At 45.7% G+C, this 51,709-nt stretch overlaps 2 protein-coding genes across 3 annotated transcripts in view; both read right to left on the reverse strand.

Annotated features, from left to right (window-relative positions):
• Positions 1-6,111, reverse strand: part of TBX10 (T-box transcription factor 10) — a 16,758-nt gene extending 10,647 nt beyond the window's left edge. The window contains exons 1-3 of the mRNA XM_029575619.1: positions 6,105-6,111; positions 4,840-5,167; positions 4,429-4,530 (exon numbers count right to left, since the gene is read on the reverse strand). Coding sequence (XP_029431479.1) covers positions 4,429-4,530; positions 4,840-5,167; positions 6,105-6,111 — 437 coding nt within the window. The remainder of the gene's footprint in view (positions 1-4,428; positions 4,531-4,839; positions 5,168-6,104) is intronic.
• Positions 6,112-16,175: 10,064 nt separating this feature from the next.
• On the reverse strand, positions 16,176-48,599 carry FTSJ3 (FtsJ RNA 2'-O-methyltransferase 3). 2 transcript variants are annotated; one of them, XM_029575204.1, is made up of 22 exons: positions 48,457-48,599; positions 45,985-46,120; positions 44,482-44,587; positions 40,011-40,057; positions 39,516-39,595; positions 39,254-39,353; positions 38,887-39,081; positions 36,246-36,361; positions 35,742-35,846; positions 33,015-33,115; positions 32,846-32,932; positions 31,949-32,107; positions 31,648-31,783; positions 31,323-31,534; positions 30,256-30,370; positions 30,077-30,170; positions 29,599-29,812; positions 20,344-20,441; positions 20,047-20,149; positions 18,774-18,957; positions 18,110-18,204; positions 16,176-16,637 (listed from the first exon to the last, which is right to left on the reverse strand). In XM_029575204.1, exons 2-22 carry the CDS (start codon positions 46,049-46,051, stop codon positions 16,439-16,441), a joined length of 2,613 nt encoding a protein of 870 aa, XP_029431064.1. In that variant the 5' UTR covers positions 46,052-46,120; positions 48,457-48,599; the 3' UTR covers positions 16,176-16,438. The 2 variants fall into 2 exon arrangements, with proteins under 2 accessions (XP_029431064.1, XP_029431065.1); XM_029575205.1 differs by having other exon boundaries at positions 48,461-48,566.
• Between the last annotated feature and the right edge of the window lie 3,110 nt (positions 48,600-51,709).

Genomic DNA, 51,709 nt, shown 5'->3' on the forward strand with positions numbered 1-51,709 from the left:
TTGAAAATTTCTAACGTATCTACTATTGGGATTTGGGGAAAAATGGATAGCTTTACAATTAAGTGAATATTTAGAGTACGATAAGGTTTTAGATATCAACTAGGATTTTGAAAAAATGGTGTCAGTACTTGATTTGTTTGTATGGAGAAATGGATAAGAAAAACAGTGCTACTGGTACAGCTGGATATACCAACAGCAAATGATTCTGTGAATCATGAACTACTATTAGAACAATTGCAGGGGATAAGGATCTCTGCTGCGGTATTGAGATGGTTTACATCCTTCTTGACTAACAGAACTCAAAGACTGGAGATATGGTTTTCCCTCCAGGAGTGCCACAAGGGTTATCCCTGCCCTCATTTCTCTTCAACATTTACCCGAGCACGACTGGAAAGCTTTTTCAGAATCTAGGTGTTTGGTATTTCATATGCATTTTGTTTATCATATGGTTGAGATGAAGTATTCCCTGAGAAGAAATTTAAAGAAGGTTTGGAAGAGATACGAATGCGGTTATATAATCGGAGGTTAGCACTGAATGTTAAACAACTTTGGTTTTTAAAGTAAGTAGAAATGGTAGTGAGGATGCATGATAAACACTGTACTGGGGGAGTAACTATTCCAATTGTGGAAGAGGCTTGTAACTTAGGAGTGGTTTTAGATTCAAGATTAATGATGAAGTCTCAAATACGGAAGGTAGCTAAAGCAGTATTTTCTAGGCTAACTTTTATTGGACAGTTGAAGCCTCCATTACCTACACCAGATTTTAGGACAGTGATCCAGTCTTTAGTAATTAGTAAAACTGACTATTACAATGTTATGTGGGGTTACTACAGAAACCAATAAGGGTTCTGCAATTAGTTAAGAATGGGGCAGCAAGAGGGATAATGGGACCCCAGTCCCATGACCATATAACCCCAGTCTTGGTTGTCGGTGAATGATAGAATACATTTTAAAATGTTGACATTGTTAAAGCACTGCAGGTTGAAGACTATTCATTATCAAAGTAAATTCAACTTTATAATAATGTCTGCATTTTACGCTTGATGGAGCAAAATTTCTTAAGGGAACCAAATTTTAAGGATTACAATTATTAGGAAACGCAAAATAGAGCTTTTTCTACAAGAGGACCACAGAAGTGGAATAGAATTAAAAATGATTTCAGAAAACTGGAAGATTTTAAATTTTTTAGGAAACCTTTAAAAACTTGTATTTTTAAACAAGTGCACTTTGTATAATTTTTATGGCTGGTCATCTTTTAAAATTTGTTTTTATATGTGGAAGATTATGAATGTTTAATTCTGTAAGCCTCACAGATCGCCAAGTTTGGATGTTGTGGATTATAAGTGTAACAAATCAATCAATCAATCAATAGATCACAGTGACCCAGGGGGCACATGGCACACACCCCAGAATTCTGAAACAGCTAAAACTGAAATTGTAGCCTTATTACTAGTAATCTGTATGTAACGTCTCATTCAATTCAGCTCTGGTGTCTGAGGCCTCCAGGGGCGATCCAGAAAACTACAGACCAGCGAGGGAAATTACTGATCATCTGGACAGACTCAGAATACTGGAGCAGAGCCAATATGGATTTAGCAAAGGGAAGTCTTGCCCGTTAGATTTTTTTTTTAAGGGGTTCTACATGAAGATAAGGATGGGTCGGTTGACATAAGAGTATCTGGATTTTCAGAAGGCACTTGACAGTCTTATCAGGAAATGAAAAGTCATGGGGTAGGAGACAATGTCCTATTGTGGATTGGCTAAAGGTCTGAATGGTGCTTTCTCTTCATGGAAGAAGGTAAATAGTGGAGTTCCCCAGGGATCTATACTAGGGCGGTGACCCCCCCCAATTCTGCCCCTTACTAGTCAAGTCGCCCTTAACTAAAATGGCCACAGCGGTCTCCCACAGAGCTGGTGTGCCAGTGAGTTAGTTTGTGAGGCTAATGTGAGTAAGATGTGCCACTCCCCAGTGGGAAGGCTTTGAACAGAAGCCCTGTGCCCATGTGATGCAGGGGAGTCTCAGCCTCAGCCACCCAAGGGCTAGGAGGAGTCGGGAGAGTAAGGGTCCAGCAGTTGGAGGCAGGATATCTCCACCTCCTCAGAGTGGTGCCAGTGGGTCTCACCCCCTTCACAGGAAAGGTTCCAAGGCTGAGGAGAAACAGAAATATTTTCTTCCAGGGGAAAGAGATGTGTGAAGATCAGTAGAGATCTTGGGAGGAGAGGTGGAGGAGGATACTTCATCCATGCCCTGAGAAGATTTTTGGTGAAGTGTGACCCTAGAAGGATTTTGTCTTGTAGGAAGGAGAGAGATCCTGTGGAGCTTCTGTCTGACAGGGATTCAGGAAGAGGCCCAACAAAGTGCCAGAGGTTGGTGAGAGAATGAGAGGAGCACTACCTTTCTGACCTGCTACCGGAGACTTGGAGGAGGAAAGGTCCCTTCCCCAGGGAGCAGACCTGCCTGAGAGAAAGGCTTGATACTGTGAAAGGCGCCGAGTATTTCTGTACCTTTTGCGGATCTGTTTGTATTGTGGAGCATTGTTCACTAGTGTACCCGCATTTTTGGACTTTGTGTTTTCCAGCTTCAGTACCAGTAAAAGTACTTTTATTTTTTGAAAACAGTCTTGGAGTCTGAGTGGTGTTTTTGATGTTGACCGGACTGATGAGTGGAGTTGCCTCTGTAAGAGGAAACCCTAAGGACCTTGAAAAAGAGACTCTATTCCCGGTTTGTGGTCATGGGGCCTGCTCTGGGCTGTGAGCCTCCCAGTGAATCCCTGTGCCCAAGAGCTAGTCAGGATGGGGGCTTCAAAATATTTAGAAATGATCTGTAATAGGGAGTGAGGTGACCAAATTTGCAGAGGATTCAAAATTAATCAAAGTTGTGAGTTCACGAGCCAATTGCAAGATTAGGGGCTTGGACATCTAAATGGTAGGTGAAATTTAATGCATAGTGATGCATATAGGGAAGGATAATCCAAACTGTAAGTGCACGACGCTGGTGCCTTATTAGGCATCACCACCCAGGAAAAGGATCTTGGAATCAATGTGAACAATACTTTGAAATCCTTGGCCCAGTGTGTGGAAAATATGTTTCATTTTCAGTTCCTTTTCTAATAATACCTGCAGGATATCATAATGCCTCTTTATTGACCCATGGTACAACCATACTTTGAGCACTGTATACAGTTCTGGTCAACCCCCTCCCAAAAAAAAATATAGTAGAAGTAGAAAAGGTTCAGAGAAGGGCGACCATAATGATAAAGGGGATGGAACAGCTTCCTTATGTCTAAGGGCTTTTCATCCTGGAGGAGAGATGATAGAGGTCTATAAAATGTTGAGTGGAATGGAATGGGTAAATGGGGAATGGTTATTCACCCTTTCAGTTAGTACTACCGAAGGAACTATGGGACACTCCATGAAGTTAATATGTACCACATTTAAAATAAATCAGAGAAAGTGTTTTTTTTCACTCAGGAAATACTTAAACTGTGGAATTTTTTGCCAGAGGATGTGGTGAAGGCAGTTAACATAGCTGGGTTTAAAAAAAAGGTTTGGATAAGTTCCTGGAGGAAGTGTCACTAAATCACTAATAGCTATGTAGACTTGATGAAGTTACTACTTATCCCAGTTATGAGCAAGGAGGATCTTTATCTGTTCCTTGTGATCCTGCCAGGTACTTGTGACCTGGATTGGCTGCTGTCAGAGACAGGACGCTGGGCTTGTTGGATCTCTGCTCTGACCCAGTATGGTATTTCTTACATTATTATTTCCCCTCTCCTAAAGGTATAACCTCACCGGTCGAGTTTTCAGGATATCCGTAATGAATATGCATGAGAGAGATTTGCATACTCTGGGTCTCCATTGCATACAAACCTCTCACGTGCATATTCATTGTGGTAATCCTGAAAACCCAACTGGATAGATGTACCTCCAGGAACAGGTTGTGCACCTCCAAAAAGTTATTTTGGCCCTTGGAAAGTAGTTGGCGTACCTAGATCTACCCACTCTGGCACGTCTACTCTGTTGCACCAAATTTTCCTATCTGCCGGCAGGCACACTTTCCCTTCTAACCCTTCCCCAATGACGAGGTCAGGGCCCAGCTCCGATAACTGTGCCACCTGCTGCTCACTTTTCCTTTCATCAGAGTGCACCCGACTGATGACCACTCGCCGTGTCCTGTTACTTCCCCAACTTCCACTTCCAGACTAGCGATAGCTTACTCACCAGTCTTCTGTGTGGGACCTTATCAAAAGCTTGACCAAAATCCAGACAGGTCACGTCTACAGTACTCACCACCCTGCTCCCCCATTCCTCCCAATCTATTACTCTGACCACATCACCAAAAAAATGAAACATATCAAGACTGAACCCAGGCCCCCGGTGACTGCTTTCAAGCTTTACCAGACTTAAGCAAGACTCCTGCCCCATTACCTGTATCTCTTGTCATCCAGAGGCACAAAGTCCATCAGCAGAGCGTAATCCGCCATGGGGTCCATGCCAAAAATCTTCACCTGGAATGTGGGAAACATCCTCCTGTACAGACAGAATCCATGGGGTCATTAGCGGGAGGCGTCAATCGATCTGTGTGGATTTAGAGCGCAGTTTCCAAATCTGACCGCCGAGGCCTCTGAACAGGCCTCGTTTCCGCAGAGCCCCACTGAATATTCATGACATTTTTACACGTATTCAGTTTGCACATTTTGGTTACCCTGAAATCGAGACCTTACGAATCAAACTTGAGAACCACCAGCTTAGAGTAAGAGGGATAGAGAGAGGAGAGGGTGGAATACAGATGGGAGACAGGGATGTTACTGATCAGGGGTGCAGAAGGGCTCTCGTTACCTTCCTGCTTTTGTGACAATCATTTCTGTCCCCAGGTGATTAAACTCCTCCCAGAGGGTCTTCATCTCGAGCTGCACACCGACACCAGACACCCGCACGTTCTTCTGCACGTCCCGTGGTGCGCAGGGTCCCCCACCGCCTCCTCTGGAGCACGGCAATCCTCCCTCCTCACCGTCTGACATGAGGACGGGGGCCCCGTACTGTCCACAGCCCTGAGGCTGCACGAGGGCGCAGGGGGCGTCCACACTGCTCCCCCAGTCAGGGCTGGAGGTTATCGGGTAGCCCTCTGCAGACGAAGTCAGGATGCTCAAACTGGTCGCTGTGAACACTGAGAGAGAAGACCATCTTAAGTTACAGGGAGAAACAACAAAAAAAATCGCACCTAATTCTCCGAGACCCTCCCTGTTGCAGGAGCACAACCTAGATCTGCATCACAGTACCCCAGACACCGATCCACATCACTCTTAACCCTACCCTGCAGTTTTTCCAGGTTCTGACAAGGTCTCCATAACATAACACAGGTCTTTATAATGATATAATGGCAGAAAGCTAGAATGATGTAGCGACTTTCTTATAGCGCTATAAAGGCAGATTGCTATGCATCACTGCTCCTTTCACACAGACATTAGTTATAACAATAATTCCTGGTCACATTAAATTGTAACAGATCTGCTCTATCGCATAGTCCTAGGTTCCCTGTCTATCTGCCACCGATGAGGCTCTCTTTACCGTTCCTCAGAAAAATCTCTCTTTAAAAATTGCGAAGCCAACCCAGAGGCTGTGGGGCAGTCCAGTCCAGTCCTCTTCATTCTAACTTCTGACGGGGCAAAGGTTTATGAGCTGTGTGCGCAGGTGCCCCCTTACCACCACCAAATTTTCAGGGGGTCCCAAAGGGATCCTGACAGCAGCACTTTAATTCAGAATAAAATGGGTGAATATTGACTTGATAATTTAAAAACAAATAGAAATAACAAGATGTATTATTAATTTAATGCTGACCCAAGCTAGAGGACTGTTAAAGAAATCTTGGATTATTATAACAAAATAAACTGGATTTCCGGTTAAAAGAAAAAAAAAAAAGCTCTTAAGCCGATGAGGTAAATAAGGAATGGAAAGACATAACAATAGTTATAACGATAATTAAATAATAACATGGATTATTTTAGATTCTTTGGGCTATGAAAAGGTAAACCAAGCACCAAAATTATACGCTGATAGGATAATCTTTATCTATTCATTTAAGAGAAAGGTAAGATGTGGGTTACCTGACATAGCGCTCTGGGGCTCCTTAAGACGGCGCAATTCTCTCTCAGACGGTCCCCGTGTCTGTCCTTAGTGCTTGTACTGTCCCCAGTCCAGCAGGAGTAACTCAGAACTTGGCTTCATCCCTCCAGATCAGTGGCAGAGTGGTTTCCCCTGGAGGGAAGGGGAAAGGAGGGGGGAGGAGGGCAGGTGAAAGAGAGCGATGGAGACAAACATACATGTAAATGAGAAAGAAATATTAAAACACCATCAAGGTACTGCGTGCATGGCAGGCGAAGCCACACTGGTCCCAGAGAGAACGGGACGCGACAGGCAGTGATGGCTTTCATTGAAATGACGCGAGACGTTCCCAGAGACGAGGGACGCAAAACAAAGTTTCTTCATCCTGGGTTCTTGCATTGGACCAGTAAAAGGTACCTCGGCTTGCGAGAATCGAACGCTATTAATAACACTGAAATAGTAGAGTTAATGCCAAAGACTACAAAAACAACAGGGCAACAAAGCAGAGACAGACTATCAGCTGCCATCACAGTTTGCTCTCTTACTAATAAATTACACAGTGCAACGAAGTGAAAAAGGGAATGGGGTGACGGAGGATAGCGATGTCCAAGAAAGAACTGCCCGCTACCTCTACTCCAGTTTCCAACAGAAAACCAAATGTCTTAGTTTTGATTTGCTAACTCGGAGGATAATTTGGACTTAACACAAAATGTTTTAAATGTAACACCATTTCGGTGAGCTTTAAAAGTAGACATAGACACAGCAGGCACATGGGACCCTCCCTCCCACCAGCAGAAAAGGGGGTAAAGGCACTGCAGACGCTGCACCCAGTGGCACATGAGATGTGAATCCAGCACTGCACACAGCCACCTCTGGGGTGCACGACAGTGCACGCTGACTTGCCACTGTACGGAAGGAGAAATGTTTGGCAAACCGAAGCAAGGGAATTAAAACAAAGGTGCCCGAGGTTCAGCAGAGATTAGAACCCGGGTGTCTCGACTCCCAGCCCCGTGCCGTGATTCCTGCAGTGCACCTGATAGGGTCAAGGCAGGATCCCACGTCCGCCCGAGGATGAGGGAGACTGGAAGGAGGACCTTGGCTGTAAGCACTTCATGTGCTTTCTCTTCCATGTCCTGAGGGTGAAATTGATTAAACAAAATTAAGCCGTCATCACTGTCCCGGGGGGAGAAAACCTGCCTGCAGCGGGAAACGCTCCTCAGGAACAGCTTCTCTCGGTAGCAAGTAAAGATCACTGCCTCTCGTAAGCACGTCCCCAATATCCTCACCCCCCCAAAACTTTTAACGCACATTTAAAAAAAACAAACTGCTATCTTCCAAGCATAAACAAACAGAGAAAAATCATTTCCATGCCCCCCCGGAGGACAGAAAGTGGTTTAGTGTAACCCTCTCATCTTTGGAAGGAGCAGGACTTCTCCCCGGAACTGGACACACTCTGTCCCTTCCTTAAGCATCTTTAAAGGAGACTCGTAACCTACGGCACAGTTTCTGACAGTCTTGTAGTTGACTGGGATGCATATATCTCAGACAGGACAATCAGTGTAAAGTTTCACGTTCTGATTTTATTACATTTTATGAAAAAGCGTGGATGTTTCTAATTTGCCCATCTACAACACCGACATCACTGATGGGGGAACTAATGGTGCAGACACACAAGCCAAAAAAGCATGAGTGATGGGAGCCAGAGCGGCCCACGGAGCCTTTCCCAGTGGGCTCCAGAAGAGTGGGCCTGGAATGGTCCCGGTGGAGCTCATCCTGTCAGCCACCAAAGACCACCCCCGGAGCAGCCCGAAGGACCTTATCCTGGCAGGGCTCCTGCAGCAAAAGCTGAGGAGAGAAGCTACAGAGTGAGGAGGAGGAGGAGAGAAAAAGGAAGAGACGGTGGAAGAGGATATTTATCTACTTTTGTTAAATATCTATATTGTCTCCCCCCACCCCATCCAAACACCCACAGCGGTGTAGAGCAATAATACAATTGGATCAATCAATGAAACAGTCTAGTCATTCATAAACAGAAACATGACAACACAAATAGCAAAGCTTCCGAGACACAAAACCAAGCTGCATGCCCTAGAAGATGAAACGCCATAAACAGCCAATGAGCCACAGACTTAACTGCCCTCATATGCATCAAGTTGGGAAAAGAAACGTCTTAGCCCTTTCACAAAACCCAAGAAAATTCAGCTCCTGCCAAACCGCCCTAGGCAGAGACTGTTCTAAGGATCGGAGTGCGCCTTCGCTCTGTAATGAGACAGTCTCATGTATTTCAGCTAGGGTATTCTCAGTAATCAGCCCTGAGAGGAATGGAGCTAGAAGAGAGTGTTTTATGAGTCCATGGGATGGCTGGGAAGTGTGGGGTCCTCGCGCCTCTTCCCGTCCTAAGTTACCAGGTAAGTTTCTACACTTGCTTTTTGTACTGTTGACCACAGGTGGGTTTGTGATCAGAGCAGGCACTTCACTTGACACCTAAAAGGAATCTTTTCAGGGGTCAAAGACATCCTACTGCTCTCACAAGATTCATCAGTTAGAAATCACACACACAAAACCCACCATGAAAATCTGAAACCAAAGTTGTACCTGAGATCAACTTTCATGAGTAGCCACAAAAGAGAAAAAAAAAATCAATCTTTTCTATCATTGGTGAACAGTGGGGAGCACTGGATCGGCATTCAGGTCACGCTCCCTACGAGTACCGCACCAAGCAGGGTTAGGCCTGGCTAGTACGTGGTCAGGAGATCTCTAGGGAATACCAGGCAACCAGTCAGGGAAACAAATGATCCAAGGTAAATCCCAGTCACTCAGCCAAGCATCTAAGAAAGAACAATGTGTTAAGGAAAAAAATAAAAACAAAACAAGTTCTTTTCAAGCGCATCTTAAATCTGTAAGTCTGATTTTTTTTTTTTGCATTATTTTAATTCTTGTGCAGAGTTCTGAGAGCCATTACTTGGTCTTTCTGGGCTGTGATATCTTTTATAGGCAACAATAAAAGAGAGTTATCAAAAGTTGAGGATGCGTGTGAATCTTCAAGGTCAACTGGATCCATTCTCCAGATATCTGAAGACACCACCATGCAGGCCACAGCATAAGAACATGCCATACTGGGTCAGACCAAGGGTCCATCAAGCCCAGCATCCTGTTTCCAACAGAGGCCAATCCAGGCCATAAGAACCTGGCAAGTACCCAAAAACTAAGTCTATTCCATGTAACCATTGCTAATGGCAGTGGCTATTCTCTAAGTGAACTTAATAGCAGGTAATAGACTTCTCCTCCAAGAACTTATCCAATCCTTTTTTAAACACAGCTGCACTAACCACATTCTCTGGCAACAAATTCCAGAGTTTAATTGTGCGTTGAGTAAAAAAGAACTTTCTCCGATTAGTTTTAAATGTGCCACATGCTAACTTCATGGAGTGCCCCCTAGTCTTTCTATTATCCGAAAGACTAAATAACCTATTCACATCTACCCGTTCTAGACCTCTCATGATTTAAACATCTCTATCATATCCCCCCTCAGCCGTCTCTTCTCCAAGCTGAAAAGTCCTAACCTCTTTAGTCTTTCCTCATAGGGGAGCTGTTCCATTCCCCTTATCATTTTGGTCGCCCTTCTCTGTACCTTCTCCATCGCAATTATATCTTTTTTGAGATGCGGCGACCAGAATTGTACACAGTATTCAAGGTGCGGTCTCACCATGGAGCGATACAGAGGCATTATGACATTTTCCATTTTATTCACCATTCCCTTTCTAATAATTCCCAACATTGTTTGCTTTTTTGACTGCTGCAGCACACTGAGCCGACGATTTCAATGTGTTATCCACTATGACGCCTAGATCTCTTTCTTGGGTTGTAGCACCCAATATGGAACCCAACATTGTGTAATTATAGCATGGGTTATTTTCCCCTATATGCATCACCTTGCACTTATCCACATTAAATTTCATCTGCCATTTGGATGCCCAATTTTCCAGTCTCACAAGGTCTTCCTGCAATTTATCACAATCTGCTTGTGATTTAACTACTCTGAACAATTTTGTATCATCTGCAAATTTGATTACCTCACTAGTCATATTTCTTTCCAGATCATTTCTAAATATATTGAAAAGTAAGGGTCCCAAAACAGATCCCTGAGGCACTCCACTGCCCACTCCCTTCCACTGAGAAAAGGACATGGCTCATATGTATCAGTATCGTTTTGGTAACTCTTGTTGGTCCAATAAAAGATATCACAACTTACCGGTACAAAGAATGCAATCTTATTCTAAGTTTTCCTTTTTTTTTCCCTAATATAAATTTTATAGATTTATTTCCTATGGCTATACCTTTTTTTTTTTTTTAACATTTCTTTATTAAGTTTTTTATAGTTTCTGTAACAGCAACAACAACATGCCATACTTCTAACAATCACAAGAAAAAGCATAGAACTCCCCCACCCTGATCCCTTACCCCCCTCCCGCATCCATCAGAGTCCATCTTTCTATACCTTTTTAAAAACTTCCTTCTGCATCTGCTCTTCATCCTTTACATGTACCAGTGCGACAAATATATAAAGCCCTGATGAGTTGTCCATGCTGTATTCATGCTTTACAGATATCAATGTGACATTTGCTGGAGGCTCTGATGAAGATCTGCTCTTCAGTTGTCCGTGCTGTATTCATGCTTTACAGATATCAATGTGACATTTGCAGGAGGCTCTGATGAAGAGCTGCTCTTCAGTTGTCCATGCTGTATTCATGCTTTACAGGTTTCATAATGACGGGTGCAGCTAAGCAAGAGAATTCTAAACTTCAAAACATTAATATCACTTGAGGAAAGTCAAAGAAACAATCTGAGTAAAACCCCTTACTGATTTTAACTGTCAACCAAATTATCTAAAGAAAAAAAATGGAAAATAAATTCTTAGTATTAATGTTTTAGAAGGGAATGACAGATAAAAGGAAACTGAAGACAGGAGATACAAGGAGAGAGGCAAAAAAGTTCCAGGGTTAAAGAGCGAAGGAAAAGAAAGTGTGAAAGCAGAGAAGAAACTTTGCTGACAGAATGGGATAATTTGAGGCTGTAAACACTTTCATCCTTGTTGATATTCAGCCCTCAGGCCCTGTGACCTCCTGCTAACTTGTTCTGTCTGTACCTTGCCTGCCTGCCTCATCCATCTTCCCGGCTGCCAGCAGGCAGGACCCTCCAAGCTGCTCTCATCTCACACCTCCTCATATCGCACACTCAATAGCCGAGGCAGAGTTTATTAAACCCGATGACAGAGGGAGATTAATCCTCATGCACAGGTGAGATGCTCAGCATCGCTCAGGCCGTGGGGGTGTTTATTAATAAGAGTCCACCTCCTTTGTATCTGTGCAGGAAAAGACCAATGAGTTATCATTCATCATCCATCTATCGGGCCTGTCCATCCGGCTAATCTAATAACCTACATCTCCTATAGCCATTCACTTCTGCATTATCTACCCAAAATAGAATCTGTCCATCTGTGGATCGTGCCACCAGTCTAGGCCAGCATCAGCCAACTCAACACACCTCATGTGCTCTTTGACCAACTCCCTCACGATTTGTGATACAGAGAAAGAAAGAATGTGACACAGAAAAAGTGCAAGGCCCATCCCGTCTGCCCCGTTTCATTCCTGCGGATTCCAGCTCTTCTCTGGCTTTTCCTTTATGCCTTCAATTAAGAATCCTCTGCACTTCACCCAGGCTCTCTTGAATTCCATTACTGGTTTTGTTTCCATCGTCTGCAGCGGGAGGCCATTCCAGGCAACCTCCATCCTACCCATCAAGAAATATTCTGCTGTGGCTCCTGAATCTGCCCCCTTGTAGCAGCCTCATGACCTTTTGCACTCATTCCTATAGAAAAGGCTGGCTTCTTGTGCATGGTTTACATCTTTGAGCTATTTACATGTTTCTCCCAAATCCTGTGACTCTCCTCTCACATATACATATTTAGGTCCTTAAATCTCAACGGTTTGGGCTTTTGGTGCAAACCCCACACCGTTTGGTAGCCATTCTTTGGAATATCTATAACTTTCCTAAATCCTTCTTCTGGAACTGGACAATACTCCAAACAAGGTCTCAGCAACGATCTCTACCAAGGCCTCATCGCCTTTCCCTATGCACACCAGCATCCCTCTGCTTCTGGCCACCACCTTAGCAACTGGGAATCTACACAAAGGATCCTTATGTGTGGAGATGTGAATGTAAAATGCCAGAGAGCACTTAAAGTTTAACACAATGTAAAAACACTGAGCCTCATATTCTAAGTTCTCCCAACCAGCCCGTTCTTTATGCTCTTCACAGTGTGGCCTTCTTGAAGTTCCCTCACCGAAATCTGCACGTCTTCACATCACATGCGACTGTTCATTTTCCGTGGCAGGCCCAAAGTTTTGGAGCTCACTTTCCCTTGAAATGCGACAGCGCCATTCTTTCAAAACCTTTAGAACTCTCCTTAAAACCTTTTTGTTCAGACTTGGTTATTTTTAATTTTTAATTTCATTTTATCTTGTCAATATTGTTTTATGATTTTATACTTTTAGTTTTATTGATTTTATGTTTGTTTTATTTATGCATGTATCTTTTCTAAATCGCCCAGATCTTCACTGCATTAGGGGATTCATAAATTTAATAAAACAGAAAGGTAAATGTATATGCTGGTTTCCATTACAAGTTACAAGACATTAATGGCAAGATTACAAAAATGCAAGTATGGAATTGTGAAATTAATTGATTGAATAAATCTGCTTCAGTGCTGCTGCTCAAATCGCATTAGCATCAATCCTGAAAAATGTGGTTCTGGTTGAGCCTCCTGACTTTACCGTGAGGCACAGACACCTCCTTTCTACGTGAAAAAAAGGTAGCATAGGTGCAGGAAACACCCAGAAGTAGAACTGAAAACCAAGTCTGGACTCAGCCTACCCACCAAATTGTTTGTTCACAAACCATCAGTTGGTGAGTAGAGCCTGCTTTCAGTGGTTTGTGAAACTAGCAAAATAGGCAGGGCCAATAAGTTATTACACTGCTCTGCTCAGGTATGTCCTACGCCTGCAGGAGAAGTCCATAAACTGTTATTAATCAATAGGGAATAGCCACTGCTTGTTGCAGGCATTAATAAGCTTGGGATCTATTTAATGTTTGGGTACTTGCCAAGTACTTGTGACTTGGATTGGCCACTGTTGGAGATGGGATACTGGGCTTGATGGACCCTTGGTCTGACCCAGTATGGAAAAGCTATATTCTTATGATGGCTCCCTTCAACTCAGCTATACACCCAAGGGTGAGGATGCTGTAGGCTTGATGGCATCCATGCAAGTACCTATGGCCCACACTAGCCTTGACAGAAACTCTGGCGCTCGGCAGTACAGATGGTGCTCGAAACCTTACAAGGCCTCTGATGCCCCTACAAGTCCATGCCTTTGGTGCTGTATGGCAGCTCAGGGCACCCGAGAATATCAGCGCCCTCAGCACCCGATGGCCTTACACTGAAGGCACACCTCAATGCCCCCCCTGTGTCCCTACCAGACATCACAAAGGGGAATGTCCGTGCCTCCAATGCTAGACAGTCTAGAGGGCACTGGACCATAGCACACTAAGGATGCCTCGGTGGTCAATGGTACTGCAGCCATCCCAGGCCGTCTCTTCTCCAAGCTGAAACATCTTAACCTCTTCAGCCTTTCCTCATAGAGGAGCTGTTCCAGCCCCTTTATCATTTTGGTTGCCCTTCTCTGTACTTTCTCCATCGCAATTATATCTTTTTTGAGATGCAGCGACCAGAATTGTACACAGTATTCAAGGTGCGGTCTCACCATGGAGCGATACAGAGGCATTATGACATTTTCTGTTTTATTCACCATTCCCTTTCTAGTAATTCCTAACATTCTGTTTGTTTTTTTGACTGCCGCAGCACACTGAGCCGACGATTTCAATGTGTTATCCACTATGACGCCTAGATCTCTTTCTTGGGTTGTAGCACCTAATATGGAACCCAGCATTGTGTAATTATAGCATGGGTTATTTTTTCCCTATATGCATCACCTTGCACTTATCCACATTAAATTTCATCTGCCATTTAGATGCCCAATTTTCCAGTCTCACAAGGTCTTCCTGCAATTTATCACAATCTGCTTGTGATTTAACTGCTCTGAATAATTTTGTATCATCTGCAAATTTGATTAGCTCACTCGTCGTATTTCTTTCCAGATCATTTATAAATATATTGAAAAGTAAGCGTCCCAATACAGATCCCTGAGGCACTCCACTGCCCACTCCTTCCACTGAGAAAATTGTCCATTTAATCCTACTCTCTGTTTCCTGTCTTTTAGCCAGTTTGCTATCCAGTTTGTTCCAGCCCCTCTGTCATTGTGATATAATTTGTACCGCGGAATAGCACTGTCCCATTGGTTATCCTCCTTCCACCATGTCTCTGAGATGCCAATTAAGTCTATGTCATCATTCACTGCTATACATTCTAATTCTCCCATCTTACTTCTTAGACTTCTGGCATTAGCATACAAACATTTCAAAGTGTGTTTTTTGTTTGTATTTTCATTCGGCTTTTTAATTGATAGGGATAAGTTAGAATTTTTTTTAGCTCAGGTGAGTTTTTAGTTACAGGCACTTGGACTACTTTTCTTATTATTGGAACCTCACTGTCGTGATGCCCTAATTCTAATGCATCATTAGTATCCTTTGAAGATATCTCCCCCCAAACCAAGCGCTGCTGAGCGACTGTTGGCTTTCTCTCCTTTGTTCTAGTTTAAAAGCTGCGCTATCTCCTTTTTAAAGGTTAGCGCCAGCAGTCCTGGTTCCACCCTGGTTATGATGGAGCCCATCCCTTTGGAAGAGACTCCCCCTTCCCCAAAAGGTTCCCCAGTTCCTTACAAAACTGAATCCCTCTTCCTCGCAACATCGTCTCATCCACGCATTGAGACTCGAGCTCTGCCTGCCTCTGGGGACCTGCACGTGGGAACAGGGAGCATTTCAGAGAATGCTACCCTGGAGGTTCTGGATTTCAGCTTTCCTACCTAAGAGCCTAGATTTGGCTTCTAGAACCTCTCTCCCACATTTTTCCTATGTCGTTGGTGCCCACATGTACCACGACAACCAGCTCCTCCCCAGCACTGTCTATAATCCTATCTAGGTGACGCGTGAGGTCCGCCACCTTTGCACCAGGTAGGCATGTTACCAGGCGATCCTCACACCAGCCACCCAGCTGTCTACATTCCTAATAATCGAATCACCAACTATGACGGCCGACCTAACCCTTCCCTCCAGGGCAGTAGCCCTTGTAGACAAACATTCTAGCTTCTGTTTATTAGCTGCCTTACTGACTATTAAAAGCACAAACACACTAAATAATATACCCCCAATAGTAATTCCCAAGCAAAACTTACTGATTCCTTTCAGCCACCAGCAAGGTGATCCTGTCCTCTCAGTGCTCCCATTGGAGGAAATGGAACAAAGAGCACCAGAATGTTTAAACATTCACAAAATCCCTTTTTGTGTGTCCTGGCACTGATAATACCCTCCCTGCTGTGTACTGCAAGTCAGTCCTCCCCCTCACCCATGAACCGCAACCCTGCCAATGCCAGAAATGCAACCTCATCTGTGCCAGACAGCAGTGCCGGGCCCTCCCCCTTTCAGAGGGTAGTGCTAGTGTTTTCTCCCTCATCCCCCAGCAGTGTCACAGTGTACTGCCAGCACCCACCTTTTGGGTTTGGGATGGTTACCACACAACCCATGTGACCTGAAAATATATTTAACGCATGCTAAAGAGAATCATAAAGTTTCCTTTTCAAAAATCTATTCTAACCGCCACAAATTTGGGTTGTGATTGGTGGCATTTGATGTATTGTGGAATTGTATTAATACTTTCTACCACTGGGATTTCATGTAAAATTGTAATTTATAAGTTTGTTTTTGTAAACCACTTTGATTTACTTGTGAAAGTCGCTCTAACAAGGAAATAAACTAACCTAACCATGACCAATCATAAATGTGAAATGGGTCAAATCACCATATGGAAACGGTAAAGTACCACAGGGAAGGGAGGCTGAAAGTTTCACACTTTAGAATTTCTTAATAAAATCTCTACTCCAAAGATCATTAGAAAAGAAATACAGGATATGGTTTCCCTGACCAACAGGAAGTGACCTCCCATGAAACAGGAAGTGATGCTTAAGATGGAGCAGGGGACGTTTCCTTAGCTCATTCTTATTATACATAAATATATTTTCCCTTTGAGTAAAAAGGAAAGATGTTTAAAATGACATTCCAGTCTCTTTTGGTTTCTGACTAAGCAGAAACAAGCGTCAGGGTGTTCTCATTTTCTCTTGCGCACGTGTTTTTTGCTTTGGTTCTTCCGCTTCTGGGCCCGCATGTCTTTCTTCATGCGACCGTCCACTACCTTAAAGTGACCCTTGACCCCAGCGGGTCGGCGTACTTTGCGTCCCACTCCCTTTTTTGCCACAAGATAGGTAACCTCTCTCTTCTCTTTTCTGAGTCCTGCCTTCTTATAGATGCTGAAAATAGAAAAGAAATGGATAAAATTAAAAAGAAACGGATAACTTAAAAAAAGTTACTCATGCTGCACTTCTCCCCTCAAAGGAGACAGATGGTATCCTGCAGAGGGATGCGGATAACAAACTCCCCCAACTCTTGAAGCATGAGGGGAATTCAGTCTGCAGGAAATCCAGTTTCCTCCCACACACACACACCATCCAGCTCCTCCACAGTAATTAACGCTCCTGTTTTATATACATTTTGCTCTGTGTCATGGGGCCATTCCATCAGTCATTATTTTGCCACAAATTTATTATGTATTTGCATGACTGATGAGAGAGGTGATCTGTCCCTGTAAGAGGGAGCGGTTAACAGGAGGCACAAGAGAGAAGGCAGCACGAAGGAGGTGGGTACAAAGAGGTAGGCAGGAGGACAGGGTGAGAAATATGGGCAGAGAGACAGCAGAAGGTATGGGGAGAGACGGCGGGAAGGTGTGAGAAGACAAGATGGAGAAGTGGTGTTAGCATAAAGGTTTTTAGACCAACTGTAGTTTTATTGTTTTTAATACAGCCTCTTATCCAAACACATAAGAACATAAGAAATTGCCATGCTGGGTCAGACCAAGGGTCCATCAAGCCCAGCATCCTGTTTCCAACCGAGGCCAAACCAGGCCACAAGAACCTGGCAATTACCCAAACACTAAGAAGATCCCATGCTACTGATGCAATTAATAGCAGTGGCTATTCCCTAAGTAAACTTGATTAATAGCCATTAATGGACTTCTCCTCCAAGAACTTATCCAAACCTTTTTTGAACCCAGCTACACTAACTGCACCAACCACATCCTCTGGCAACAAATTCCAGAGCTTTATTGTGCATCGAGTGAAAAAGAATTTTCTCCAATTAGTTTTAAATGTGCCCCATGCTAACTTCTGGAATGCCCCCTAGTCCTTCTATTATTTGAAAGTATAAATAACCGATTCACATCTACCCATTCTAGACCTCTCATGATTTTAAACACCTCTATCATATCCCCCCTCAGTCGTCTCTTCTCCAAGCTGAACAGCCCTAACCTCTTCAGCCTTTCCTCATAGGGGAGTTGTTCCATTCCCCTTATCATTTTGGTCGCCCTTCTCTGTACCTTCTCCATCGCAATTATATCTTTTTTGAGATGCGGTGACCAGAATTGTACACAGTATTCAAGGTGCGGTCTCACCATGGAGCGATACAGAGGCATTATGACATTTTCCGTTTTATTAACCATTCCCTTCCTAATAATTCCCAACATTCTGTTTGCTTTTTTGACTGCTGCAGACACTGAGCCGACGATTTCAATGTGTTATCCACTATGACACCTAGATCTCTTTCCTGGGTGGTAGCTCCTAATATGGAACCCAACATTTTATTTACAATAGAAATTCAAGAAGTGCTATTAGCAACCATCAGAAAATCATCAATACACCAGAAAGTAAATCGGTAGCGCAGATCTCACCTGCGTAGCTGAGCTGCCTTCTCACGCTCCGAGATATCCACAGTGTTCACCACAGCCTCAGCCTTCTTCTTTGCCTGCTCCTGTTTCTTTAGCATCTGTGAGAAATGGATGGGAGGGGGGGGGTCAGACACCTTGCCTCCTCTCAGCCTATGCAGCAAATCACGTGCAGCCACTGTCATTACTTCAGTTTTCAGGGCAGCAAGGCCCCGCTCTACTGATGTCAGGAAAGTGGGGGCGATGTTTGCAGGTGGAGGGAGGAGAATCACATAAGGTACTAAAGGCCCCCAAAACACGCAGGGTTTCCCACCTTCACGTCCACCTCTATCATCTCTGCCACACGGGCAGGGCTATGGAAGTTATGGTTTTCCCAATGTAACACTAAGCCAATTTCCCTGGCCCAAGCAGTAGAACACGGTGTTGGGAACGCCTTGTGGGAAATCCTGGTTCAGTACATTGGGTTTCCAACGTGAGGCCTTTGGAGCTCTTGCTAGCTGCTGGACACCATTTTCTATAATCTTGGCAGGCCAATTAGACTGCAGGGTGAGGATCACGTGACAGATCTAAATCCACCTTTCCCCTATGAGATTATTGCCAATTTCAATAAAGTGAGGCATCAGCACAAGCCGGTCGCTAGCAATGAAGATGGAACCGGGACTTTCCTCACCCGCCTCTTCTTTCTGGCCTTGGCTTCCGCCACCTTCTTGATGGGCCGGGCATTAAGCTCCCGCCAGCGCTGCCGGTACTCCTCCACCATCTGGCGGTCCACTGGAAGCTGTTTCACTTTGTGCTTCTTCTCCTCTTCCAGGAACCATTCGGGCAGCTCGTCCTCCTCCTCGTTGAAGGTGTACCTTGCAGGGAAAGACAAGGTAACGACAAACAGCAGTCGTTAACGGACAGGAAGGGACATCAGTGTGAGCCCAAATGCTGTGATAAAGTGATTAGGTGTTTGCAGAGGGAAAACCCTCACTTTCTCCTTAGGATTAAGCAGTTAAAGAAACCTGAACCCAGAAGCAGTGCAGAGAGTTCTAATGGTTTTTTTTTAATATTTTTAGTCTTGTCCCTTTTTCATGTTGGGGGCTTAAATTTGAATGGAGGGGGATCTGATGCGATACCTTTTATCTACTTGTTTGTGTTACTTACATTATTCCAAGAATATCCGGTCCATATTCAGCTAAGAAAGTTAGCTAGATAAACAAATACGGCTAATTTAGCAGTGCAGCCCGCATAAATCTGAGTTAACCAGATAAGTTTATCTCGCTAACTTTACACCTGCTCAATAGCAGGTCTCACTTATCCGAGTAAGTATGAACGTTAGCACTTATGCAGCTAAGAGCCGGATAAGCAGCCCCGCTCCGAAATGCTCCCATCCTGCCCACCACAGACGGATAACTATTCAGCTGGATAAATAGTTATCTGGCTAAGTGATAGCTGCTGAACACGGATGAATATTCAAATACTGCCACTTAGCCATGTAAGTCCGAACTTATTCAGTATCACTTAGCCAGATATCAACCTCTCTATATATTGCAAAATGCATTTAAAAAAAATAAATAAATACAAGCTTGTTGCACTCTTGACAGCTATGAGGAAGTGATATCAACTGCAGCTGTGACTACACATCTCAGAGAGGAAGTGATATCGAAACTACTTGCTTTCACTGGGGGAAGTATGCTTTCTATTCCTAGGCTTATTGAATAACTCCATTTATCTTAGATAGGCTAAGCCAGTCCTGATAATTTCAATTCCCTGCATGCTTGAAGATAGAGACCTGTTTTTCTCTGGGAAGCAGGGAACCAGATTTCTATGCATGCAATGGGAGTAAAACCAGGACTGGCTCAGTCTATCCTAGGTGACCTGGTGTCACATCTGGTAACCCTATCCACTCCCAAGAAAGGAGGTGACACACGTGATCCAAGAGTCGGAGGCTCACCAAGTACCTGCTAAAGGATCCATCAATCAGATCTCTTGTCGCCTTCTTTGAGGTAGCAATCACAGTCCCCAGAGCCAGTCCTTCAGGGTCCAGGATCCGGGCCTTTTTAACTACAGAAAGCAAAAGCAACTGAAGCGGTAGAATATGCACAAAAAATCAACACCCCAAGGGTCTCTGCCCACAAGTCAAAAATATTAGCAATAAAAAGTGTGCAAGAGACAGGACGATGGGACACCAACAGAAAGGGATGATTATCAATGAGAATGGAGGCCACGGTGAGGACACTGGGACTCCTCCTGCTAACCTGTGCGCTCAATAGGAACCACCTCAAAGCCCTCGCTCTCTTCTTCCTCCTCCTCCTCCTGTGGACGCTTCTTCCCCTTCTTCATTGCTTGGATCTCTCTGAGGACAAAAGAAGAAATCAGAGTGGGGACATCAATGTTCCAGCAGACAAACAACTGGCTAACACCTGGCCCTGCTCTCCCTCATTCACAGTCATAGGAGGAGGGTACCAGCTGGGCACAGCAATATGCCAAGGAGTGAAAGTGAGGCGGCGAAGCGTAAAGCCTCTGAAAGGTCCAACAAATCTGCAAAAGCAGCAGCAAAACTCACTTCTTCATTATATCAAAGATTTATTGTAAACCAAGCTCCGGTTACAACGTAAACAGCAGCTCGGTCCCCCGACACAGGCTGCATTGGAAGGGACAGAATACTGCACATGTCAGCAAAGAAACACGCTGCCAAGGTCTCCCTCAACCGTAAGATTTATTGCTTCTCAAAAACGATATTGCTCTTAGCTTCTCTTTGGTCAACATTCAGCTCGTGACCTAATACATCAGGTTGTTCAAATTACTGTCAACATTAGATCTGAACATCCTGTTACTAACCACTTAGACTTAAGAACTAGCCACTACTTATTACTATGCAATAGCAGCATGGGATCTATTTACCATTTGGGATCTTGGCAGGTACTCGCGACCTTGATTGGCCACTGCTGGAAACGGGATTCTTAGTTTAATGACCCTCGGTCTAATCCAGTATGGCAAATTCTTATGTTCTTATGCTTATTCTGGGCTCCAAGGGATAACTACAGAGTATTGTTGCCCTCTAGCATCTCAAGAAAATCACAATTTGTCTCATGCAGGACAGGATCCAACTGGTTTAAGCTATAGATGATACGATTTAATGACATCATAATCAACATGGAACCAATCAGATTCAGTATTGTGAGGTAATTCAGGACAAGTTCCTAAGCAGCAGCAGAATACCAAGGCAGAGGGACATGCAGGAGAGAGTATACTGTTACTGTTAGAGGAATTTTTCTGTATGATCACACTTTGTTTACATGTTCTGCTGCCATCTGCTGGAAAACTGCATCAACCTCTCTCCATCTACAAGCAGGCATGATTTAGCCAGAACACATGGGTGACATCATATGACGACGCTGACATGGACCCAGCTCTCAAAGCTCAATAAAGACTTTACTGAGCACGTACGGGAGTTCCCATATGCGCACATTGCCTCGTCAGTTTTTCGTTCTCCGAGCTACTGCATGGGTATGTCCCTGTCTTCTCAAATTGTTTGATTTCTAGCCTCATTGGAAAGTCTCATCTGCCTTGTTGCATATTTGATTTTTTTTCTGCTGACTTAGCAGCCGAACAGAGCTTGCTAGTTCTATAAAAAGGAGAGAGAAATGAGTTTGGAAATTTCCAAGGCCAAGACTACTGCTTACATTTGTGGGCTCCAGATGTCCATCACAGATATGCATTCTAGCTGTGATCACTGCCTGGGCTGACCATGACTCCTCTAACTACTACAGACGTGGTTGGATACCTTTGAGGGTGCAGGATCCTGAGCACCAGTAGAGGTGCAAAGAGCACTTAAACAACACAAGGAATCCCCTTCTGGGGCCATCTCCCTTAGTGCTGAAGAAAAGGTCAGTGCCACTGGCGCAAGGCTCCACCGGAGCGGACCCTCCATCAATGTCGAGATAGCCTCATTGGCATAAGTGCCATCATCCATGTTGCGGAAGACCCCCCCCCCCAAGATGCTGAGCCACCTGTTTTACCCAGATCCTGCGCAGACCAGGATGTTTTTTCATCAGCATGGAATGCACATTCTGAGGCAAGCCAAGGTGCTTTCAATTCCATTGGAGCGAATGCTTTGGCATGTAAGCCCCACAGTCCCATTGCTGAGGCAATGGCACAGAAGGAGATCCTACTGATGCCATCTACGAAGCATTTTCAACATGGAGTGCCTCGGAACCAGCCACTTCTCCAGCAGATATAGTTGCCAAGATCCTCTCTGGCTCTACCAACAGCTCCTAGTGAGGATGAGCTGATCTGGGTTTCTGAAAAGAATGTCTCTGCTTCCAACTACAGTGCAGATGGCTCCTCAGCCAGTGGGAGCTCAGTCAGACTGGTGAAGAATTTCTTTGCCTTTAAGTCCTGAAGACTGGAGAGGGAGGTTGGAGCCTTTCCTGTCGAAGTTGGAGGAATTTATCACCACATAATGGGGCTGCCATAGAGTTTCATGTGCTTCCCCTCAGGGACTTCCTGAGGAGATGGATTCTCCTCCTTCAGGGGAGTCCCTCAGAAGAGAAAGAAATAAGATCTGTTCATTCTGAGTTCCTGCCAGACATTAGGGGAATGGGGCAGGGACCCTTGAACCCAATCCTGAATGGTACGCAATATACAGGCCATATTATGACGACGGAAGTCTGGGCAATTAAGGCTTCCCTTTGTAGATGTTACCATGTTATTTTCATTGTTACTGTTACTCTTAGTTCCTCTCTCCATTTTCTCATCTAGTTCCAACCTCATTGGTTTTCTGTATATCTCTATCCCTTTCCTTTTTTTCCCAATCCCCTCTTCCTGTTCTATGTAATTCCTACCTTTTCCTACCTTTTCAGTTTAATGTCGGTATAAAAAAAGTTAATAAATAAATAATAAATACAGGCTGTTGCAAGATACACAAGGGGAGTCTAGCACTTTCCCCTCTCCAAATGAAACGTGTGAATTCTCTCTCAATTTTTTTGAATATCTTTGTGAAGGAGCCATAGGGGGGCCACATGTAAAATATACAATCATTTAGGTAACTCAATCATCTTTAAGAAGATGGATTTGGCCAGTTATTGAGAAAGGCAGATTCATCCATTTCTGGATATTATTATGTCTGAGATCTGAGGAGAGGCTGAATGTTAGCTGAGATATATTAGTTGGAATACGGATACCTAGATACTTCATATCTTTATGTACCCATCTCAAATGATCCCTCCCAGGTTCGTTGAACGTTACCCATCACATCTAAAACTTCTGATTTGTCTTGGTTTATCTTCAAACCAGCAAATTTACCAAATTGAATTTGATGTGTAAGAACTCGAGGTAGTGAGTTCTGGGGAGACGTTAGGAAAATGAGATCATCATCAGCGAAAGCCACAATTTTAAATGAGGTCTTATCAATTTCGAGACCTGGAATTTGAGGGTCCTCTGCAATGATACTTAGAGGGGGGGGGGGGGGGGGGTCGATAGAAAGCAAATAAAGCAAAGCTGAAAGGGGGCACCCTTGTCAGACTCCGTGCCCTATTTGAAAGGGATTAGATCTGCCCCCATTTGCTAATATGTAGGAGGTGGGATTTTTATAAAGAAGAGAGATGTTAGCCATAAAGGGCCCGGCAAGACCAAATCTCTCTAGAACAGAGAATAAATATGGCCAGGACACTATCAAAGGCTTTTTCTGAGTCAAAACTGACTGCTATAGCTGGTAGCCCTTTTTTGTACAGAAATGCATTACCAATATGAGTTTGGTGATATAGGAACTTGCAGTTCTACCTTTGACAAACCCTACTTGGTGAGAGGAGATAATAGAAGGAAGAATGGCACTTAATCTATCGGCCATTATTTTGGCATAAAACTTCAGGTCACAATTAAGCAGTGAAATTGGCCTATAGGATGCTGGAGATGTGGGATCTTTGCCTGGTTTAGGGAGAACCATAATGGGTGCTGCATTGAAGCCTTGTGAAAAGGCGCCAATGTGAGAGGCAGCAGCATGGTAGAAGTCTTGTAGTGTTTGTGTGACTTGGTTCTTTCAGTATTTTGTAGAACTCATAAGAGAACCCGCTGGGTCCTGGTGCTTTACCAATTTTGCTGGTAGATATAACATTCAGGATTTCTTGAGTCTGTATAGGATGGTTCAAGAATTCTAATTGGGCTTCTGAGACACGGGGTAGTGAAGTTATGGGAAAAAAAAAGCATTTTCTTCAAATGTGCTCCCTGTCCTATATTCGGTGTATAGTTAATATAGAAGTCTCGGAGTGTATTACAAATTTCAGGATGGGTTACGGCTCAAGTGCTTCGTGACGTTTTCAACCTTTCAATAAAGGTGTTCCCCCTAGCCATTCGAACCGCGTCTGCAAGTAATTTGCCAGCTTTGTTACCAAAGCAGAACAGTTTAAAGGTTGGAGCGTTGTAATGTGAATTGCGCTCTTAGATGGAGATATGAATTCAAACAGGTGAGGGTAGCTAAATAGGTTGACCGAGTCCGTTAACGCGTCTATCATTTGGTCCTTGGCTTCTTTTAGATTCAAGGTCTAAGATGGTTTTATTCAATTTAGCATTTCTGGGTTTCAAATAAGCTATAATTTCCCCCCGCATGACTGCTTTGCTAATCTGTCAAAGGAACAATGGATTGTCTGTGTGAGCGCTGCTGTGGGTGAAGAAATCTTCCCATTTAGTTTTCAAAAATTTCTGGAAGTCTTTATTATCTCGAATAAATGTGGGGAAAAACCATAGAAGGACTGTGTCTCCTAATTCCGTGAGATGGAAGTCTACCCAACTAGGGGTATGGTCTGAGACTGCCATAGGACTAATATCGGCATGTGTGACATGGTGACAGAATTTCTGAGAACCTAAGATGTAATCGATCCTGGATAAAAATGGTGAACTCATGAGGTATGGGTGAAGTCTTTTGATGTTGGATTAAGGGTCCTCCAATAATCAAGGACTTGGAGTTGATTACAAAGGTACTGAATGCCCTTCCGGTGGGGGATGATATAGTCCGAGATTGTTGCAGAGGGAGTTTGTCTATTTAACTGTGTCTCCGACCCCCGCCCTAAAGTCTCCAGTTAAGAGCCAGCCTTTCTGGTGTAATAGGAGAGTATGGTTTAATTGTTCAAAAAAGCTGTGGGAATAATCATTGGGTCCGCAATGATTACAGATAGTTAGATCTCGACCCCTAACAGAGCCTACCAAAATAATGTAACACCCTTCTGAGTCTTTATTTCTTGAGATAATTGAAACTGAATAGACTTATGAAAGAGAATAGCTACCCCCACTTTTTTTACCTAAAGCCTTAGAATAGAAACAAGAACCCACCCAATCTCTTTGAGGTTTTTTTATGCTCAGAATCTGATAAGCAGGTTTCTTGCAAACAGGCGATCTTTGCTTTATGCCTAAGAAGCTGTAATATTTTAGTTCTCTTGATGGGCGAACCTAGTCCACTGACATTAAAGGAGACGATACGTATTTGATCACTCATAAAACCTGTGAGATGTGTTTGACAGGCAGAGACAGGCGATGTAGTAGTGGAGTTCCTGAGCCCCCCTAACCTAGGCTCAGGATGAGATCAATGTAATAACTTGATATACATAGTCTCCGACACCCTTGGAAGCATACGTATAGCAATAACTGCAATTCACGTCTGCACCCTGGTAAAATCTTAAAGAAATTAAAAAAAACCCCTCACCTTCCCTTCCCCCACCCCCAAAAACAATATCCCGCATATTGTCGCCGAAATACACGGCGAATGGAGCCACGTTTGTAGGATGTGCGGGCACCATCCCAGTGTAAAGAGAAATATTTAAGCCTATGGAAAGGGTTTTTCCCCCCCTCCCCTTAGAGGGTTATGAGACCCTTCCACTAAGGAAATGCTTACTTAACTAGCACTACACCTTGAAAGAGATGAACCCCAGTGTAAAGAAAGAAAAAGGAAGAGAGAAACAAAAACCAAATATATCTTAATTTGGAAGCCAAAAGGTACAAGGATGGCTTTGCAACTTTTGGATGAAAGGTGGATGGTGCACAGATCTCAGGGAAACGCGTCTGCCCTAGCTCATCACATCACGTGACCCCCCCCATGGCCCAGTCTTAACGGGCCATCCACTGCTAGATTGAACAAATTTGCAAACCAAGGTCTCAGTAGCTACTCCGGAGCCACGAGAATCACCTTTCCTGGATGGATCTCTATTCTTCTCACAACTTTGTCCACCAGAGGCCATGGCGGAAACACGTAGACCAAAATGTCTTGTGGCCAAGGAAGAACCAGGGCATCGACCCCTTCGGCTCCACCCTCTCTTCTGTAACTGAAGAAACAGGATGCCTTGGCATTTTGCTGAGTTACCATCAAATCCATATGAGGAATGCCCCATCTGCAAGTAATATGGGGCATTGCTTCCTCCTATAGCTCCCATTCTCTGGGATCCAATTTTTGTTGGCTGAGAAAATCTGCTTGCACACTGTTGGACCCTGCTATGTGAGAAGCTGCTATCAAGGCCAGATGCTGCTCCGGCCTAGCACATAAGCATCCCCGCTTCCTGAGCAACCGCTCGGCATTGTCTGACAGGATTCTGATCGGATGTTGAACAAGAGGTAGGAACTCCTGCAGAGCCTACCACTCTGCTCTCGTCTCTAAGTGACTGATGGCCCAGGAAGCTTCCTTCGCTGACCACTGGCCTTGTACTGACTGGGACTGAAACACGGCTCCCCAACCGGAGAGACTGGTGTCTGTAGTCACTCCCCATCCACTGTGGCACCTCCAGATCCATGCCATGGCACAAATGGTCCCGACCAAGCCACCATGAAAGATTGGACCTGGCTGACTCTGTAAGCAGTAGTGGAAGATGAAACTGGCCAGTGATCCATGCTTAGTGCTCGGTTCATGGCAGATCCGCTTTATGTGGCGCAGTGTTTGCACTAACGTGTGTAAAGCTGAAACCTCTGATGGAATCAGCAGACCCAGGACAAGCAGACTTTTGTTGGGCAGTGGAAGACATGGAAGAATGTATGAAGCATCTGATCCGCTTAATGTATGAAGGTTTTGACCCCCCACGGCCAGCTCTCTGGCTGCTTTCATAGAAGCTAGAAGACTCGCATGCCTGCAAACGAGTGGTCTTCAGGAAGATGTGCACAATTGTTTGGCAGATGTATCCTGTATAAGGGACAGCTTGGTCGGCAACAATGTGCAGGAGATGGTGCTTCTGATTAAGGATCATCTATTCACTCTACAGTCATTAACAGCAGCAGTGGGGGACTCCAGCTCGATGCCAATTCTTTCCTTACAAGTATCCATTCTTCAAAAGATACCCCTTTCCACTCCTCAACATCAAGCAACTCCCACTCCGCAGCAGCAGCAGCTGACTACTAGGGAAGAGTTTCCCAACCAGTGTGCCTTCTGACCTGATCAGAGATGCCCATGGAAAAAAGTCACCACTGACTGATGCTCAGATACAGACCAGCACCTGGGCTCTCCTCTCAGCACTTCACAGCATGAAGAATCTTCAATGGTGACTCAACATTGCAGGAGCTCCTTTCTGGGAACATGTATAATCATGCATGCCTCTTCTTCCTAACAGTATGTACTCCAGAGTGTGATAATTAACGGGCAGCTCGCAGGCCATAGATAGCTCAATTCTCATAGAACCTCCCTTTAAGGCTCTCAAGTTGGTGGACTTGAAAGTCTTCACCTGGAAGATATTTCTTATGGTCGTCACTTCAGCACAAAGAGTAAGTGAACGACAGGCTCTGCTTTCATATTCTCCCTACCTGCAGTTTTTCACAATATAGAGTTGTTCTGTGGATTCACCCCAAGTTCCTTCTGAAAGTGGTATGAGTGTTCCATATAAATCAAGCTATTGTGCTGACAACATTCCTTCCAAGACTGTACGCACACAAAGGAGAACAGGCTCTTTGCTCAATGGACTGTAGGACAGTCCTTGTGTCTTATCTAAAGAGCACTCAAGCGTTCCCAACTGTTCACTTCCTTTGATCCCAATAGATTGAGAGGGCAGCTGCCAACTTAACTCTGTGAAATTGGTTAGCGGACTGTACAGGGCGCTGCTATGCTTTGGTTGGCTTACAGACTCATCAAGTGAGAGCCATGGTGACCTCAGTGGTTAATCTTAGGATCACTTCCATTGAAGATATTTGCAAAGCTCCTACTAGGTCTGTTCACATCCCACTACTGTCTGGACAGCATATCCTGCAGAGACAGTAACTTCTGTGCAGCCTATCCACGCAGTGGTCCACTCGCCACGGAGAAGCTGGGTCATCTCTTCAGTAGTTGCTCCACAAGGCAACCCACAGCCTGGCACTCCCAACATGTTATGGCTAACTCATGCCTGCTTGTTGCTTACCTTATATAAACAGGGTTTTCAGAGATGGCAGGATGAATTAGGCATGCTTAATAGCTGCCTGCTTCCCTGCAGAGTTGGCTATCTTGCTAAAGCTTTAAGCTCTGGAAGAAACTTGGTGCTCACGAGCCAGCGTGCGCATGGGAACTCCTGTGCATGCTCAGCATCTCTAGTGCACACTCAGCTGTCGGATGACATCACCCACACATTATAGCTAAGTCATGCTGCCGTCTATGAAGAGTAAACTTGTTTCACTGTGCTATTCCCAACAAAGAAATGTGCAACCTGAAGCTCTGACTGGGCAAGCTGCAGTCTGTTCTGAAGATTTGCTTGTGTGAGCGAGGACTCCCCCTTTTCTGTAAGCAGCTCTCAGAAAAGCCCATAGCCCCAGTCTCTCCAGACCCAGCAGCACACATTGCCTTCTACCTACTACTTCGGAAGAAATATTCTGAGGAGGACTTAGTACAGCTGTAACAGTTCTTCTTACTTCCATTTCCTCTGACAGGTAAGTCCTATGCTTTTAACACATATTTTAGGATGTTAAAGAAGTGAGCCTGGCTTCATATATCAAGCTGAATTGGGCTTTAGCTATCTGAGTAGCTGAACAGTGCCACATGCAGTAAAGACAATAGAGAGAGCCAAAGCATATCAAGAACAATTTAAGTCCAGGGTGGTTAGCTCTACTTATGTGTCCTTGCAAAATATTTTGAAAGTACAGAAAGCATCACATTGCATTTTTAAGTATCTAAGCAGATGCATGGGAACACACAAGCTCATGTACGTGCGTTCAGACATCTGTAAGCAGGCGCATACTGACCTGCATGCATCCTCTCGTGCACTGCTTCACAGAGATTCCCATACACACCCACACGCAATGCCCATGTACGTGCGTTCAGACATCTGTAAGCAGGCGCATTCTGACCTGCATGCATCCTCTCGTGCACTGCTTCATAGAGATTCCCATACACACCCACACGCAATGCCCGTGTACGTGCGTTCAGACATCTGTGAGCACACTGATACAGGCACATACTGACCTGCATGCATCCTCTCGTGCACCTGCGCACTGCTTCATAGAGATTCCCATACACACCCACACGCGATGCCCGTGTGCCAGCACAATCGCTCCAGCCAGGGGAGAACTGAATTGCTCACCTCTCATCCTCACTGCTTTCACCTTCCGAGCTGGAGACAGGCTCTGGGGCCAAGATCCCATCACTTCCCACCACTGCTTGGTGAACTTTAACCACATGCACCGCTGTGTTCTCCTCATCCAACTTCTCTGCCACATGGTGCGTCTTGTGTTTCCTTCCCTTCTTTTCAAAAGGGGTCAATTTTTCTTCTCCTTTATGGCCTCTTCCTTCATCCTCTGAGAAATGAAAAAATGTATATCAGGGAATCATCATCATCATCATCTTCCAACAAACCCATCCCCCCCTCCCCCTCCCCTCTTCACCTCGTGTCCTCTATGTACAATGCGCCCCTGCCACTCACTCCCCCCTTGCATTTCCTGTGCTTTCTCCATCTCCCTCCTTGCATGCTCTGCCTCTCTCTCTCTCTCCCAGAGCCCTTCCCCTCTCCGTCTCTCTCAGTCTCACGTCCCGAGTGGGAGGGCAGGCAATCGCCGCGTTACCTGATACAGCCCCTCCTTTCTTGTTCTGCAGTGTCTTGGACTGCTTAATCTCGAGTTTCTCATCAGCATCTTCCCCTATGCCAGCAAAAATATCCTGAAAACGTACGAGGGCAGTGTGTCATCAGCTCATCTGTGCAAGGGCCAGAGCTCTCAAGAACGGGAGAGATTGTAATCCTCACCTTCCCAAACCACAGGCTGGTCTCCCGTTCCTGCCTGGTTAACTTTTCCTCCAAGGGTACAAGCAGGGGATTTTCCTCCTCGTCACTGGGTGCAGCATCCGTAGAGAAAGTCACTCTGTCAAACAGAATCCAGAGAGACGGGATCAGGATGCAAAGCAAGGGGCAACTGCAGTGCCTGATTCACTGGCCACTGGCCAGCGGAGCTCTGAACTGTTGAAAGGCTACCAAAGGGTTGAGAAGTAACGTCTGAAGAAGCAGTCGGTTTCATCCGTAAGGCAGAAACTGTCACAACACTTCCAGTAAACCAACTAAACACTGCAGTTTGAGAACGACACCCATCAAGCACATGGTCAAATCTCAGAAAGCGCCAGAACGGATGCTTCACAGCCTGCACAGGAAAAAAAATGTGCTAAACACAGAGAAATGCGGATTCTAGAAACAGCTGCAGATCTCGTTGCTGGGAACCTGCACAACAACATTAGTGCCTGCATGCAGCGACACGGCTCATCCACTAGAAACCGTGCAAACACGATAAGATCCCCGTGGCAGAAAAGCACTGGAAACACGAGCCTGAGAGAATGAAGTTGTGACCACCTCGGACACTCCTAGTCCAGCAGATAAAAAGCTTGAGGCAAGAAAACTGGACCTTGCGGTAAAGGAAAAAAATGCTAGAATAGTGATGCTCACAGAAGCGATTACTCAATATAACATACGGAGAGAGAGAAGATTTCAACGTATCAAGAAATGCACTCAGAGATCAAGAAAATACTGCAGAAATGGAAATAATCCCAGTTGTAGCGGGTGCCACTGGCCTGATTAAAAAGCACTTGAGCTGTTCATATTACATCCAGCGAACTCCACAAGGAAGCTGTTTTTGGCATAATGCAAGTATTAAAAAAAGCACTAGCAGTACATTTGAGAGCTGGAGATCATGCCCAGTGTATCCTGGCTTACAAGAGAGGCTCATTCCCGTCAGAACAAACATCCCTTGTGAGACGTCATAGGGACAACAGCACCACTCCCCTCACCCCCCAATCACAGCACTGCCCCCCTCCTTAATCTCTCACTTTTTTGAGGAAAGCGTCTTCTTTCCCTTCTCCAGCTTCTCCTCGTGCCCTCGAATCTCCTCCAGATCTTCTTCGTCCAGGTCGCTGGCAAGAGAGACCTCATCCTCGCCAGCATCCTCGTCGGAAAGGTACATGTCCCCGCCGCCCTGCGCTTGCTCTTCTAAGGCAGCATCCGCGGAGCTCATGTCACCCCTTACTATCTCGTTCAGGAGCTAAGGGCAAAAAAACACCGTTACACCCCCCCCCCGTTACTCCAGCACTGAGACCCTCATACAGCCCTGCCGGTGCACCTCATGGAGGTCACTGGGAAACCAAAACCACTAACCTTGGTTTTGCCGATGGTCTTTAACGAGAACATGCCTGTCTCGCCCTCGTCTGCGATGGACACACCCGGGAGGTCCATCTTCAGCTCAATGCGTTCACGCTGCCGCCTGTTCTCCTTCAGGATCTTTTTCTTCTTCCTGGTGAAAAACGGAGACCACAAAACAGTGAAACCGCAGCCCAGGGGAGCCCCTCCTGAGCAGCAGCAACTCAGACCGAGCGCTGCGCTCAGCTGGCGGTTTAGAAACTTGTGTATTCCTCAAATACAAAAAAAAACCCCCACGGAACGTTTTACAAAATGTCACCTTTTCAGCTCTGCCACCTCCTCGGCCTTCAGCTCCGTCAGTTTCCGCTCCAGTTCCGCCTCCTCCTCCTCCTCCTCTGCCTGGGGCTGTGAGCCAGCCTTCAGCGACTCCTCCTGCTGCTGCTCCTCCGCATCCTCCTCCTCCTCACCAGAGCTCAAACTGTAAGAAACGACAGAAAGGAATATACCCACCAGCCACATTTTCCGCATCTTTACTGCATATTAAATAATAAAATTTTTCTTTTTTTACAAAATAAAAATAGTTTCCCACTCTCGCTTGTGTACCTTATAATTTCTTTTTCTTTTACGTAAGGAAAGGGATCTCAGCTATTGGCGCAGGAGGTAGAAGGGTGGAGGAAGAGGAAGGCTCAGGGACAGAAAAGGGCAGAGAGTTTCTCTCTCTCTCATCCCGGCACCTCCTCGCTTCTTCCCAGCAGATCCCCCCAAGCCCCTCTCCTCTCTCTCTCCGCTACTAACAGCTTCCCCCACACTGATCCGGGCCGGCAGAAGGCAGAGGAGAGCAGCAGAGCCTTCAGCCGCTTCCGCCTCCTCCTCCCCTGCAGCCTGGGATGCGACTTTGTGCTTTCACCCGCATGGGTCACCGGACTGCTACCACGGTTCAGAGCGTGAACTGGGCCCCAGCGGCAGAGCGAAAGGGCATGGCCCATGGCCCTCCATTTCCCTCCGCCTGGGAAAGGTGCTGTGTGTGCCCGGCCTGATCTGACTTCCGCTCCTGCGAATCCACGGGGACCCTGCAATTCGATAGCAAAGGTACAGCTTGGAAAACGGAGGCCCGGGGAGATAAAAGGACTTACCCGGGGGTCTCACACACACAATCAGTGGCAGCCGTGGACTCATAACTCACCCCTCCCCCGCAAGTCTCAGAGCGCCCGCTAACCTGATGTCCGCATCCAGTTCCTGTGCCTGGTCTTTCAATTTCCTCGCCAGATACCGGCGCAGCTTCGACCTCCAGCTCAGGAGTGATCTAAAACAGGAAAAGCAGTGAAATGGGCGATGTCCTGCAGTGCCCTGACCCGCAAGCACCGTATCAGCTGCTTCTCCCGCACCTCAGTTCCTTGCGTCCGAGCACTTTGATGTCCTTGCAGCACTCCCGAATGTCATCTGTTGTTGCCGAGTGTCGCTCCAGCTCTGGATTGTCCATCGTGATCTGGCAAAAAAAAAAAAAAAAGGAGACCTCAGCTCCCATTATAAAAACGTCAAAAGCACAGACAGTAATTAAAAGGAAACAGCAGGGATAAAAACCGACAATCTGCAGTCATTGCTCCAAGTTCCACACGCTCAGGAGAGCAGGTCGATGGGTGGGAGGTCCCAGCGGCGCACAAGTCATGAGGGACCGCCCTCTCAGTTTCTGCTCTGACTCCATCTGCTGCAAGGGGGACATAACCCACGGTCTGGACTGATCCGGGTACTTACAGGGAACTATTATGAGTTGATAAGCTTTGGCTAACAACCCCCGCTCAGGTGGTGGTACGGGACTCCCTCCTAAGGCTGTAACGATTGGAAGCCATCATCCTGGTGCCACAGGAAGAACAGGATCGAGGAAGGTATTCTGTGTACTTTGTGGTCCTCAAGGAGGAAGGCTTCTTTTGACCCATTCTAGATCTGCAAATAGGTCAATGTGGCCTTGTGGGTGCCACATTTTCGGATGGAGACGCTGCGGACAGTGATTGTGCAGTACACAAAGGGGAGTTTCTTGCCTCCTTGGATCTAACAGAGGCATATCTTCTACATTCCCATCCAAGCATTTTCAATTTCGAGCTCTTCCCTTCAGGCTGGTTACCGCGCCAAGAACAGTCACAAAGGTGATGATGGTGGTAGTAGCGGCCCTCAGATGGGAAGGGATACTAGTACATCCGTACCTGGACAATTGGCTATTCCGGCAAGGTCGGAGGTGGAGTGCCACCGTTCCACTCGGCTAGTGATAGAGTAAGGTCCCTGGCTGGGTGATAAACCTAGCGAAGAGCCATCCAGTCGCTGGATTATCTAGGAGGGTGGTTCGACACCAGTTAGACAGGGATTTTCTTACCCCAAAGAGGGTGGTAAGTTGCAGTCGCAAGTGGTTCGCCTGCAGGATCTCCTAAGCTGAAAGGAGCTGTCCAGCACAAATCAGCTTTCTGAACAAGGAGGGAATCCCCTGAAAAGAAAAAGGAGGAATGGCTGTAAGCCGCACAGCCGGCCTCATGAGGGGAGGGATCTGGACCACCAGATGTACACCCCACAGTACCAAATTGGACCTTAACTGGTCCACCTCAACCGAAGAAGAAAAGGTTCCACCAGGAACCCGTTTCCCTGGGAGGAAGGCTCCCTCAATAACAGAAAAAAAATCAAAAAGCAAGGGTAAAGAAAAAAGCCTGCAGGTATATGCACCCACCATCTGCTGGAGACAGAGAAACACTGAGCTACTGCAGGTGGCACCAGGGCTTTTCAAGCAGTGTCAGCAAAGCGTTTCTCTGGCTCCATCTGCTGGCAGGGATGAATAAACCCAGGAGTCTGGACTGATCCGGGTACGTACAGCGAACACATGATCTCCCTCAAAATGGTGTTCCTGATGGTGATTTGTTCGGCGATACGAATTTCGGAGCTTCAAGCTTTGTCATGCAGAGATTCTTTTTTGCGGCTTTCCAATGATGGAGTTTCATTGCGGGCTGTGCCTTCCTTGTTGCCCAAAGTCTTGTCGGCATTTCATCTTAGCCAGATGGTGGAATTGCTGGGCTTTCCGCGCCTGACTTCCGATTCTCCCCTTGCAAGGGAGCCTCTCCTTTTGGACATGCGTTGGGTTCTACTCTGGTATCTCAAGGTGACAAATGACATTCGGAGGTTGGACCATCTCTTTGATTTATTCAGTGGACTGAAGAAGGGTTGGAAAGCGGCTAAGAGCACGATCGCAAGGTGGCTGAAGGATGCAATTGTTTCGGCCTGTATTTGTAATGGGCAGTCGATCCCCGAGGGATTGCGGGCGCATTCTACTAGGGTGCAGGCAGCCTCCAGCGTGGAGTGTCAATTGGTTTCTACGCAGGAGATTTGTCGCACAGCGATTTGGTCCTCTTTGCACAATTTCACTAAACATAACCGTTTGGACGTCAGGGACCCAGAGGAGGCCTCATTTGCTGAAGGGGTACTGTGTGCGGGTCTTTCGGGTTCCCACCCAGTGTAGAGGGGCTTGGGTACATCCCCCACTTGTCTGGACTGATCTGGGTTATGAACAGGAAAATCAGTTCTTACCTGCGAATTTTCATTCCTGGAATACCCCAGATGAATCCAGACTCCCGTCCCCTTATTATAAGGAAAGATTTTCCTGCTTCTGGATGGTGCCAGTGATGCAGAATTTGAGTAAGATTGTGCAGAGTTTAAACAAACTGGAGACTCGAAGTTTTTTCATTAATCTAAGTTGAGGGATTCCAACTTATTCTTCAGCTCGCTCTAGAGAGAAATCCCTGGAGTTTGGGAAGTAGGCATTGTGGCTTGGGTACAGGTCAGTACTGAGGGACTGCAGGCGGCACTCTCGGTTAGGAGGCAGTGCCTCAAAGTTTTTATTCTCTGCCTCCATCTGCTGGTAGGGATGCATAACCCTCTTGTCTGGACTGACCTGGGGTATGAACAGGAATGAAAATTAGCTGGTAAGAACCAATTTTCCTTTCTTATGTTGTGTTTTAGCAGCATGCCAGGTAAAGTCACCTGACTGGGACCTCCTCCATCTCCCGCACTCCATTCGTGGCTCTTGGGGTTGTGCTCCCTCTCTTACGCCGTCCATGAGTCTTAGCACTGTGACTCACCTCATTCGCCTTGGACAGGAAATCGACAGGGTTCTGGGCCTTCAGGAACTCCATGAGTGTAAACCGATGGTACAGGGTCAGGTCTCCCTCTGTGTATCCTTCCGCCTGAGGTAGGGAATGAGAGACAAATTGGAAAAAGTGAAGTCACCATTAAATGCTTTGAAAAGCTGCAACTATCCAGAGAGATGAAGGAAACCAAGGAAATAATTGAATTATCTTATATCAAATCAATTCCTGGTTTAGGATTTTCTGGAGATCCATGAAGACACATCTTCATGGATCTCCAGAAACATGGACGCAGATCCCCAGACACGCTCCCAACTAATACCCAGACACACAGGATCCACATCCTCACACACACACCCCCCACCCCAACACTGATCCCAAAACACATGCAACCGAGTCCCTGAACATATAAATACACAGATTTCCATTAAAACCCCTGCAAACACACACCCAACCCACCCCTGGCTGGGGGGATCCCAAACCCCCCCACTCATTCACCTTTGGCTTTTTGCTGGTCACCAGGTCCTTTACAGTCTTGGCCTGAACTTCCACTTCCTTAAATGCAAATTTAGGGTCAAAAAATTTGCTGTCAAATTTGTCAGGTGCCAGGTATCCTAGAGAGAAGAGAATAGTTTTGTGTTTACGCTGTCCAAGACCTACCCATCACTCAAGGAAAATCATGGGACCCAGGGCAAGAGACTCACTCTTTTTTTTTGCCTCCTCACCACCTCTGCCAGCCCTCGGTCTCTGCACCCATGGGAGCAGGGTCAGAGGTTACCTCCCATACACTAGATGCGATTGGTTCATGACATTTTACATGACCCCATTCCAAGTGATGTAACTTAGGACACTGTTCTGAACATGGGTGGTCCTAGGCAGCTGCCAAAACAACTTAATTACAGCACAAAATTCAAATCTGCTACTGATTCAGGGTAAGCGCATTGCAGAAATTACTTTCCTGATAACTTAGTTTTCCTTACTGTAGACAGATGGACTCAGGACCAGTGGGTTACGTGCTCTTCTGCTAGCAGATTTCAAAGCTGACGTCACCCTAGATATACCCCTGCAGTGACCTCAGCATCCTCCTCAAAAAGCCATTGTGGATATAAATCTTGCATAAACAACTTGATTAAAACTGATTAAACTTGATTAAACTGATTTCAAAAACTGGAGCCCACCAGTGCACTCAACCAAGTTAACGCCGACACCAGACTAACTGCGGGTGTCCTGAACTGGGGGGTAGGCAACAGCTTACCCGTATTTATTTAATCTCGAGTTTCGCTTTCCAAGGTCCCCTTTCTCTGGGGGCAGCCGTGGGCGGGATGCCGAGTCCATATGTCTACACTAAGGAAAACGAAATTATCAGGTAAGTAATTTCTCCATTTCCTAGCCTGTAGCCAGATGGACTCAGGACCAGTAGGATATAGAAAAGCTACTCCTGGACAGGGCGGGAGACTGCCCATGGCTCACTTAGCACTGCCCTTGTGAAGGCTGCGTCTTCTCGGGCCTGGACGTCCAGGTGATAGAACTTGGAGAAGGTGTGTAGGGAGGACCACGTCGCCACTCGACAGATCTTGGCGGGCGACAGTAATTTGGTTTCTGCCCAGGATACTGCCTGGGCCCTAGTAGAATGAGCCTTAACCTGTAGGGGTAAGGGCTTTCCTGCCTCCATGAAGTCTGCCTTGATTACTTCCTTGATCAAGCAAGCTATGGTCGCTCATAAGGTCGCTTTGCTTTGATTCTTCCCGCTGTGGAGGACAAACAGGCGATCCATTTTGCGCACCTATTCCGATTGTTCCAGGTATATTATCAGGAGTCTGTCGACATTTAGATGGCCAAGAAGGCGGCAGTCTTCCGAGTCCTTATGTTCCTCCGGAGATGGTAGGGAGATGGCTTGGTTCAAGTGAAACTCGGAGACCACTTTCGGTAGGAAGGAGGGGACTGTGCGAAGTTGTATTTTTCCAGGGGTGAACCTAAGGAACGGTTCCCGACAGGATAGCGCCTGCAGCTCGGAGATGCGACGGGATGAACTTATTGCCACCAGGAATACCATCTTCAAAGTTAAGAGGCATAGTGACAGACTGTGCATTGGTCTGAAGGAAGCCCCTGCTAGAAAGTCCAGTACCAGATTGAGGTTCCATAGGGGCACCGGCCACCTTAGGGGTGGTCGAAGTTGCTTAACCCCTTTTAGGAAACAGGCCAAGTCCAGATGAGCTGATAGACTGATTCCGTTCACTTCAGCTCTGAAGCAGGAGAGGGCTGCTACTTGAACCTTGAGGGAGTTGAGTGATAACCCTTTCTTCATACCATCCCTTAGAAATTCCAGAATCATGGGAATCTTGGTCGTCCATGAGGATTCCCGCGGTCCTCGCACCAGGCTTCAAATATTCTCCTTAGGTATCACCGCAGGAGAGCAGGGCTCGATCTTCTTTAAGGTAAATTTTGTCTTCCTTGCCGTAATTTCCTAACACTGTGCCAGTGTGTGGAATGGCGTCCACATCTGCTAGGAGACGGAGAGATACTGAGGAGCTGAGGTCACTGCAGGGGTATAACTAGGGTGACGTCAGCTTTGAAATCTGACTCAGTCTCCCATCTGCTAGCAGAAGAGCACATAACCCACTGGTCCTGAGTCCATCTGGCTACACGCTAGGAAAGCCTTCTTTACCTTTATAAAAGCAGTTTGGATTAAAACATGGCTAGCAGTTACAACAAAAGAATAATTTCTCCAGATACTTCCTGTGACCTCTGCAGCATTGACCAAAGAACCTCTCCAGATCCCACATGCTAACCCTGATCATGACAACAGGTGACCCAGTGCCCCGCCCCTGCAGATACGCCCTCTGCTCGCCACAGCAGTCTGCAGAGGTCCAATCAGTCCCTTCACAGGCAAGACCTATCTCCACTGGATACTTCAGAAGAGACAATCTTAGGTGACTAAAAGATTTAACAACAATTTAAATAAATACTAATTTCCAGTAAGAATGACTGGGTTAAGGAACTGGATGCTGAAGGTGCGAGCGGCATTGCTGTTTTTGGATACGAAGTCGTGATGGATTGTTTTCAAGGCACTCTTTGGGTCTAAACCCTTTAAGGTTGTGTCTCTCCCCAATTCCCCCCACTCCCTACTGCTAGGACTCACCCTGGCAGACAATAAAGATCTCAGCAGACTCGTTCCTTGAAGCCTGTGGTTTTGTGGCTTGCACTTTGCGAAAGAACTGCTGGAAGATCCATAGGAGGGGCTGGTAATCGCGAGAGCGGAAGACCTTGGTGATGAACCAGCCACCCTTGGCGAGGACCTCACAAGCAAGCTTCAGTGCCATGAGCGTGAGGTGAGCTATGAACAGAGGAGAACAGAGAGAGAGAGAGAGAGAGAGTTAATACAACCCCAGTGGCAGGAATGCCAGCATTCTCAGATCTCTGTTCACACCTGCAGGAAGAGGATGGTGACACAGGAAGGAGAAGAGGAAGAATGGGGACCGACACAGAGAATGAGAGTGAGCTTTCACCCTGTGAGTAGGCATCGTGCACCCAGCTGGCTCCCACGTTAGGAGCCCCATCGTTCAGCACCACGTCCACCTTCCACGTCTGCAGCTCCTTCCGCAGTGCCTGTGTTGGGTCAAACAAAAAGCAAGTCAGATGCCAATTCCATGGCCCCCTACTCTCCAGCAGGGCCCGTGCCCCCCCCCCATGTTCCACAAGTCCAGACTAAATTACTTCAAGGTGCGAAGCTCCCACGATGTCATTCTGAGGACTCCAGCCACTTCTTACCTGGCGACATTTCTCCGTTGTGATGTCCTCCTGCAGGGTCACCACGCTAGGGATTGGTTTAATTGCCACCAAATCCACGCCTACAAATAAAGAAGCCACCGTAAGAACCAAAGAGAGGTCCCGCACAGTCCCAGCCCCTCCTGCCTGTCTGTATTCCCTGGCTATTTCCCTCCCTCTATCTCCTGGGGCCCGCTGCTCTCACAGGGCGTTATATTTTCACCTTGCTGTAATGCATTTCACACACTTTGGTGCCAGTCAAAATTATTTAGGGGCCAGGGAGCAAGGAAGAGCCAATTTTTAAAAAATTTTTTTTAGATACCAGGGAAAAATATTCTTCTTACTTTTTCACATTTTTTATTGCTGTGTTTGGATTCTTTTTATTTTGCTCATTTATTTTTGAAGATTAAAAGAAATATATATATATATATATATATATATATACATATTTATTTATTTTATTTGTATGTTTTGCTTTTCTAAATTGTAGGCACTTACCAATAATCAGACTGGAGACAGGCATAAACTTAGATGCAACTTGCAGCCTAAAAGCAAACAAAATATTTAAAAGCAAATCTGAAATGCATTAGTCAGGGCTCACAAGTCAGGTTTCTGTCACTGGAAGTGCGACAGACAGCATTCGGCGCAGACTTCTACTACTGTGCGTCACCAGAAACCAGAGGCGGGCAATTCCGGGCTTCAAACCGGCCAGTTTTTAGGCTATCCCTAATGAATATGCACGAAACAGTGTGCGTGCACATCTCCTTCATGCACATTCATTAGGGATAGTCCGAAAACCAACCTGTTTGCAGCCCTCGAGGGCAGAAGGTGCCCACCCCGGCCATAAACTCCACTCAGTCTCTGATCACTGACCTCCCCTCCTCTGGTATCCGTCCCAAGCATGCGTTGCTGTTTTTATTTCTCTACCTCTGCCGGAAGGTGACAGAAATAGAAACAGCTGTTTAAAATCATTTTTAGATGTTAATGTTTGTAGATGGGGGTGGTGTATTCAAAGTTATGTAAATTGTATTTAATCTTTACGGAATTTATAAGATGATATCTTGTATAGGAGGAAAATACAAGAATAAAGAACAGTTCTCCCTGCAAAATGCTGTGGCCCTGGGTTGAATTTTGAAGTACAGAATTGTATCCACCATCCCACATATCGTGATACAGATTGTGGACGCTCCCCTTAAGGAGCTTTGCGTTGGGTGGCAGTGCTTTTTTTTTTTTTACATGTCTTATGTGTGCGAGTGTGAATGAGATTTATTGATTTGTCGGATACATTTATCAAAAAGCTATGTACTTATAGATATTTGATATTTTGATTTTTTTTCATAAATAATACACACGCACACATATAGTTATTTCATTCTATGGTTTAATTAATTAAAAGGCAATTCCAGGCATTTGCCATCCTCTGTGAAGAAATGCATCTTTGGAGCCGCTCTCCTTCCAGCTTCATGCCTTGATCCCATGACCTCGAGTTCCTTCACAACCCTCATTTACTTTACTAAACCCTGCCAAATGATGGCTCCATCATATCCGCCCCTCCATTTACCAGTCTTTTTTTTCTCTAGATGCTAGAGAGAGCACCTTGTAAGTCATGCTCGCTCTGGACCGTTTTAGTAGCCCTTCTCCGATTTGCATCCGTCCTCTCAATGTTTTCACAAAGCTATGCCCCCCCCCCAGATGCGAACCCCATACCCTGGATGTGGTCTCACCCATTACCTACACAGGGAGCATCCTGCCACTGTTTCTTGCTGGCCACACCTCTACTGACGCAGCTGAGCATAACTCTGGTTGTCCACTGTGTTTAAATCACTCTGACGGGCAAACTTCAAGGTGTCTGAGATGATTCCTCCTAGATCTATTCCATGTTTGGGTATTTCCAGCTCCTTCCCTCCCGACTGATTTATTTATTTAAAAAGCTTAGTTCCTAGAGATGTTCAAGGCGGAGCACAAGGGTCACTAAAGCACTAAAATGTCACACCTGAATAGAGGGAAACCTAGCTCTCTCTCTTGTGGTATCTTTCTTACAAAGCTATAAAAGCTTATTCTTTTCCCACAGTTGCTCCAGCTGTCTAAATTTCATTGCCTGTCCCTGGAACCTATGGCTGAACTGCAGGCAAGCTAATCTGTCCGCTCGCGCTTCCAGGCGGTTTACGTTCCAGCTCACCTCTTTCTCAATCCATCGCCCCTGGATTGTCAATTCCTGACAGTGAGCTCAACGTCGACTGAAGAAGCGTGGAGCCTTGGAGTTCCAGAATGCTGCCATCAGGTCCATGCTTGGCGAGGACTACTTTTCACATATGAGATGAAACGCCTGCTCGGAAAGTTCCCACTCCCCGGGATCTAGACTATGGCGACTGAAAAAGTATGCTTGAACGTTGTCGAGCTCGGCAATGTGAGACGCTGCAATGCGAAGGAGATGTTGTTCCGCCCATGCTATCAACAGCTGAGCCTCGAACGCAACCGGATGGCTCTTGGTTCCCCCCTGGCGGTTGATATAAGCCACTGTCGTTGCATTGTCAGAAAGGATTCTGACTTCCCCTGAAGAAGCGCTAGAAAGGCCTATATGGTTAGCCTCACCGCTCTGGTCTCCAAACGATTGATCTGGCGACCATTGCCCCTGAACAGACCTGTCGAGACAAACTACCCCCCAGCCGGACAGACTGGCATCCGTCATGACTACTGTCCAAACTGGAGCCTCTAGGTCCACTCCACGACGCAAATTCTGCGATAGGAGCCACCAATCGAGACTGGAACGAGCAGAGTCTGTAAGAAGAAGGGGAAGATGACATTTTTCCGACACCGGATTCCAGCGGGAGAGCAATGCTGACTGAAGTGGTCTCAAATGAGCAAATGCCCACGGAGCTAAGTCCAAAGTGGAGGCCACGGAGCCAAGAACCTGTAGATAATGCCAGGCTTTGGGAGGAGACTTGGACAACAAGACACGAATCTGACACTGTATTTTGATGATCCATTGTTCCGTGAGAAAAATTTTCCCCTGCTGGGTGTCGAACAGGGCTCCCAGAAACTCCAAGGACTGGGATGGTACTAAGTGGCTCTTCGCTGGGTTGACAACCCAGACTAATGACTGCAGAAGCTGAAGAACTCGAGTCACAGTCAAGCGACAGAGATGTTCCAACTTCGTTCAAATGAACCAATCGTCTAGGAAGGGATGAACAAATAATCCCTCTTTTTGGAGCTGTGCTGCTAACTACAATCATTATTTTGTTAAAGGTCCTGGGAGCCGTGGCGAGACTGAAAGGAAGAACGCAAAATTGGAAGTGGTCTCCCAGAATTGAGAACCACAGGAACTTCTGATGGTCGGACTGAATTCCTATGTGCAGATATGCCTCGGTAAGGTCAAAGAAGCTAGGAATTCACCTTTGTGAACGGATGCCAGAACTGGAAAAGTAGTGTTTTTGGTAACCGCAGAACCTGCATCAACCTTGGAATATCACTTGGTTTTCGCTGTTTTTGGGCGGTTAGCAGGCTTTTTTCTTTTTACTTTCGTTTTCTCCTCAGCTGGCTTGTTTGTGAGAATGCCGCACTATCTGGCTTGCCACGCGTGTGGAGACACGCGGGCAAGAGTCTCCCGTGCCGGCCTATGCTCCTCCTGCCTCCCCGGTGGGGGAGGGATCTTCAGCGATGATCCTAAGGTGGTCTGCCTCTTTAGGAAAGGTCAGCAAGGCCATGGATAAGCTATATCTTCTGCATGAGGATGCTTTGGACCTTTTACACCCTTCCACAGAACCTTTTTCTATGGAAATAGGCCAGTTGGTGGTAGTGAAGAAGCAGCAAGATAACAGCACAATGAGATTGCACTAATCAGAATTGTGGAAATAGCCAAGGCTGTTGTAATGCTGACCTTTGACATACTTTCAGCATTCTATTTCACGCTTCCTTCTGGGCTCAACTTATAAGAAATCATATGACTTACAAGAATGAGGTCTTATTATTTTATCTCATAAATGCTAATATCACCAACCAGCTGGAAAATGTTAAGCAAACAAACCCACTGGTTTGTAGGCATGGGGGAGGTGATGTATTTAACAGCTCAGGAACTCTGAGCTGGGTATTTACCAAATATTGCTCAATAACTGCACTGCTCCTAAAATATCTTATTCATAATAAAGATTATTCTCTTACTGGCTTGTTGGTATTCAGCGAACCCAACATCATAGATTTTGTAGACATGGATAGGCTGGAGTTGAAATCAAATATTCGTTTTATAGAATCGGAGATGGTCCAAAAAACACTGAAATCAAGAGTTTTATAAAAGCTAAATGGGGGGCTCTCTTCTTAGGCTGCCTTGATGGTTGCTGACATTACTTCCCCTGTGCATGGAATTTCTACCCATAAAGATTCCAGATTGCAGTTTGTTTCCTGCAGAATCTTTATCTTGCTTGATTCTAAGGAATCCTTGACATAACAGTGCCATGCCACTGCCACTTCTGTCTGCTCCTGTATATCTTCTCGGTTCACCTTCCTATTTTATCTTCCCTTTTATGCCTCTATTATCTCTACCATCTATCACTACTTCCCTTGTCTAGCACTGCCAATATTTTCCCTATACCTAGCTCTCACTTATTGCCCTCACCAGTCCTCCATCTACACCATCCCTCTTTCTCCCAACTCGTCTACCTGCCTTTTCTCCTCCAGCAACGTGCCTCTTTTTCATTTTTCACCCATCTCCCAGATTTTCATTCTTGTTCTCACTTCTCCCAATGCCAGCGTGTGGATAATCTTCCAGGACTCATGGCACACACTTACTGTTCAAAACTTAACTGAATGCGCAGGGAGATGCAGCTGCAGGGATCCTGCTGGACACATGGTGCTTCCTACAGGACCCACCGATGTGCCTTTACATTGAGTAGCCAGCTCACCCCTCCAGCACATATTATGTGACCCTCAGTTTGAGAACCCTGTTGCAGGAAAGATTGCCACGGGATGTACTAACCATCCACCGGGTGCTGCGCAGAGGTCCACCAAAGCCCGGGCTTTCTGCAGGAACTGGAACTTCCGGTTCAGCTGAATCAGCTTAAAGGATGAGCGAGACCGATAACCTAAAACAAAGAGTCAGTGAGACAGGAGTGCGCACACAGGTCAAATATAGAAATAAACATAAATAAAATATATAAATAAATATATTTATATTTAATAATAATAAAATAAATAAAATATAAATAGAAACAAACAAACATAAAAGGAGAGAAACTACACCTGAAGAGTCCAACAATCCCCACAACTGACTGTTTAAATTTGAAACTGACAAATAAAATTAGCTGGACCATGGTCTCAAGGTTTGATCCCAGGTCAGATCTTCTATTCCCCAGGCCCAGGATGCTGTAGAAGCAGTGCTCCCATTCCCTAGGGGAGGGTTGCAGATCCAGGGCACACAGCTGCAGGGCTTTGGAGGAAGCTGTAGTTTATGGCTTCCAGCTGAGGACTGTCACTACCCTTAACAAATGAACCTTGATGCTTTTGATGCAACTGCAACATCGCTCTCTGCTTCAAAGGAGGGAAAGAGAACATTTTACATTCAGGGACAGCCAGCACGAGCCATGACGTTTTTACAGTCCGGGGGACTGATGCTCAGACAATAAGGAAAAAAAAAATCCACAGGACTGCTTCTACGGCCAAGTCCATAAGCATAGCACGTCAAGCAGCACTGACTGATACATGGGGGTAATCTGCATGGTGCGGCAGATCCCACCATGGGAAGCTTGCTGGGCAGACTGGAAGGACTACTGGTTCTTTTCCACCATCGTTTCTATGTAAGGTGAGAGGACATATAAAATACTGGAATAAAAAATCCATGGGTAGCTGTGAATGATAGCTCAAGACAATGAAGCTTAACAGAGACTGGTTCTGATTGAGCTAGAGGCTCAAAGAAGCAGGAGGTAACTGCTGGGAGAAATAATCAATTATAGGTGGTAGTGAAGGAATTAGTCATTGTAATCAGAGTCCTATGACTTCTGTGGTCACAACTATTACCTAACTTGTCAGCTTACTGTGGTCATGGGCAGCCAGTAGTCATGATACGGAAGTGCCACTCAATCTGTGACCCACAGGGACCCAAAGATACTGGCAATACTGAAATTTAGGGAGCAATCCCATTTTACTACTGCTCACTTTTATGTATTTATTTTATTTACTTAGAATACTTATAGCCTGCCTATATATTAACACAGTCATGCTAGGCGGCTCACAAAAAAACATCTAAACATAACATAAAACAATATAAACAACTATATAAATTTAGTATTGTGAAGGAATCACATCGGTTTTAAAAACACAGGTGGCTCAAGACAACTATAACTGCTTGAGGGAATAAAGGAAGACAGACTACAACTAGCTTAGGGGTCACACCCACAGATGCTGGGCAGATGACATTCCCCACTCAGATAAAACATGGAACTAAGACCCCACGTTTGCAATTGCCGTTTGTGGCCTCACTCACCTGTTTCTTTGGCCAAATGGTAAAATTTATCCTTCCTGCTTTTTCCAACTTTTTTCTTCTTGCCCATAGCAGCAGATCAGAGACACCAGGAGAAGAAACCTCGGGGACGGAGCAGAAAAACCCAGCTGATTTCTCTCTGTGAAATCACACAACTGAGGTCAGGTTAAACTTAAAATGCAGACTCCATATCCTGAGACAGTACAGTAAGTAACCTAGGGACAGAGTTGTGTCAGCATTGCTGAAGGAAGAGGAGAACAAAACATAGGAAACTGAACATATACTGAACTTCTCTAAGCACAGACTCCTCCCACTTCCTCCCCCCACTTCGATCCTTTTCCCAGTCAGCGTAAGGGATCTCGATGCTACCATCGACCAACAACTCAACATGAAAAAACACATCAATGCCACCATAAAAGACGGTTTCTTTAAACTACAGGTTCTTAAAAAACTTAAACCCCCTGCTTCATTTCCACGACTTCTGCACTGTTCTTCAAGCAACCATCTTCAAACTAGACTACTGTAACTCCCTCCTCCACGGCCTTCCGTTCACCACCATCAAACCCCTGCAGATGCTACAAAATGCAGCAGTCAGAATTCTAACCAATACCCGCAAATCCGATCACATTACCCCTGTCCTCCAGGAGCTCCACTGGCTCCCCATCTCCTCATGCATAACCTACAAAACACTCGCTATGATACACAAAACCCTACACACTCACAACATCAACTGGCTTGAAAACTCCCTCCCTCTCCTCTGCCCGACCCACCAGATCAGCCTACAAAGGCTGCCGTTATACACCCTCCCCTAAGACCACACACCTCATTTCCACGAAACAACAAACCTTATCCATTGCAAGGCCCCACCCTTTGGAACGCCATGCCCCCCCAACGACCTTCGCTAAGAGCCATGCATACAAAAATTAAAAAAGAAACTTAAGACATGGCTTTTCAAACAGGCATCCTCTTACCCTCTGAACAGTATTTTATCTCCTAGTACACTTAGTTACTTTTTCTTGTACGGCTCTTTATCACCTTGTATATAAAAATTACTTTTCATTGTTTCTTTGGACACAGCGTTCTGTGTCCCTTGACTTCTCCTGTTCTCCCCTCCCTTGTTATTTGTAATTTTTGTTACGTTTTCTGTAAACCGATAAGATGTACCCACGAATACCGGTATATAAAAACTGTAAAATAAATAAATAGGAAACAAGCAGGGTTGGTGCAAGAGTATTTGGTGCCCTAGGTGAACCTTCAAGGTCATGCACCCACCCACACCATCGCCAACTTACCTACTGATGGCAACTTCAGTGCACCACTCCCTTCTTTGACAGTAAGCCTCATGCTGGTGGGATTTTACAGTCCCTAAAGTTTTGGCATGCTAGGCAACCACCTAGTTTACCCAGTGGAACCAATGGCCCTAGATACAAGACTTCTACCTATGAACAGAATGAGTACAGCACAGGCAGCAGCAGTGCAAGCTTCCTTCACAGGCTGCCCCACTATAGTGTAGGTGTAATACAGGCAGCAGCAGAGCCTCAGCACAGAATAGGTACAGCATGGGCAAAAACAGTGCAAGCTTCCAGAATTCGCACACTCTGCCCCATTATAGAATAGGTACAGCACAGTATCAGGGCAATCTACGCACACCCACAGCACAGGCAGTAGCAGGGCAATCTACACACACCCCCATACACACTGCTCCACCAAGGAATAGGTATAACATGGTTATGAGCAGAGCAAATTTCCCTCATACACATTCCCCACTACAGAACAGGTACAGTAAAGAGAGTAGCAGTGCTAGTTTTACCACACACTAATACTATGAAGATAATATGCCTCAACTATGCTCTGAAGAAATTACTTTCAAGGGCGAGATGAGAATTCACGCTCTGTATACACGCAGACCTTATTCTCCCTGATAATACATGCAAATGAATACAAATTGCAATGTGGATTTTCGTGCCAGTAACCAAACTACAATCCTTAAAACACATTAACAAGAGAATAGATGAGGTTTACTCCTAACAAACAAAAAGGAAAAAAAAAGCAATGCTTCATGTCTGTTGCCAAAATAGCCAGTGTTTAAATTCTGTGAAGCTATTAACCAAGCTGATAGGTCGGGGCTATTGGAGTACTCTGTTGCAACCCAGGGATATGACAAATGTGTAAATATAAACAGATTTCCCAGAGTTCTGTCAATGTAAGTATGTGTGCTATGCTATTTACACAAACATCTGTTATATATGCCTGCTCCTCACTGTGTATATCCATATGTGTGCATATACATCTATTACACAGACATGCCCTGTGCCATAATAAACTAGAGGGGCAATCAGTATTTTCTTCTGTTATTACTGCACAAGAAGCTGTCTGGATACAGGATAATCAATAAGCGGTGCAGACCTTGTTATATGTTTGCGTATAAAACCGAATTACATATATTATGTGGGTAAATGACGGCATAATCCTTACCTGCCTTTTAGTGGATCTTTCTACGCCTTACTTGCAGGCTTTAGGCGCACGTGGAAATGACGAGAGGAAGGTGAACTCATTCCTCTACTTCCTCCTTCCGTTTCGAGAGGCCACGCCTCTTCCACGTACCCAGTAGCACGCCGATGCCATGTGTAATGCGGCTTTACTTTGCCTCCACGTGCTTCTCGTTCCACGTCTGTGCGCCTGCGCAGTTCAATGAGCGGTGCTGTGTTAATCCGCTCCCTGCTTGTAGCGAGGAAGGAAGGCAAAGAACAAGGGGACACGGACTCGGGGGGGACAGACTCCCAGATTTGATGAGGCAGGGAGAGAGAGCAGCGACTTCCCCGCTTGGTGTGAGGAGAAAGGAATGATTCTGCCAAGAAGGTGGAAATGGGGCTAAAGATGAGGTGATAGGAGGTTAGCAAAGGAAGAAATATGACGGCAGGAAAAAAAAAAAGGCCCGTCTAGTCTGCCCATTCGTCAAATGTATCTGTCCTTCCAATTTCCATCACTGCCCCTGGAATCGCCTGTATCTCATTTGATTTCTTGACTTACTTCTAGCTCCAACAAATTCGATGGGAGCGCGTTATAATTAAAACGTGCTTCCTGGAGTTCAGGTACGATTTTTGCCCCCACCACTCACTGTATAAAGAAATATTTTCAAAGATTACTCCCGAGTCTATCCGCTTGCACAGCTTCTGGTTCTTCTAGAGCCTGCTTTCCGTTGAAAGATGTTGGCCTCCTCTGCAAGAAAACCTTGACATAGTTGAATTGCTCTATCATATCTCCGCTATGTCACCTTTGCTCAAGCCCGGTATAGCTGTTTAGATCTTTAAGTCTATCCTCACACTCTTTAGACCTCATTTTAATAGCCAGCCTCTCGCTCAACTCCAAGCAGTTTATATCCTTTTGATGGTGCAGTCTCCAGCATTATACACAGTGTTCCGAATAAGGGCACATGGGGACCGCTTCGGGGGTATAATCACCTCCCATTTTCAACTGCTCATTTCTTAATATATGGACAGGTGCATCCAAAACTAGTGGATTATGCACTTTTACCAGCAGATGGAGACAGAGCAAAGCTGGCATCATGATATATATACACCCCTGCCCCAACAGCCTACTAGTATTCTCTGCCTCCAGCAGCTGGTGGACCTGCATCTCCCTACTGGGCATTGCTTAAAAATAAATAAATAAATTTGTAAAGGAGATTTATTCACCCTGTTCTCCTGTGGTGATAGTTTATGGTCCCTCTTTCAGTTGAGAATTCTTTGGATCCCTCCCTCAGATGAGTGCCTTGGTCCAGTAGCTGGTTTTTCAGCCAGCATGAACTTAGCTGTTAAAAATAAAAAAAAAAAAAGAGGGAGTAGAAGGGGAAATTAAGTAGGGATTCCAACCCTCCCCTCCATACTTAGCAGACTAATCCAATGGGACTTGGGCAGGTTGAGCAGCCTTTTGGCTAGGCCCCGCTCCTAAGCTTGCATTGCTCACCAAGTGGTAGGCCATGGTGCCATTTTTTTCCTGCACGTAAGGCTGCCCTATTCAGTTGCATCTGTTCATGCTCGTGTGCGCAGCCCACACGGATGCACTTATTTACACACATTGTCTGACGCATCCTGGTGGGAGCTCAGTTTTGTGCACTTATTGAGGCACATTGGTGAGCGCCTGATTGTTGGATGCCTACATTTTGGGCACCTAGTTTTTGCAGTGTGGACACAGCTGTCGGAACTCTATCAGACACCTGGTAGGGGGTATTGACAGATGGGATTCTTTACTATAGGCACCATCAAAGTGCCTTACCTTTTGTGTTGCTTGTCATATTCAGGCATCCCAGCCTGACGTTCCCTCTAATTTCTATCAGTGCTGGTTGGAGGCTCAGCAAGAATTACCTTCATCTGATTTTACCAAGTCCGGTTCTTCTCAGCCGGATACAGAAATGGAAAAGAAAAAAAAAAAGCTGCCAGAGGCGGTGCCTGAATTTGTCTCCCCTCACTGGTTCGTCAGCAGGGGAAGATAGTTCAGTGGGCACAGGTCCAATGCCCCCTAGTTCTGCCATGGATCCCTCTACCTTTTCTTAGATATAATTATTTCAAGGACTGTAGTCCTTAGACCTGGTCAATCTTAACAGGTCAGGATCACAGGCTATAGCTTCCCACACGCCTGGTGCTGTGGGGTAAGGGTTGGAGTACCCCTAGAGCTGCTGCGGGTCTTCCCAATAGGGACCCAGATAGCATGGATGATGAAGCCAATTTTTACCCGCTGGAGGATGGGGAAATTCCTCCAGGATTAGAGCCACATAGAACAATGTTGCTTCCTTCACAGATATGAGTTACCGGCTCTGATTTCCCAGCTATTGAAGATGCTGGGAGTTCTGGAGGCTGAATCCATGTCTGAGCCAAACAAAGATCCCATTTTGATTGCTTTGGATAAAGCCTCATGTTTCTTCCCTAGTATGGAGGCCATTCAAGAATTGATTGATCTTGAATGGGGTGACCCAGAAGCTAATTTTAAAGGGGGACTAGCCTTGGAAGGACTGTACCTCCTGGAGCCAGCTGCAAGAGAGCAATTGTGCTTTCCAAATGTGGATGCACTTGTGTGTGCTATTACCAAGCCAAAGACTATCCCCATAGAAGGGGGAGCAACCTTGCAGGATGCACAGGATAAGAGAATTGAGGCTATCCTTAAGCAGGCTTTTGAAGCAATGGCAATGAATTTGCAGATAGCTTCTTCTTGTTCCCTAGTAGTTTGCACTTGTTTACTTCTCTTCTCAGGAGGTTGATGAAGCTGGTGTGAATTTTAGGGCAGTGATGGAACCAGCAGCTGCCTTTTTGGCAGGTGCGAGCTGCGACTTGGTTCACACTTCAGCCACAGGGGCGACTTCACTAATAGTGGATAGGCGTCAGCTATGGCTGAGAAATTGGTCAGCCGATACAACTGGTCAGCCGGGACACAGGCTCGGCTAGTGGAGATCCCCAAGCCTCCCAATGAAGGTGTGCCAGCCCATCCCCAGGAACAAGAGAGGGTCACCTTTCTCTCTTTTATTGGAGGTGGGTCGAGATCACATCAGACCAGAGGGTTCTGGAGGTGATAAGATATGGCTATGCACTGGAGTTTTGCAGTGTCCTTCGGGACATTTTCATGGTGTCTTCCTGCTACTCTCCGCAGAAGAGACAGGCAGTGGAGTGTACGTTGTCAAGACTCCTCAGCCTGCAGGCTGTGGTTCCAGTGTCTATGTCTCAAGAAAATGCAGGCC

This window comes from Rhinatrema bivittatum, chromosome 13, assembly GCF_901001135.1.
Source record: "Rhinatrema bivittatum chromosome 13, aRhiBiv1.1, whole genome shotgun sequence".
Lineage (NCBI taxonomy): Eukaryota > Metazoa > Chordata > Amphibia > Gymnophiona > Rhinatrematidae > Rhinatrema > Rhinatrema bivittatum.

What these genes read in the sequence shown, in the direction of transcription:
- FTSJ3 (XM_029575204.1), bottom strand. Translation starts at nt 46,051, where the DNA reads ATGGGCAAGAAGAAAAAAGTTGGAAAAAGCAGGAAGGATAAATTTTAC. An exon ending in TGTCTCCAGTCTGATTATTG is followed by an intron (nt 39,596 to 40,010) that starts GTAAGTGCCTAC and finishes CTTTATTTGTAG; the next exon opens with GCGTGGATTTGGTGGCAATT. An exon ending in GGTTCCTATTGAGCGCACAG is followed by an intron (nt 20,150 to 20,343) that starts GTTAGCAGGAGG and finishes TGCTTTCTGTAG; the next exon opens with TTAAAAAGGCCCGGATCCTG.